Below are 72,089 nucleotides of genomic sequence, written 5' to 3'. Positions count from 1 at the left end.
AACAAACTTATGAAGCCTCACATATTTAGGGAGAACATGTTTCTTGATGAATTGTTCACAGGCTCAGATATTTCAGTTTGTTTTCCTCAGATATCAATTATAAAATAAATGTATTTTTTTCAAATAAGGTTGACAAATACTGCAATGAAGTGCACAAGAAGTATGTCTATCTTCCAAAGTCATGTTGGGAAGGCTGCAGGACGTAACTTTGCACCCTTAGAACGTGACTGCTATTCATAAGCACAACTTTAGAAATGACCATTGCTTTTTTCCCTCTACTATAGCATAAGACTAATAGTATCTTCCAGAAGAATACTTCTGCTCTATACAGGGGAGTGTAAGAGCAACATGATGTAGCTAGTGTTTCATCAGACCGTACCTAAAGCAGAGGAGATGTCTAAATTCATATTATAAAAACCACCTATCCCATTCTGAAACACAGATTATTTCCAATTTCTTCTCAGTAAATGAAAACTCATAATTTTCCTTTTTGATCTAAAAGTAGTTATTTCTTTTACTCGAATAGCATTACTGCAGGTACTCAATATTCAAACAGCAACAGTGACTGTCACAAAAACTTCCATCACTGTAAGTACAATTACTGAGTTCAGAAGTCATGGTTTATTCACTTTTACAAGCAACAGTATCTCTCTGGCTGTAGGGTTACCATTCTCAATAATGGGAACATCTTGTATCTTCAGCATTTTAAGTGACAAAATTTGGCAAGATTGAAGGTTTTATGTTATTTATCAAAATAACGTTTTCATTTACGTTTCAGAATATCTGGACTTCATCTGTATCTATTTCGGAAAAGAAGCTATCGTAATTAGTTCTTTAAATCAGCAGCTTATAAATAACATCTGAAGGAAGATGTGTTCCTGATTTTTTCCTGTAGTCCAAAATGAAGATGAACATCAGCTGCATACACATGTTGAAAGTTACAGTCTTAGCACTACTTATAGGCCAACAGCACTTAAAGAGACCATAAAAAGCATGAATGTATTTAAGATCTTGCTCCACACTCCTGTGATTACTTTGATTAGGTCAGTTTTCCTGGCCCAGGATTAAATCAAAATTAGAACCCAGATCACCCTTGTATGTAGAAAAACAATCATGAGTTTGTTTTTTGGTTTTGGATAGGATCAATGTATGTTTTGGTTTGGTTTGGTTTGGTTTTTTGTTTGGTTGTTTTTTTCCCATACACAAATAATAACTACAGCAATAGAATACTTTTGTCTTTCTGCAGTATTTACTTAAGGCTATTCTGCACCACTAAAAACATGATGGAACACCTCTCCTATGAAGAAAGGCTGAAAGAGTAGGGGTTGTTCAGCCTGGAGAAGAGAAGGGTCTGGGGAAACCTTATTGCAACCTTCCAGTACTAAATGGTGCCTATAAAAAAGATGGGGACAGACTTTTTAGCAGGGTCTGTTGTGATAGGACAAGGGATAATGGTTTTAAACTGATAGAGTGTAGATTTAGGCTAGATATAAGGAAGAAATTTTTGACAATGAGGGTGGTGAAACACTGGCACAGGTTGCCCAAGAGAGATGGTAGACAACCCATGCCTGGAAACACTCAAGGTCAGGTTGGACAGGCCTCTGAGCAACCCAATCTAGTTGAAGATCGTTGCAGGGGGTTGGACTAGGAGACCTTGAAAGGTGTCTCCCAACCCAAAGATTCTATGATAAAAAATGTACTTCTGGATAATTCAATAACCAATTTTAGTTAATAAGTAATTTCCTAGCAGCCAAAAGAGAAACACAGGAATTTCATCTTGCAAGCTTTTACTCTATTAATCTGCCTGTTATTGTTGTAAAAATTAATCAGTTTTAAAAGAAACTTTATTAATCACCTAAGACTATTATATACAGCATAAGACAGTACCATGAAGAGATGCAAACTACTTCCAACATTATTACTGAAGAGCATAAAAAAAAATGAATGAGTTGATCTGGGAAGAGTGTCAGGCAAAAGTCTTGAATTAAAGTTGCAGTGAAAATCACTTTTCAGTTATGACAGCAGGAACAGTATTGTGGATGTACTCGTATGTTACAAATAAGCTGCAAGTACTACACCATATCGTATACTAGAAGTGGTTGTAAAAGAGAGATGACATTAATCTAAAAACATGAATCTTACAGTTTTAAAATACTCTTATTAACACTACTGTACACAGTTTATCTGGCTCTTTCCATGTATTCTCACAGCCATCTCTATTAACATTTCAAAGTTTACTTGTCAGCAATGGTCTGAACTGATGAATACCTATGAAGATAGCATGACACAACTGAGGGTCAAGATTGTTGCAAATGTCTTGCAACTAAGATAACCCACACTTCTTACAGTACATCTTTTTTAGAATATAAGTATAAATACTAGCGCTCTTCCACACAATCCCTCAGTAATGAGAAGCCCCTTGGTAAACTAAGCCATCCTAACTGTGCCCTTGAGAGCCCTAAAATTAACACATATGAAAGTGACTACTATGGGTTAGCCTGAGAAATACATCCATTTCCCAGGAAATTATTATGATTACTACTGAGTTGATTGAATTTCATTTTGAATGGTTATGTACAATGAGAACATATCAATGGGAATCCTGAGTCCACTTTAAATGAATTTTAAAGTATGGCTACAAAGTATTTTAATTTATATGAAAAGAGAAACTATATGGCAAGCTGATACTCACTGAAATAGGAGATGAAACCTACTACCAGCTGATAATAATTCCTGACGGTTGTGTGTATTAATAAAAGAAGAATATATAAGTATATAAAGCAGAGATAATTCAAATGAACTAAAAAGTTTCATAATCCTGATACTAATACGCTTTAATACTCAAAAAAGCACTCATGAAATAAGAAAAACACCTTATCTTCTTCCTTACTGGCTTTAGCAAATCTTAAATCCTAAGAGGAGACACATAAATCAGGTTATTTAAAATCAGCTACATGCTTTTGGCTTTAAACCGTTCTTTATGTGCACCAAGATCTGACATCTGGCTAATATTCCATGAATTCTGTTATATAAATCTAAATTAAATGGTAATTTGACCTGTTAGTACTCAGTTATTAATTTTTCCAGTTTCAACATCACATATAGCTAGAACGTATCCTATATGTGCACAGGTGGCTTGTGGCCTCCAAGGCCAAGTTATAACATTTCCACTTTAAAGACAGGATACCACTTTCAGAGCACGTTTACCTTACCTTATCTCATCTAAAAGATTATTATCTTCCAAAGCTTGAAACGCTGAGCAATATGTGGAAATGGCTCAACAAGGTTTAATTAGCAAGCAGAAGGATAGAGAAACTGGAAAAACTGCTTTCAGCAGATTATAACCTTCTAGATGTCTGATTTTCATGATGAGTTGAGAACACCTGCATTGGTGTTAGCTTTTACCGTATTTCCTACTGCATCTGTCCCTGGGCAGCTGTGGGGAGACTCAGAAAATTGTAGATCCTTTCTGACAGGGAAGGTAGAAGTGCCAAAGACACCTGGGCTGAGAACCTTGCACTAGAGCCATAGATTTCTCCGCAAGGACAGAAAATGACTACCTTCCAATCCCTCTCCCAGTCACTTAATACTTCCTTTTAGTTCTCTCTGACTCATGCAATATATATTTAGATGAAACCAAGGAGATACATGACAAATTTTCCTCTTCTAAAGTTCATTCCATGTTTTTATATAAGGCTGAGCACACGATTAATTTGTACTAGTATGGTTTACTAGCCTATAATATTTCATCAGACATATGTTTGATTAAACTAAAAATATTTTATTTGTCAGATGAAGACTAGATTTAACTAAAGTCAGAAAGAACATTGATAGGAACCTTTTAACTTCTAACTGGGGCTAAAAAGCAGAAAAGATTATGATTATGCTGATATTTTATTCTACAAGGGAATCACTGTCAACCAATGCCAACAGCTGCAACTTGAAAAGTAGATCTGATGTAGTCTGACATCTTAATGCACTCCACTTGAGGAAAGTGGATAATGTACAGAACGAAAGAAGTGGTGATAGCTTGCTCCTACTTTGCCTCAGTATAACATTTTTAATTGTTATACTGTTATACTGTTAAACTGAACAATTTTGCATTTTGCTTATTAGATCTCCTGTTCAAGTTCTCCACAAAGCCTTCTTAGATGCGTGATCACCTAAATATATGAAAGAAGCAAGATTTTGGGGAGAGGTAACATTTTTAACCTCCAAATAAAACTGACTCAGCAGTAAAAATGTGCTGGGACAATTCTCAGTACATGTGCTAGCATTTCCAAACATGTGATAAACATCAGTTCTGCCACCTTTTGAAGATTGGACATACAGGCATTAATGTTTTCAGACGTTTTTTTCTCAGTTATATGGCTGCATTCTGGGACAGATAAATGTTTCCAGGTAGTTAGAAACATATTCTGTGTCAACTTTACTGTGTATGGCTCCTGCATGGCAAAAGATTAAATCAGCTCCCATATCAGTTTTATTAAGACTTTTTATGATTTAGTTAAGAGAGTCCTTACCAGCAGGTTATTCTGATTGGAGCTGACTAGTGAAGCTGAGACAATAGTGCAGGCACTTAGGCTTAAGAATAACCTGTTTCAAATAACCCTTCAAATGAAGGGTACCAAGGAAATATTGATAAACAGTTAAGTAACTTTGTAAATTATTTATCCATAATGATGTTTACAAGACTTAAAAATTATGCTATGCTGTTCTGTGGAACACTATGTACCTTCTGCACCATGAGTCAGACTATGGTATCCAAACTCAATGTTACTGTTTGATCATATAAAGCATCTGTACCGTCAAAATAAGCTTAAAAATCAAAGAACGTATAATGAATGGCCTCAGGCTGCACCAGGGGTGGTTTAGATTAGATATTAGGAAAAATTTCTTTACGGAGAGAGTGGTCAAGCATTGGAACAGGCTGCCCAGGGAGGTGGTGGAGTCACCATCACTGAAAGTGTTCAAAAAATTTGTAGACGTGGCACTTCAGGACATGGTTTAGTGGGCATAGTGGTGTTGGGTTGATGGTTGGACTTGATGATCTTAAAGCTCTTTTCCAACCTTAATGATTCTGTGATTCTGTGTGAATAAGCCAGAACCCTTGCCTGGTTCATTTCCAGAAATCAACACTGTGAGCAGACACTGAAGAGTGAAGATGAACAGTCTTATTCACTGAATTCCACCCAGCCTGAACCGGCCGTGAGACTGGGACAATACCAAGGTATTTGAATAATAATTCAACCTGTGATTTTTAAAGAAGAATTGTTATTGAAACTGTTGCAGCAGATTTTGACTGAGGCATATCATGCATGTGTATGAAATAGTAGATATCAGTTCTTTGCCCACAAATCTCAGCAAAAAAACCCCCAAAGAAATCTCTGCAAAGCAGACTTCAACAAAATCAAAAGTATAATTAGGCAGAAAGTTATTTGACTTTATCATATTTATGAGCATCTCAGTAGCAAAACCATGAATAAAAGAAAATAATATCCTGAGCATCAATGCAGTAGTACTAACAGGCCTATATCACCTCCCTTGTGGTTAAATTTCACCTGCTCATTGAATTGATGCTAATACATTAATTATGAGACTGTAACATTTGTTTTGGACATCTTGTGCCGTGACGAATAGTTCTGTGCACAGGACTTTTTACTGCTAATATTCTCTGAATACAGTTTTGTGCAAGGTGTCAGGGCACCACGGTGGCCAGGAGGGCAGCAGGGGCTCCCCATGGGCATGAGCAGGCAGCTGAGGGCACAGGGGCAGCCCAGCCCCAGGCATGGGGCACATCCCTGGGGATGGGGATGGGCTGAGGCCAGGATGTGGACCTGGCTCTGGGGGCCCATGGCCAGGCAGGGCAGGGCTGTGGGGAGCTGGAGACCAGCCTGGCTGGGGCATTGATGGGGCAGGGGCCACAATGGGGTGCTGGGATGTGAGCAGGATGGGGGGAGCCCTGGGGTAGGCATTGACAGGCAGGGCTGGCAGTGCCTCAGGGCCATGACAGAAGGTATGATGTCTTTTTTCCCAATTCAGTCAATATCAGGTATTTTAAAAGAAATCAACATAAACCAAAAAAGTATTACAGAAGTCAATTTAACTGCATGTATGAATTTAAAAAGATGTAATTGTCTTCGACACCTTTGATAGTTATCTTTCATTATCGAACCTTGATACTCAGCCATGACTTCATACCTGCATTCAGGGACATGAAATTCAACACTAGACTTTGAATAGGTCATACTGGTAGAATGAATCCAGTGTCTTAAACTACTTATGCTATTTTCCCATGTCTGACTTCCATTTGTTGTTTCACTGCCTTCTTGGCTTCTCTACCACTCCTTTTCTCTCAGTGACTTCTCTTCTTAATTGCTGCGTGACCCTGGGCTGTGGGGTTCAGCTGTCCGAGATCCACAGCCCTAGTTTTTATGGCCCCTCCACCCAACCTTGGCTCCAGTTCACTGAGGAAATTCTTGTTTAGGTGTGAGAAAGCAGGCAAGCTAAATTAGGGAAGATAAGGAAAGTAAAAACAGATGGAAGTGCAACCATTGAAGCAGCAACAGTTAACAGCTCCAGGGCTCAAAGGGAAAGTTACTGCCGTAAAACTGTAAGACCTTTCCCTCCTGCCAGCTCCGGGGACCTGGAAGACCGCAGTTGAGCAGCAGCAGCAGCAGGGCAGGTCAGCCCGCTTGGAGGAGCCTGGCCCTTCCCCAGCCGACCGACAGCTTGTCTGGCCCACGAGGGCTCAGCCGCTCTCAAAGGGGTGGTGAGCACGTTAATACCCAAACCTGGAGCTTGCCATTCCTAGCCCGTCGTCACATGTGTTATCCAGCGAACAACCCCTTCACACCCCTCAGCTGTATCTTGCTACAGAGGCCCTGCTGGTGGTGAAAGCTGCTCCAACGAAGTGGAGAAAGGGGAGGGTTTACAGTTTCTAAGAAAGGATGTTGTGCCCATGGCACAGCTAGCAAAATGTTTTCCTGTCCTATGACAAATTAGACTAAAAAGCAGTTATTATCCAGAAATTTCTAACAATCAATTGTAAAAATATAGAGGAAAAATTTAGAAAGGATAAAATGGGAGCACTTAATGCCTTTAAGTGCTTCTCAAAAAGCAGAGACTTCTCAAAAGACTCAAAAAGTAGACTTCTCAAAACTCAAAATTAGTGGCTGAAGAAGTAAAGATATTTTATTCATTTTCAAAGAAGTCCTATTTTTGGAATTTAAGCTACCCTTATCTTTTCACCCATGAAATGTTAGTTGAAGACAACACTTTTGCATCAACGGTTTTGTTGCTGATATGCATTTTCAGTGAAAAACATTTTGTTGAAAACTCTTACCTTGTTCTTTGGATTTGGTGGGGGTTTTACTTTAAAATAAAGCAGACTAAGGCATGATAGTTCTAGAAAATTGAAGTTTTTAGAAACCATGTATTCATCTAACACCACTATGGAAGAATCCATATAAAAACTAATTTTCAGTTACTAGCACCCATGCTCTCAATGTAAGCAGCTAATAAAAGTACATCTAAATCAGCATGGAGTGACAGAAACAATTCTGATGAAATCCCGTTAAATTCCTGCAGGTATCTGGAAACATAAGATTCGCAGAATACCTGAATTCTTGTAATACGTTAGCACACTATTCCCCTTCCTTGAAACCAAGACACTAAGCCACAGTGACTGTGACTTGCCAGAAAGAGAGTCTCAGGTATAGCAGGTTATTAAATTCTGTCCTTTAAATCCTACTCCAGACTTTACCTGTGATCCCACCTCTCACATTTTCCTTGATGTTCATGGATATTTTGAATTCATCCATATTGTATTATGAGGTTTAATGATAAAACTAGTCCTATAAAGACAGATGCTACTATAAAATAAAAAAAAATTAAACTATACTTTATAAGCAATGATATCGGGGAAATTTAATATCTAGAACAAAGGAATGATGGAAATTACAAAAACTTCATTTAATGTGATGTGTCAACTTCTCTCACATTCCCTTTTCACTGTATAAGAACTTAAACCCCGTAATCTTTTTTTTTTTTTTTGCAATGTTGGTATTTGTATAATGCATTATCATACATAATATTGACTTATTTAACTCAAAGCCAAAATAAATCTTCCCAGAGTGAGATTTTTAATTGTATGTGTAGTTTATATGTTCACAACCTTCAGAGCTAATGTTATATAAATACAACATTACAAATTTGTAAAATATATAATACAAATTTTCTCTCATGAGACTTCTGAATGGAAGGGACTAGAGTGTGCTTTAGAAATGCTAGATATGAGAAGACTCTTATGATAATAATATTTTTATGTCTCTTTGCAGTTGAAGTAAATGCATACAATGTATGTCACACCGGAAGTAAATGACATAGATGACATGGAATTCAGACTCCTAGACTCCGTCAGATTAGAATCTTTTAAAAAATGTGCACAAACCCAATTCTTAGATAAAGGAGAAAAAGAGCGTGCCAAAACAAGCAAATAAATTTAAAAGAATATAAATAAAAATGCTGGGAACAATTTTTTAAAATTCAAACAAGATTGTATGATTGTCTAACAGAACATAATGTTTTCAGATCAATAAAAGCAGAATAATTTCTCACATGGATGGAAGAATCAGAACTGAATAACAGCAACTCTCAAAAATATTTTTACCAGATACCTCATTTAGTCCCTTATTATGTTAGCTCTTCCAGTTTCTGCTGCTGTTAATAATCACAGGATGCTGACATGTGTACAACTAGTTTCTGCCAGTCCAAGCAAACTGTAGCTAAGCATGCTGCAATTTACAGTCCCGAGATGCTGACAGACTGCTTCACAAGCCAACAAAACATTACTTTCTTTTGCAGCTTCAAAGCCCAAAAGGAGGACATAGAGTTCTGTGAAAATCAGTGGGATGCTAGAAAGCTAAGCTGTTCCTTACAAAGATGCTGGCCATCATTCCAAAGGGGGTATCACAGAACTAACTTCAACATAACATCTGGCAACAGAGTTGTTTTCTACACAGGCTGTAAAAAGTAGGCTGAGAAAGTTTTTCCTAGGGGCCTCAGCCTGGCGTCCAGCTGTGTGTCATTTTTGTGCACTACCAGTTATGTGAAACAATCATATTTTATTCATGTATATTGTATAATCTATCTAATTTCTGTATATTTTGCAGGTATTTTCCTGAGAAGATATGTCCTTTTGAAATATTGGTATTTCAGGACACCACTTATACAATTCTTCTGCAATTAAACTTCTGCCTATTACATGAAGTTGGAATCCTAAAAATCCCTCTTGTTGAAAATCTTGTCTGGCAAACGCTGAATTTTTGCACATGTAATTGCATCTCAAAACCCAAAAAGGATGGACAATACGTTAATACTTTCAGATTACTTTAAAGAAAAAGAAATCTTACTTTTGAACCATGGGAAAATATTAACCTTAATTCTAAGCCTCTAACCTCAGGACAACGGGAGATTACAAACAAAGTTAGGACAGAGCAAAGGTCATCACAGACCGGATGTCTAGTGACGGAGAATGTCTGGCTGCCAGTGAAAACGCACAGTACTGTTATGTACACTGGGATCTTGAAAATACCAAGAATGAACTTTGTGGGTTCTGCTGTACCCCTGTACTCAAACAGAACGATCCCACTCGCACCCTGCAGACGCCAGTCCCCCCCCAGTGACACCCCAGCAGGGCCGGTTTCCAGCTCCCGCAGCCCTGCCCTGCCCACCCACGGGGCCAGGGAGGCGCCCGGCGCCCGGGGCTGGGGCTGCTGCGGTGAACCCCGGCTGCCCGCTCCTGGCTGGGGCGGCGGGGCGGGTCCTGGCTGCCAGGCCCTGCCCTGGTGGTCCGTGGGGAGCCCCCGCTGCCCTCCCCCCGGCCCCCGGGGCCACCGGCCCTCGCTGCAGCCTGACGGTTTCTCCCTTGGCGTTGCGCCGTCTCAGAGGCTCGGGCTGTTGACGGACACCCCCACGGAGACCTGTTCAGCTCTTCTGCCCATGTGCAACCGTGGAAACACGTCCCGCGTGAAAGATAATGAACGTAATGTGGTTTAAGTTCTGCATAACATACCGCCGCGACTCTCCTTCAAGCGAAGACAACTTTTCTTACGCGGAAAGCGTACAGAGAGGGATACAATGTAGGAATCGTAATAGCTACCAGCCAAAGAGTTTGGTTTTCTTTACCAGAGCATCTGTTTTTTATCACAGCTATTACATTAGCACCCCACAATCTACTTGCATCCTGTGGGCTCTACAAATAGCACTCTGCAGATGTTTGCTATTATCCACAATTTAGAAACTATTTCACCAAAGAAAAAAACCCTGGAAATTAATCACCCTCCGTCAAAGGACCCTTGAAGAAGCAAAAATGTCAGAAACATTGCAAACAAATAAAAATCTGCTTGCATGTCCATCTAAAACAATATAACATTGTTCATATTAAACAAAAATTAATTTATTTTTCTTCCATTTTTTTTCACCATCCAAGCATATTACAGCCCATGCTACAGTATGTCTATAAAAAACATCCATTAGAAGGAGGAAAAAAAAAATTAGGTATCCAGTGGTCAGTATTTTACTCACATTTAATCTGATAAGGCTCCTTAACCTGAAATTGCAAAATAATTTTCTATTTTAAACGTAGAAAATTTTGACTGTGGAGTTGCCAAAGAAACAATAAGGAAGCTACAGAACTACTATAATTACATTTTGCCCCAATTCTTCCTGCAGATGTTGCAGAGTGTCTCGCTGACAATATGTTTTCCACATATATGAAATAGGGCCTAGTGAGCGGCAAAATCAGATTTTTCACAGTATCAAGATGATAACTTATCGTACACTATTTAAATAAAATAAATTTAGTCTTTTTCTTTCTTTGCTTTTGTTTCTTCAAAATATTCCTGTCCACTTACCCTTTTTGTAACTGGCAAATTGTATCTATGCAACCTCTAGTCTATGCATTCTGAGCATACGGCTAATTGTCAGCTAACTGACTGCTCTGGCTGGTAGAATCAAATAAAATTAAAATGCAAGTTCTAATATAAGCTTATTTATTACATTTTATGTCAATAGCTGCAATATTTATGGAGATTTTCTTATTGATGACTAATTATGAAAATTAAATTGGGCACATAAAATAATACAAAATTGGCAGAAGCATATTTTAAGCAAATTGATTAAAAATAAAAGCTATTAGCATCTCATTATTCACCCTATAGTGAATAGTATATTTAACAATTGAATAATTAGAAAGTTCTTCTATCTACTTAGCTACTAAAGTTATCTCAATTGCAAAGGCATAAATAATTTCTTCAGATGTAAATTATATTATTAGCTGGACCCTTCACAAGCAAAATGTCAGTGTTACAGAGTAGGTGCAATAAGAATGAAGTCATATATAGAAAATGCAGTATTTCAAACTAGAAAATGTAGTCTTTATACATCAAATGTATTTGGAACTAATTTTTACCTACAATACAGATAAGTTCTAAATGTATGCTGTGACTATTTTCAAGGCAGTATAGTTACCACAGAGGAAAACACCTTTGGCATCATTTTTGTGGATTCCTCCCTTTCATGTAAGACATCCTTGGCTCATTTGTGTTTAGCTTTCCTTGACCAATGCAGTATATTTTCCAAACGTGTAGCTGAATGGCTACTTGTTAGCATTAGTGATTCTGCACTGCAGGCGTTAGTTTTAGCTTTTGAAGTGGCTTTATCGCAGGACTCTGGGCTTGCTTTTAAAGCTACAGTGCATAGACACCTCATTCTCTTTTTTTTGTGTGTCTCATTTTCCCCATCTTCAAAACAGGAAAATGCTTTAAGATTTTATGAGAATTTTGCTGTATAGAATCTACATATTATTACTTATATGGGAAAAAGGAGGCGGGGGGAAAGCAAGAAACTTGAAAATCTGAAATATTCTCTGTATCAAAGAATCGGGTAAACACATACACTTGATCATCAGAGGGCAGCTATGTTTTGATTAATGAAACCATTACATGCAGGTCCTAAAAATACACAAACAAGGATGGTCTGCAGCATGTTCAGAGAGAGCACTTCTCTTCTGTAAAGGTTATATCTCAATATTACCTGCTTGTTACCCCATTACCATGTGTCAGCTGGCTAGAACATGATTTAGCCCAGAGGGAATTCTTACTCCCTTGATGGCACTAGCCAAGGTAACCCTCTCCACCTACCTGATTTGCCTCTAGGGCACGACTGGAATCTTCATGTAATCTGTAGTGCATCAAATTTAGTGTATTTGCTTCTTGACCTCAGGATCAGCAGTTATAGATCCACTCTGGTGTGACTAGTGAGGGACATTCGCAGACACTGGGCACTGCCCATGGAGGCAGCCAACAGACACAGCAGTTGGCACAGAAGGGTGCAGAGAAAGGGCCAGATGCTCTGCTGGGAAGAGAGTCTTTGTGCTTAGCCATGGTGGTGACATCCCACAGGGCACAGTCCACAACCTCCACTGGAGTAATTATCCCCACGCAGCAGAGGACTTGACCCAGAGCAAGCTCCTGAAGGAGCTGCAGCTCTGCAAGGATGTGGCTGCAAGGATGCCTGGGGCCTCTTGCTGGGGCAGATGGGCTCCTTGCCTGCCTGCTCATCTTGTGACTGTGCAAGGTCACCAGGCTGTGCAGCGTCAGAGATGATGAGAAATAGATTGGTGTAAGGGCATATGGAAGGGGACAGCACTTGCTTGATTAAGGTCATCATCTTATCTAGGACCTTTTCAATGCATTGATCATTATTTACTCAACAATGAGTAGAGGGGGAAATCCACAAACAAGAGCCCACAGAGACACAAAACCTGGTCACAAGCAAGGGATAACAGAGACAATGACAATGACCAGAAGCCTCCAGCTGCTAATTGATGGGTTATCAGGGAACTGGAGGTACAGCTTTGGAAAGGGCCAACCTGGACTTTGTAATTGATAAAAAATAGGAAACAAGAGCAACATGAGGATTTGGGATATTTGACGGCAGCCAGTGGGACCATGCGAAACTTCTGAAGGAATGTTTAGGGGGTTGTGGTGGGACAAAGTGGGCAATAGACAGAAAGGGATATAAAAGGGACCAGTCACATATAAAACATGGCCAGCCAGCCCACTTGTCTGACCAAGCCCTGTGCCTGATTACCACAGTCTGTCCTATCCTTTCCCTAAATCTTTTCTCTAATTATCCTTCTGTGGAATCTCACTTTGTCTCATCTGTGTCAGTGCTGTGAGAGCTAGGTGACAGCTACAGGTGAGAGTATCGGTGGGTTTACTGCCAGCTACTGGAGCAGGTGAGGGTCTTATGGAGGGGAGCCATAGCTCTTGGGAGTATCTCTATGGGTCCCATAGACTTCGTGTCTGGTGTGACAGCTATGGGAAGGACCAGTGAGTGCAGACAGGGCCAGCAACTGAAGTCAGACTGACGGTGCACACACCCCTGGCCTCTGGTGTCAGCAGCTGGCATGAATGGGGTCTCTGCTCCAGACATTGGGATGGGACTGGTGGTGTTCCAGGCACGATTGCTGGGTGATCAAAGAGAGTGAGAGACTCAGCGACAGCAGCTGGAGCAGGACTGTGGGTTACAGCCCACGTGCCTGGTGCTGGCTGCTAAGGATTGCTGGAGTGTTTGCAGCTTCCCCAAACCTGGTGTGCATGGGAGTGTGCCTGTGTAATTCACTAGCAAACGTCAAGCTAGACCAGATGGTAAGCAGAGGTCTGGGCAGAGGGTCTGTCCTGGTATTTGGAGGGGACCCATGAGTGTGGGGTGCCTGTGAGATGCCTCTCTAAGTCCATGCATGTTTTCTGGTGAGCACAGAGCAGGACCACCCAGTGAGTGGGAGACCTGCAGAGCAGGTAAGAGGATCTGGGATCCGGACAGTGCTATCAGACAGACAGAGAGGCTGCACTGATACTTAAGGGATCTATGACTGTACATGTTCTTCTCAATCTAGAGTGGTATCTACTTTCATTAATGAACTTCCATCTCTACCAGCCAAAGAGAAGGAAGGAGACTTGCCTCTCTATACTTAGGTTTTATGTGAGCCCTGCATGTAGGTGCCATTGAAGGCAGCACCTTGCTTGTGGCAGTCTGTGTAGCCAGCCACGTAGGCAGTCTCCTTGGTGCATCTGTTTATGCCCCTGGGAGACACATTCACCTTTGCGGCTGGTTGAACATGCAAACAGGAAAGCAGCAGCCACATCCATCAGCCTGGGACGGAGATCCCCATCTGTCTGGGCACACTAGGCTGGGCTCCAGGGGCCAGGCAGGAGGAACCCCTGTGACCAGAGCTGATGGAGGTGATGGTCGCTTATAACACCCGTTAACAACTGAATCTTCTTCAAGACCCTGCAGCTTCAAGAGTCTGAATCTTCAACAATAATGAAGGAGGTGCAGGTAGACTCTGTGCTTATCAGGTTGGAAAATGGAGCTTCCCATGAAGGTGAAGGCTGGAATCTGGTGACTTCTGGCACTCAGAGGATGGCTCCTGCTCCACCTGCAGATTTGCAACTTTTTTGCATGAAAGTGTCATCACTTACATGACAACACCCAGTTGGGTAGTCATCACGATGACAGAGAAAAGCTATGTAACATTGTTTATTGGCAAAGCACCATTGCTTTAGTCATTGCTATTATGTCATATACTGACATAACTGAAAAGTCTGAAAAAATTTACCAGTGCTTACCAGTGCTAAGAAACAAAGAAACTTTTTTTTTTTTTAAACTGATAAAATCTAATGGGAAAATGTATTCTAGTTTAACTTTACGTTTGGTGTGTGTTCAGAGTGTATGGGACATGTAAGTCATTCACTCCATACCACTGGGAGCCATTCCCTTATTAAGTGAGTGACAATAATGGAAGCTTGCTCTCAGATCCTGCATTCTGCAGTTGCATCAAGTTAAAGAAGAACTTCTTGCCAAACGAGTTGATGTAAATTCCAAAAGCATTATTTCTTTGGCTGCAACCGTCTTTCTCTTTTAAACAAAAACTTGCATATACAGGCATTCAGTTTTCTAGACCAGGTATAAAAATCATCAAGATGTACAAGTAATCTTTCTTTTAATTACTGTGAATCAGGTCCTTAAGAAATCAGTAACAACTTTGTCCGTGTGTCATTTCATTTTTTTGCCTGTCTACTGACCCAAACTACAAGGCTCCTATTTGCAAGGCAGCATCTGCTGCACACTAAGAATACTTCTAAATTTTTCTGACCACACGCTAATATGTTTTGATTTAAATTACACCACTATCTATATTAACTAACATTAATTTAAAGCATATTTTCTTTTGTTTTCTTGTTCTTGCCTCCTATATACTGAATATTTTTGCTAGAAAATGATGTGTCTAAGTTGGGGAGAAAATACTGTTGAAAACTCTTTACATTTCCTCTGGATGTCCCAAAAATACCATGAATCTATTCTGGTTCCTATAGTCAGTGATGGGCAAATTTTCTGGCAGATAGCAGAAGAGTGAAAATTAAAGTATAATGAAGCTAAATACAAATCTTCCATAGGACAGCTCCCTAGAGTTTCATACATTTCTTCCACATGAGTTATTCTCCTGGAGTTTGAAACTGTATCAAATCAGTGTTGCAACATACAGAAAATCACTGCACTAAGCATAACAGAAATTCAGAAGTGAAAATCACTCCTCAACAGCAGTGCTATGGTAAGTGTCGAAAAAGTCACTCCAAAGTGTCTGTAAACTTTTCTTAAAAAAACAACAACCTGCATTAATTAGCCCTTAAGGACTGCCAAATGACATCCTGGGCACTGGTCTGATAACTGCCAAATGAAAAAAAAAAAAAACTAAATCAACCCAGAAAGATAATTTCCAACAAAAATAGCAGCAATGCCAATTTTGTTTCATTAAGGTAAGAGCTGTAAAACCACATTTTAAATTTGGATAAGAATGTTCCTATGTTACTTGTATTCCTTGAAGTGAATAGTGCTCATTTTAGATGCAAAAATTCAGTTTGACCACACACACCACCCTCCCCCCCCCCCGAGTAAAACACAGATACCTAGCATTTAAAATTTACTTTGCAGTACATGCCCATGTGGAAAGAGTGGTAGGGATTTTTTTACCTAAAAGCCAAACCCAACTGCTGGTTAAAAAGGCCATGGCTGGATGACAGTGCATGTCCACCTGCGTGCAGCTGCTTATGTCTGTGCCCAGCTGCATCATGAGGAGGTCACGAATCCGGTGGAGTTGTGCAAACAGGTCCCTGCTGTGGCTGTGGGTCACGAGCTGTGGTGGCAGGATGGGTACAGCGAGGGAAACTGGAAGAAGCTGCTGTAACACTAGAGGAGTTGCTGCAGGATCTGATCTACTCTGTCTGCCTGACAGTCTGGGTGTGGTGTGAGAAGAGATCTAACATTAGTATCCCGTGTAATTACCTATTATGCTGTGTAATTACCTGTAATTTCTTATTATTTATAAAATGACATAAGCATGGAGTATTATTAAAACAGGACCAAATAGTCCTGTCCTTGTCAGTGCTTCTAGTGTAGAAAGCACTTCCTTTATGTACTAGCACATTGATCTGGACATTAAACTGGTTCTGACATAACTTTTTGGTCATCATTTCAATCTCTTAAAACAGACAAATCAAAACAGAACACGTACACCGAATGCTGAAAATACGAAAACCAAATACTGATTATTCTAACATTAAATTTTGGAAGGAATATATTTTTACTTCACTTAGCCTATAATATGCCCAAATCTCTCCTCCACATAGCTCTGATAGGGAAAATGCATGAAAAATACCCATGATCAACCACAAGAATCGATATCTAATACCTAATGTATAATATGTAAATATTCTCAATTTAGTTTTCAAATTATGTAGTACTGTAATGTAGGTGGTTCTAAATATAAGTGATATATTATAAAGGATAAAGCAAACTTTAAACTAAACCCAGACAAAAAAAAGGAAAATATTATTTTTGTAAATGCACCCAAAGACCACCAGGTGTCTCTGTAACAAAAGGAATGTAAACATGTTTTAAAAAAAATTTGAGTCTCCAACACACCAAAAAGCCCACACGGAGGATCAGTTCAAGCTGTTGTAAAAACTAAAGTTGTATGGAAAGGTGAAATGTTAATACAAGATCAGCCAAATTCTGCTGCAAGTGTCAACAGTATTAATGCCATCACAATTATGTTTTCAATTCAGATTCTAATTCATCTTGTGCCTTGAAAAAACTGCAAGCATTCTCATGCAAAGCATGTAAAAAAGAAAAACAAAGTGTACCAGAACATGTGCAATTACCCGTTCTTTTAGTTAGACATGAAATCATTTCACTACAAGTTTATCACTGCTTTGAATTTAACTGGTTTATGTGAAAAGCTACTTGAGTGGTATGCATTTAGATGCTTAACATGTCTTTGACAGCAGTTCTTAATTGCGAGCACTGTAATCTTAACTGATAAAAGGTAAATACCAAGCAGGTGAATATTCTGAAAGTACAGAACACCTGTACTTTATTAAAGAATAACAGTTTTCTATATGTGATGGGCAAAAAGAAATCTTTTAATTTTGAAATTACTAAGTCAATTCTGGAACAACTTCTACTAAAATTAAAATATATATTTTTCCACACATTCTCAGATTTCAACAGCAAGGAAAACATGAAAAGCTGGAAAACATTTTGAACAAAATCTTTGTGTAAGTGTTCAGTAATAGCATTTTGTAAACTTAATGTTTACACATTTCATGTTCTATAATAGGAAATATATTTAGTACATAACATAAAATGAATTCAAAATATACAGTAAAATTTATATAAAACAAATAATAACATATACACAAAAACAGTAGCATCATTGAGAAACACTGCTGGTGGCAAAATTAGAAGGCGTGTGAATTTCTTGGTTTGCCTTCTTCATTAAACAGAACCTGTTCCCTCTTCAGCATCTCAGCTTCTTGGCTTTTCGTAACTTGTAACTTCTTCTCTTGCTATCATGAGCTGCTGATGTGGGTCGCATTATCATCTCACCACCAATTCTAGCTCCAGAACTTTGTCCACCTTAGAATGCTCTTCCGTCTTCTTCTATGCCTCTCGTTCAAGCTCTCATTTTGCTTTCTTTCCTCCCCCCCTGCCCTTTTTTCTTTTTTTCCTTTCCACTCTTCCCTCCCCTCTCTCCACTTTCAGTCTGATCCTTCCCTATGACTTTTCATGCCTACCTGGGCAGTGCTGGGAAGTCTCCTTTAGCATGGTGTCACAGATACGCTGTTCACTGTAAAATAATAAAGATGTGCACAAAGAACTTTAATATTCAAAGTATTTTATTTATGTATATGGTATTTATGCCTACGTGTATTGAAACCAACCTTGATATTCTGTTTACAATGCTAATGAGTCTGGGATAGAAAATTATTTGAAAGAGATTATTTCTGTTAAGGCAAAATTCCACACATTCCAGTAAAAATAAGTCCTCATTGTGTAATTTAGACAGAGTTAGAGATAAGTCCTTTTCCCTGCCCCTCACACAACGCAAGAATAGTGGGCAAGCTGCACAAACAGACTGAAAACCTCGCAAAGGCAAAAAAAAGCTCTGAAAAGCAGCCTTCAGCAGGCCAGGAGGCAAAGCTTGTATTTTGCCTTTGCTGAACCTCCCCATCAATAAGATTCAGAAAAAGAACTATCTGGGACAGCAGGATTGGAAGGAGCCTTTGAAATCTTGTATGTGACCTTGTTTTTTAAATTTCCAGTGTTTCGCTGATTGCTGATCTCCCTATAATTCCCACTTTTTCCTGCAATATGTCCCAGGATTTCAACAGTATCCCCTGTGCTTTTTCCTTCTTTTTTTTTCATACCTCCTGCTCAGTTCATTTACTAGTCACCCCTTCTCTTCTCTAATTATCTTTCTTACACTAAACTCCAGTGAGTTTAGTAAGCTATTAATAGTAATTTATTAATCCCAGGGTTTTTCCAAATGAAATGTGCATAGTAGAAATAATACAAACAACAAAAAAACCCTTGAGATTTCTCTAGACCTCATCTATCATTATCCTATTTATTTCTTTTGCTTATCACATGTTTTCCCATGACACTTAGTTACTTGGCTTCAGTGCAAGAACTATCTTTTATATGCATATCGCATTTTAGGCAGTAAAGCTGCACTATAAATTGTATAAATAAATACAGCATAGTGTTGTGTATGTGGGTGTACATAAATTTAGTTACAAAGAAGTAAATATACAGTGACTCCTTCAGTTTCAAAATAATATAGTTCAAGAATAGTGTACAGGCTTGCAGAAGATGACTTTGGCTCACAAAATGCAAAAGTTAGAAAAATCATATACCATTATTTGCAGAGAGAATAAACTTCACAGCTGACAAAAAGGATTTAAAGGATGTGCAAATAGCTTTATTCAAATCTATACAAAACTTTATAAAATGATCCTTTCACTTTAAAAGTTATTTAAAGCCAGCCATGAACTGTCTGAGTAAGAGAACAGGATTACACTAATTTAACAGTTACATGACTATTCCCATTTTCTCCCATATGATTTTCCACTAAAGGATTGATGGGGTAAATTGTTTTCATTGTCTCAGTCTAGACAGCAGCTAGATTAGGATCAAAACAGATGCCAGCTCTCATTTGGTCAGGCATACAGACACCACTAAGCTAACTGTGGTATACAGAAAGTGAAATGCTGTGGAACAGAAAATCTATGTATTCAGTGAATAATACTCATAGTTTATCCAATACAGATGTTATAGTGACTTATAATTTCTTCTGTTGATGGGGGGTGGGGAGAGAGGAGGGGAAAAAAAGGTGAAAGTCTTGATACAGTCAAATGTGGGTAAGAAAAAGGTATGTCCAGAGTCAGATACTTTTGAATTCTAATGCGAGCTATGGCATACACTCTCAGGTCGTGACCTATTTCTCAGCCAATAAACCTATGATATGGTAACTGGCTTTTCCAAAGGGCTGGACAACTCTGGGGATCATTTGATGAATCCAACATGCCAGTTCATTTCCATGCCAGAGAAGGAGAACATGTATCTATATTCATGTAGATACATGCACGAGCACATACACACAGAGGAACCCAAAAGTGAGGCAACTGCTATGTTTGCTGCTTGTAGACGCTATCATTAGAAGAGACTTGAACACTTAAGTCAGAGGAACTGAATTGTCACTGGAAAGAATCTATCCTTCTCCAACAAGACTTCAAACATTTGCATGTACAGCTGAAGAAAGTAACTCCGGTATAGGGGAGAGAGGCATATGTAAGAACTTACATAGAAGGAGTCAAAACGGTAAAGGATCCTGGAATCACAGAACAGTTGAGGTTGGTAGGGACCTCTGGAGGTCATCTGCTCCAATCCCCCTGCTCAAGCAGGGTCACCAAGAGCTGGTTGTTCAGGACCACATCCAAGTGGCTTTTGAATATCTCCAAGGTGGGAGACTGGTGAGCAGCGCTCAGCCACCCTCACAATGAAAAAGTGTTTCCCGACGTTCAGAGGGAACCTCCGGTTCCTCTGTGCGCCCATTGCTTCTTGTCCTGTCACTGGGCGCCACTGGAAAGAGCCTGGCTTTGTCCTCTTTGCACCCTCCCTTCCGGTGCTGGTACACATTGGTAAGATCCTCCTAAGCCTTCTCTTCTCCAGGCTGAACAGTCCCAGACGACAAACCTGCTTTAACTGAACTTTTGGAAAAAAGGTTTCTCAGCTGGGTTACTTGCCCTTCCAGGACCCACACATCTGTCCTGAAAGACAGACGAGCTCTTGAAGACAGGAAAAACATGCTTGGAAGAATGAGAAAAGCTAGAGCGCGGTACGGACAGGAAGCAGCAGGCACGGAGACCGTGTTTTTCACAAACGGGAAGGAGGGCTGCCGACATGGCCGTGTCAGCAAGCGGTACGGGTTGAGCGCTACCCACCGAAGACAACTGGCAACGACAGGCGGTACATGTTTTTCTAATGAAACTCACTGTCCAAGGCATCGCAGCATTGACTTTACTGAGTGAGTGAGTCTTGCAGACCCCAACTCTGGAAACCACTGGGGAGATAACAACGTCCCCACACGCCGCGCCCCGGCACAGTGTGTCAGGGTGTCACTATTTCCCCGGCCCCCCACCCCCGAAAAGAAAAAAAAAAGAGAGCCCTTCGGCAGCACGGAGAGCCGGGGTTCGGCGGGGGCCGCGCCGCGCCGCCCCCGGGCCGGGCGGTGGCTGCCGTTACCCCGCCTCAGGCAGAAACGCTACCTCCACCTCCCCACGCGCACTCCGCGTCAGCTCATCCAACGCGGCCCCTCAACCGCCACACCCGCCCCCCGCCCAGCCACGCGTGGCATCCGCGCCTGCGCAGTGGGCAAAGGTCGACGCTGTCGCGCGCCGCTTCCCTTTCCGGCCGTGCCGGGGCTCCTGTCAACATGGCAGCGGCGAGCGAGCGGCGGCAGTGGCTTCTGTGGGCGGCAGGTAGCCGCCGGGTGGGCGCCAGCCGCCTCGGGCTGTGGCCTGGCGGGTGGAGGGGGGAGAAGGGCCATGGGGAGCGGCGGGCAGCGCTCCGGTGGCCGGGGGCGGGCGGGCGGGCGGGAGGTGCGGGGCAGCGGGGGAAGCTGGGGCTGTGGCTGTGGCGGGGGCTGTGGCTGTGGCGAAGTGCTGGAAGGGCGCTCTGGCCCTGGGCCTGTCAGCTAGCGTGGGTGAGCACCCCCAGTTTGGTTTGGAGCTCGCTCACCGTACGCTTTTCCTTACCTCGCAGTGGTTGCGCATGTGGTGGCATCAGGTGCGGGTTTTGTGGAGGATCTAGATGAGTCGTAAGTACTGGGGTGTCTTGCCTTATTGCTTAAATATCGTTTGTTTTTTTCTGGGGGGATGACTCCAGACTGACAACGTTGTGTGGAGTGTGGTTGTCAAGAAGGCTACACTGGAAAAGTTTGTCCTTTTTTTAGGAGAAATGGCGGAAAGAGTGTTGCCTGCATTAAGTAGTGGCAATTAATGAAGCTGAGGAACACTTAGATTTTGCAGGTTTTTTTTTAAAGCTGTCTTCATGGGTGCTGTTGCCAAAAACGTTGGTTTCCTTGTGCTTTGTTTCTTTTTGGTAAGTATATTGGTGGATTGATGCCTGCCCCAAATAAAAGTTGTGTTTAACTAACTTCTTCATTAGAGTTTGCTGCGTAGCTGCCACAAGGAGTTGGGAGAATGAGTAGAAGTGCATTCATGCATGGCCAGAAATGGAAGAGAGAAGGAGGCCTGCAGGACTAGTTCATGGCTGCTTGAAGTGCCAATTACATTCCAATGTAAAAGTGTGCTTTTACAACAGATTTAGGCCTGAGACTGTAGAGGTGTTGCAATGGGTAGTCCTGCCCTTAACTTGGTTGTGTAGTGTCATTGTTTGTGTACTGCCTTCCTTTAGCATTTTGATGGCTACATACTTCCTATTCCCAATAAAAACTAACTTTTGAAAAATAAAATTAATTTTTGTCAGATCAGCAGGTTTATCTAAAGTGCTACAAAGCACTCCTTTATAAAGGACAGAAGATACTAGCTGGTAGGGGAGGAGAAGGTGGCATTAGATGGCTCCTCAAAGGCAGTCTTTTCATTAGAGTTCAGTCCATGATAAATTGCATCATAGAGCTGAACAGTCAAACACTTTTTGACCATATTGCTTATTCAGCTAGAGCAGATAATCATAGGATCAAATTAGGTGCAGTGGAATTATGGGGGAGGGAATGGGAATGTATGGAAAGGCTACTGAAGATAGATCAGCATCTTTGCTGTTTAAAGTGTTGTAAAAAAAAAAAGGCAACTGAAGCACAGGAGCTGCTTGGAATTGGTTTTCAAAGCTTGTTTTTGAAACATGCCTCATGTTTCCAAGGGCTGATGATAAAGAGGCTAAGTGAATAAAATAGTGTGTATGTGTGCTCCCACATCATACTCCCATGTCAGGTTTCCACAGGTGTAAATTTAAATTTAGTTGCTGTTTTGAAGTGAAGAAACATAATACTGTAGTCACAACTTTTTTAAAATAGCTGATAAAAGAAAATCCTATTTTAGAACAGTTGGATTTTTCAACTACAAAACTATACAGATGCCCGTGTTTGCAGTTGGGAGTAAGAATTAAATGGTGAGTTGTTCAGGACAGGTTTTTTTGTTGCTGGTTTTTTTTTTTTTTCCTTTTAACTAATTGGCAAATGGTTAAAAAGTTCAGGAAAAACAATTACTTAAAAAAAAAATTGTCAGCAGTGGCTGGTGAAAGTTTCAAGTTTTTCATTTTATAGATATCTAGAGATTATGGAGTTTTTGCTGTCACTGAAAACTTTGGGTTTTATTTGAATTTTGGTAGTTGCAAAAAATGCCTACTAGCACAACGTGCAGGTCCCTTTCCCAAGCTTACCGGATGTAGGAAAAGAAGTAGCAGAGAAGAACTAACAGAGGTGCAAGTTACCTAGCATCACCCAACAGCACTGTGTAAGGGATGCAGAAGAAGAGCTGTGGCTCCTATCAGCTTATGCTGATCTAACTGCTGGCTGCCTCTGATAAGTACGCATCTTATGATATTTGCTGAGTTGTTCCAGGGTGATAACAAAGCAGGTAAGTAACCTGACTAAAAAAGGAAATATTTTTCTGTCTGTAAGGATGCATTTGTAGCTCAGCCCAGGATCAGAAGCATCAGAAATGGTGCAAGGTGGGTGAGAAGGGAGACGGGGAGGAATAGAAGCAGCATCTGGGTTGCTTTAAGGCCCTTGGAATTGTGGCCTTAGTCTGCAGTTTTGCTTCATGCTGTTTTCTTTTAACTGTTAATCATTAAGTGTGGTGCATGGATTAAGTGGCGGTTGAGGCAATGTTTGATCATGTAGTGCCAAATATTGGGAAGGTGTATGTATTTGAGACAAATAATTTTTTCACAGAATCACAGAAGTCACAGTGGGTCTGCAGACCCATGGTGGGGCAAATCACAGAATCACAGAATCACTAGGTTGGAAAGGACCTTTAAGATCATCAAGTCCAACCATTAATCCAGAACCACCATGTCCCCTAAACCATGTCCTGAAGCGCCACATCCACACGTTTTTTGAACACTTCCAGGGATGGCGACTCCACCACCTCCCTGGGCAGCCTGTTCCAATGCCTGACCACCCTCTCAGTGAAGAAATTTTTCCTAATATCCAATCTAAACCTCCCCTGGCGCAACTTGAGGCCATTTCCTCTTGTCCTATCACTAGTTACTTGGGAGAAGAGACCAACACCCTCGTCGCCACAACCCCCTTTCAGGTAGTTGTAGAGAGCGATAAGGTCTCCCCTCAGCCTCCTCTTCTCCAGACTAAACAACCCCAGTTCCCTCAGCCGCTCCTCATAAGACATGTGCTCCAGACCCCTCACCAGCTTCGTTGCCCTTCTCTGGACACGCTCCAGCACCTCAACGTCCTTCTTGTAGTGAGGGGCCCAAAACTGAACACAGGATTCAAGGTGCGGCCTCACCAGTGCCAAGTACAGGGGCACAATCACTTCCCTACTCCTGCTGGCCACACTATTCCTGATACAGGCCAGGACGCTGTTGGCCTTCTTGGCCACCTGGGCACACTGCCGGCTCATATTCAGCCGGCTGTCAACCAGCACCCCCAGGTCCCTTTCGGCCAGGCTGCTCTCCAGCCACTCCTCCCCAAGCCTGTAGCATTGCATGGGGTTGTTGTGGCCAAAGTGCAGGACCCTGCACTTGGCCTTATTAAACCTCATACAGTTGGCCTCTGCCCATCGATCCAGCCTGTCCAGATCCCTCTGCAGAGCCCTCCTACCCTCCAGCAGATCAACACTCCCACCCAGCTTGGTGTCATCTGCAAACTTACTGAGGGAGCACTCAATTCCCTCATCCAGATCATCTATAAAGATATTGAACAAGACTGGTCCCAGAACCGAGCCCTGGGGAACACCACTCGTGACCGGCCGCCAGCCGGATTTAACGCCATTCACCACAACTCTCTGGGCTCGGCCATGCAGCCAGTTCCTCACCCCGCGAAGAGTAAACCCGTCTAAGCCTCGAGCCGCCAGTTTCTCCAGGAGAATGCTGTGGGAGACGCTGTCAAAGGCTTTACTAAAGTCCAGGTAGACAACGTCCACAGCCTTTCCCTCATCCACTAGGCGGGTCACCTGGTCATAGAAGGAGATCAGGTTGGTCAAGCAGGACCTGCCTTTCATGAACCCATGCTGGCTGGGCCTGATCCTTTGGCTGTTCTGCAGATGCCCTGTGAGCACTCTCAAAACCAACCGCTCCATAATCTTCCCTGGAACAGAGGTCAGGCTGACAGGCCTGTAGTTCCCAGGATCCTCCTTCCGGCCTTTCTTGTAGACGGGCGTCACATTGGCAAGCCTCCAGTCTTCTGGGACCTCCCCTGTTAACCAGGACTGCTGATAAACGATGGAGAGTGGCTTGGCAAGCTCCTCCGCCAGCTCTCTCAGTACTCTTGGGTGGATCCCATCAGGCCCCATAGACTTGTGGGTGTCCAGGTGGCTTAGCATGTTCTTGACTGCTTCCTCCTGGATTATGAGGAGTACATTGTGCTCTCCATCCCCGTCTTCCAGCTCAGGGGGCTGAATATCCTGTGGATACCTGGAGTGGCTATTAAAGACTGAGGCGAAGAAGGCATTAAGTACCTTTTGATTCAAGTATGTGCAACACCTGTCCCAGCTTTCCACCAGTATAATTGTGTCTGTGTCAGCTGAGAGAGATGGGATTGCATAGGACAATTAAAATGAGACACTGAAATTTTACACTTGGAAATGTATTTACAGAGCTTAGAAACAGCACCTTCAGAAAATTCTTAAATACCCATTTGTACAAAGGTTTCCTTTTTCTTTCAACAGTATGTTGATCTTCATTAATACTGTCTAATAATTTAATCATTGACATTACCAAAACTAGAATGAGTTTAGATAGCTGGATTTTGTCACACTTCAGATTTTAGTATCTGTGGTAGTTGATCTTTTAATTAAATAGGTGCTTGTAAATGAGTGGCACAACTTGAGATTTATTACTGTAAAAACTACACTATTTTTTGTAGTATCTTAGGTCAAAGTTATTAAGTTCCATTGGAATGTTCTGCCTCAAGATGTTTCTATATTTTTCTTGCTGTCTGCTGGTGTTGTAAGATTTCAGTCTACCTTTCTCAGTGCTTTAATACTCTTTGCAATCTCCCATAACCGTCATACTGTGACAGGGGGAGGAGAACATTGCATTGTAAAGTTTTCTTTTTCAAACCAAAGGTGGTACTCAAAATTGAAGCATGGCCCAGGATCTGATGATCCAGTAGCTGCTTTCTGCCTCTTGCATCATCACCAGTTCTTTGACTTTGTAGTTGGAAGTTAGCTGGAGCTTCATTAGAGTTCTCAAGAGATGCTAGACTCTGACTAGTTCTTTCATTAGGTCTGTAGCACTTAGAGTGGTGAAGTAAATTTTTAGTGAGGTGTTCAACTAAGCAATTTTGTGACTTAAAACTGCTACGAGAAACCAACATTTTTATGTTAGTCGCTGCAAATACCTTTTCTGCTGTACAAGCATTGCAACCTTGGTATGCCATCAATTAGAAAAAAGGCTTGAATTTACTAGTGAAATACTGCAATTCTAAGTTTCAAACACTCAGTGCTGTAATTACATTATATTAATAATTTCTGAATTATTTTTTCAAGCAGTAGGCCAGCATGAGCATTAATATTTCTTCAAGACTATTGTGGACCATTGCAAATCTATTCAACTTTAAATAAAATCTAATAAATATTCTCTGTTTCTGCTTACTGTCTATGAGCCATTTATAGGCATGCTGCATATTGGAAATTGATGAGTTGGCATACAACTTCTATTAATTGGATCTTAACTTAGAGTGTAGATCATACACTTGTGTAATTATATATATTCATCTCCTTTAACAATAAGAGTGTTACAGTAAGAATGTTGTATAATGTACTTTATAGCATGTGACATTAATCCCAGTTCCAGTCACTTGTACAGAAGCCCATCTTTTTCAAAAATAAACCTTACATTAAAATTCTGTTGTATTTAACTCTCAGTATAGAAATAGTTAATAATGTCTAGAATCTTGTCGTGACAACAGTTCCATGGAATGTGTAAGGAACATTTCAAGAGGTACCAAGGAACTTTGATTTATCATGTTCTGTTTTTGTTTTATAGGTATTAGCATTTAGTCACAGATCTACAGTTAATAAAACTAGTCAGTTTATTAAGATGTCATTGCTCTAGCATTAAAAGTATTCAGAAGTACCTCTGTGTGTCTTTTGGTTTTGATCAGTAACTTGAACTTTTTATTCTAGTAAATTGGTTTCTTGTGTGCACCTTTGATAAAAGCATAAACTGACACACCTATAGTACGATGTTGAAGGAGGTTGAACTAAAATTGCTTTGCATGTTAACATCATAGATAATTTAGTTAGTCTACATTCAGGAAAGCAAAGATTAACAGTGTAAAACAGGATTTGTATTAGTTCATCTATAAAAATGCAACATTTTCCAAACAGTCAACAGCAGTATTTAATGTAACTAGAACAGCTGCAAAATACTACTTCTCCTTCGGTTAAATATCCTAATCAAATATATTTCGTATGTTTTCTGATTTCTTACTGGTTTTTGGGGAGGGGCTGTTGGTGTGTTTTTTGTTTTGGTTGGGGTTTTTTTGTTTCATTTTGGCCAATGGTTGTAGAAACCTAATTGGTACAACTGTGTATGTAGTATCATGCGCAGGGGCAATCTTAATACTGAAATATAATTACTTCCTCCTTCCCCCCACCCCCAAGTAAAGAAACAAAACAGAATTCTAGTATTTGTAGTTAATTGTAGACTTTACCTGTTTCACCTATGCACTTCACTTATTTATATTGATTTAATTTTTTTCCCCTCCTAGGTTTAAAGAAAACCGTAAAGATGATATTTGGCTTGTAGATGTGAGTACATGAGAAAAATTTTGCTAGTGGAAATCAAAACACAAAATGTACGATGCTGTACTCTGTGTAGTAAGGCTGCTTCATTGTTTGGAAGATCATGTGTACATGGTGCAGAAAAATTACATGACAGTAATTCTTCTGACACGATGGATGAGCAATCTGCCTGTATTGTTCAGGATGAACCAGGAATTAGACTGAGTACTGGATGCAGACAGGCTTCATCCTGTATTTTACATTCCTTAAAAAAGGAAAGCAGATTACCTAACACAGTCATGAGGTAATAACCTCTGTTCAGAATTTTTACAATTCCATTCCTTAGTTATACCAGCTAGTTTGTGACTAGACTTTTAGGACTGCAACATCAAATACATGAAAGACTACTTTTAGTTTTCTAACATATTTGGAAAGATTCAGTACTCTTTACTTCAGAGGCAAGGAATTATTAAAAAGATTGAGCTTGTTTGGGAATGAGATAAAATTCTTTAGCTCACCCAAATATGAACTGTAATTCCTAAATTGTACAATTCACATTTGTGATTCTTGAGTGGCGAAAACTATATATGCAGATTCATAATTAATCAGTAACATATAGGAAAACAAAATCTAGCTTTGTCAAGTTGTGATTTTCATTGAGGTGTTGCAGCAAGATATAGGTGGAAAGATGAAATGAAGTCTTGCAGCTCTGCTTGGTCCTGAGAAAACAGGATCAATTTTACAGTGTGCTTGTATAAAATAGTTGCTGAAGAACTGAAATCCAGAGGGCAACTTGGAGAAGTATACGTATATATATTTTGCCCTACCTTTCAAAGAATAATGTTCCCCTATTGGTGAATAAATTCATATTCCTGGATAAACTGTTTACATGATATTTTAACTTTCAAAGAAAAGAGGAAAATAGTCCAAGAGTTTTATTTTTTTAAATGTTACCACACAGCCTGTTTTTAAATAAGGAACTGTATAATAGTATAGCAATTGAACGTATTCTTTTCAAACTTGTGCTTTTGTATTAAAAGTAGCACCAAATCGTAAAAGCTCTGTTTGTCACTGCAGCTTTGTAATTAACGCGTGGTTTTATTAAGATGTATAACTTAACACCCCGAATGGAAAACAAGCCTTGCTAACGTATTTGAGAATTAATCATAGAATCAACTTCTCTTAATTATTCCTCTTCAACTTTTTCTTTTTTTTTTTCTAATCAAATGTATTTGCTTCTTAGTTTTATGCACCTTGGTGTGGCCACTGCAAGAAACTGGAGCCTGTGTGGAATGAAGTGGGTATAGAAATGCAAAACATGGGCTCTCCAGTAAAAGTTGGGAAGATGGATGCAACTTCCTTTTCTAGTAAGTATTGTTTGGTTAGGGGCAATTTCATGACAGCCTTCGTTTTGAAACTTTAATTTTTTTATTAGTTATTGTTCTGTTCTGTATCATAGCAAATGCATGCAAACAGTCATTGGAGAACAGTTTCTGATCTTTTTCTTTCTAAAAGTGACAACATGCTGTAGCATGTGTTTTTTATCACAACTCATTTCTGCTTGTGTAGGGAATTCTTCCAGGCAAAAAAAGCTTTTCAAAGATACACTTTTGATATGCTGCTTACAGTACTGTTATACAAGCATCTTTATGGTACGTCTCTTGACAGCATCCAATTTTAGGTTCCCTGAATTACTGTTAGACAAGTGCTTGTGTTCCTTCTGTTACTCTTTTCAGGTAATTGGTCCTTAAGGTGTTAAACCAAAAGCCTGCTGAAATCACTGAAGTCATTACATCATTGAACGAATTTCTCCCCATGTGTAAATGTCTTGAAGAACCAATTTCAGCTATTTTAATGCTTTCATTTTTCATTATGTCTTTCATATGTAATGACCTTTTCAGAGAAAACTCAAAACTTTAGGTATTCAGAGAAGTTGTAGACATGAGAGGATTGTTGCATGTGTAACAGTATTTTTGTAGTTTTATTGTGCTTGTTTGTTGTCATTTTACTTAAATCTGTGTTGAACCAGGAGGATATTTAAGAGGGAAGGCGTAGGGAGCGGTGGGGCCTAAGTGAGGTCTGTACGTAATAAAGCTCTGTTAATACATATAATGTTTTTAGTTAATACCTGTTAAACCTGTTTATTCAGGATTGTTATATTTCCATAAAATATTATGCAGAATGCTTTTTTCAGTGATTTCCAGTTTTTCTGTGCTTACATATAGCAGGACGGCACTTCTCTTTTGAGATTAAAATCATCTTGTCTCAAACACCAATTTATTGCATGTAGCTTTTTCTGTAAAACAACATAAATTTGACCTCATGTTTCATCTTAAAGATACTTATTTGCTAAAGAAAAATAAGTTTGGAGAATTAGAAGTTTGAAGGTCATGCAACCAGGTAACTTCAAAATTGGGAATAGATTTGGTGTCTCTAATGTTCCAGTCATGTATAACAAATTCTAAATCATATGATTTGTATAAACTCATTACATACAAATATTGGGTGACCATCTATCATCCTGATACTAAACTTTTGTATTTGATACCTAGAACGGAATTGGTGTGTTGTTTTTGTTCAAAATTCAATTTTGCATATTTAAAAATTACTAAAAACTCCAAGGGTTCTTTTGTGCCCTGAAAATGTTTTTCTTCTCCGATTTGTTAAGTTTTATGAAGAATAGATTCCAATAAATCTTTTGAAATAGCTTCATGCTTTTCTTTTGAAAGTGGAAATTTTACAACATCTGGATATGAAGAACTCTATCAACTCTGCTTAATGTTTTTCTCTGAAATCAAAGTAATTAAATCTTGAGAATATCAGAAGGAGATGCAGCTGAGCACACATGTGTGACTAGGAAGGAACATGCATGGTTGGCTCGCAAAGTTTGTGTTCCTAATAGGAATGTGAAGTAGCGCGAGAACTCTGAACTTTGGGTAGCTTGTCATCAGAGAGTTGAGATCACAGCAGAACATACGAAGCATCCAGTAACTCTTGTCTCTGGTAGCTCTGTGGAATGAGGATACAGCAGTTATATTAACAGAGCAGTCACCTGGTGTGGTATCAGTTGAATTTTCATGGGGATTAGCCTCAGAAGTCTACTGAACGTGATGAGAGTAGAAGTACATCTCACCTGGGGCTAGCATAATTGCTGCTGTTTGCCTATACTGCATTTTTCACATAAAGTGGAGGTGGTGGTGTAAGTCAGTCCCTTCCATGATGTTGAGAGGATTTTAGGATCTCTGTTTTAGTAGAATTTTACGATAGGATTAGGTAGCAGGATTTTAATATCAAAAATCTCCATGTCTGGGATGTTTAAAAAAATATATTAAAAATTGTCTATTTTGCAATTCTGACTGTGCTCAAGAGCTGTACAAGGAGAAATTAATATACATTTTAATGCCTTCTAGTTCTATGTAGTACAGCTATGAGAGAAAAGGATCAGAATCAAATTGATCCTACTATGCATATTTCTTAGCCCAGTCTCCTTTGACTATGGTGCCAGTAGGTGAGTTGCTAATTTTATCTGTAGTTCTATGCAATTAGGATTTTGATCCAGGCAAACACCGTTAGGGTGGCAATTTCTAAACTGTTATTCAGAGCCCTGCACACAAGTCCTCCCACATCTGCTGCTCTGGCATGTGGTTGGTAGCTTCAGAATGTTTAAAGTATTGAATCTTGGTGCATTTTGAATGCCGGAGTTGTTTTCCAGTAGGGGATTGCACAAGTATTGCCAGAATTTTAGACTTATTTTAGCCTTTTTTTAAGACTTAGTTTAACTTTTGGAAAACACTGAATTGACTGGAAAGTATAATTTAAGGTAGCAGTTGCTATGGTCACAACTGCAAGGATGGTTGCGAATTGCACTCCTCCAATTGATAAGAGCAAGATACAAGGTTTTAAACAAATGTGAGGTGGGAGAAAAGGTTCTACAATAGTCTTACTTTTTAGCACTTTAGTAAGCAGTAGGTAAGTAACTGATTGCTTAGAAAGTGTCTTGTTTCTGGTGAAGTTCATGACAGTAGACATTTACCGCTGCAAAATATGCTTTAAAAACTGACTTTTTTGTAAATGCTACGGTATGATACTGCACTTTTGTTGTTACCCATTACTGTATCACGAGTAGTTAATTGTCTTTTATATTTCTTTTATGCATTAGTATTTACAACTCTACATCCATGATGCTTAATTCTTGCCTCTGATATTTTCACCCAATTGTATGTGCATATTAAATGCATACTACTTTTTGGTGAAAACTGACTGAACATGTCTATTTAGAGGATTCTCATGCCATTTGACTTGTGCCATATGAATTGAGAGCCTATGCTGGGACCCTGCAGTACTTCTGAAAGAGGTCCAAAATGTCATGATGTAGCATCATAACAGCAGCTTCTTGCAAGCAAGTAATATAATTTATACTGAACTAAGTGGTAGGTTCTTCATTTATTTACGTGGGAATAGTAAACTATATTTAAAGATTAAGGTAGGAGAGCAAGAAAGTCTGGGTTCACTTTGGCATTTCTTTCAGGTATTGCATCTGAATTTGGAGTGAGAGGCTATCCAACAATTAAGCTGTAAGTTGATGCTTCCCATTGAATTTATAAGAGTTACCTATCCTACCACTGATTTCATGACAGTAAAAAAAAATAGTGCGCTCTGCTTAAAAGTCCCAAACAAACCAACCACAAAAAAAGCCCCCAAACCAAAATCAAACAAACATAAATACCCCTACGTTTAATTTTGACATTATCTTTGATTTCTACTGGGCTGTTTTGCTTTGAAATTCAGTAATATCAAACTTATTTAGAAACAGAACTCTTAAAGGCAAGTTAGCAAATTTGGAGTTCATTTAACTGCTGATTTCTATATAACTTTGTAAAAGTGTGTGTATATAAATATATATTTCAAATGTACATATGTATTAAATAACTATTATTAAAAGGAATTTCGTGCACTGACTGATTTGACACCTTAAGAGTGACTCAAGCAGTAAGTGCATACCTGAGTCGTCCTGTTAACTTTTATGGGTTGCTGATTGCATTTTCGTATTTTAATTACCTCTCTTCTCTTCAGTGTACCTGAAAATCTTATGTAGATGACAGTAGTGGTTAGTATATAGGATGAAGTGTGAGAACAGTTGTTTGATGAGAAGTGTATGTAGATTTTTTTTTTCCTTCATGTAATTAAAAAAAAATCCAAACAACGGAGGACAACATATATAGGAAAATAACAGTCCATAATGGTATTATATGTACTTATAGCATGTATCATATATAGTCCAGTGCATGGTCATGTTAAATAAAGTAATTTTAAGTACTATTTTTACTGTGAACTTACTGTGTTTGTTAGCAGGTTATTGGTTAAACAAATAGTATTCATAATATGTAATATATAAAAACTCTTGTCAAGTTAGTTTTCTCAAAAAGGTGGCAGAGATGTTTAGCTTATTAGTATTTAAGGTGCTAAATGTTGTTGGCATATAGAGACATGGAAAATTTGGTTTGTTTTTTTCCCTATGAGTTTCCTAAACCTATATGGATTCAAAGAAAGTGTGTTAGAATTAGTACAACTTACTTGAATATTCTTATAATGCAAGCATGCTGCATCCCCTGTCAGCAGAGTACACTAAACTGACCAACACTTTATGGAAGCTTAATTTAGTACATAAATTCAGAAGGTTTTGTAGGTCATTTGATACTTTTCAATTATAAAGAAAGCATTAAAGAGGAGTTTATATGTTTTATAAGAGGACTAATCCCTAAGCAGTATAAATGCTGAATGTTTGGGGTTTTGCTTGGGTGTGAGGGGTTTTTTGTGTGGTCATAAGCAAATGTTCCAAATGACCTGTCTGTTCACAAAGTAAATGACTTCTGTGCACTAGAAAATAATGATAATGTTAATTATTTTTAAAAGTCAATAAATCAGATATTGTGTAAATAAGTTTTTGCTCCATAATTGTGTTGTATTGCAATATTGAATTTTATGTTTTGCTGACCACTTCTTTTATCTGACTATTCGAAAAATTACCTTGCTTATTGCTTGCTAAAAGGTGACTGTAATAAACATGTGAAGATTGACTAATTCTACATGTGCTGATACAGTTAAGTTGATTTCAATTCTGTTTTTTTGTCTTTTCTACTTACCTAGTTTAAAAGGTGACTTGGCATACAACTACAGAGGACCTAGAACTAAAGATGATATAGTTGAATTTGCTAATAGAGTAGCAGGGTAAGTATACTCTTCTGTGAGACTGGTTCTCGCGACCTAAAACTTCGGTAGGATTTTGAGGTGGACCAAAAATTAGATCTATTTAAAAAAGAACAAGACATTGACATGAAGTTAGAAACTATATGTACACTACTTGTGTTTGCATGTGAGACTGGTGGAGAGTGGCACAGAGAAGGTAAGTAGAAACTGGCTAGTCACAATCCCTTCTTTACAGTGCAAGAACTAAAGGCTTTTCAAAATAGTGGAAACTATGAATAAATGAAACTCATGGAAACCAGAAACAAGAATACTGACCTAAATGTTGGCTGATAGATAGAAATCATTACTAAGGCAGAATCTGTTTAATACTCAAAAGTTATCTTAGAAATACTAGTTTAATATATGTTTATGCATTTGAAAAGTTATGGCAGTTGGCAACAAAAGGAAATTGCTTTTACAGAATTGTTCATAACAATTTCTGTTGGCTTTTTCTTCCTTCCCTACAGTGACCTGTGTCATCAAAATGTTATAAACAGTGATCTCTGGGGAGAAAAAGGAATCATATTTCTTTCTTTCTTTCTTAGCTATAATTAAGAAGCATTCATATAGATTCAAAATATTAACTATTGCTTGTAATTCTGTAGTTAGGAATATCAGTGATCTCTAGTAATTTACCATAATTTTGTAAGATTATTTCTAAGATCGCATTTTCTTAACTGCTGTGCTTGCATTTGGGATCTCTCTCAAATGACTGAGACTTTATTGTGGCTGGGGAGACCTTATTGTGACCTTTCACTATATAAAGAGGGCTTAGTAGAAAGATGGAGAGATTCTTGTCTTATCAGGGCCTGTGCTGGCAGGATAAGCGGCAACGGTTTTACAGTGAAAGAGTGTAGATTCAAATTTGACATGAAGAAGACATTTTTTGCTGTAAGGGTGGTAAGACCCTGGAACAGCTTGTCCAGAGAGGCTGTGGATGTCCCATCCCTGGAAGTGTTCAAGGTCAGGTTGGATGGAGCTTTAAGCAATCTGATCTAGTGGAGAATGTCCCTGTCCATGGTGGGGGGGTTGGGCTAGATGACCTTTAAGGTCCCTTTCAACCCAGTCTGTGATCTTGTGGCCAGCAAATGGCACGAATGTTTACATCATAGCAACATTTTATATGAATATATTAATTTCAAATTGAAGTGTGCTATTTGGGGAACATAAGTTTATTTTGAGGGGATTTTTAGTGTTTTTTCTTTTAGTTGAAATTGAAATAAACTGAAAAACTAAATGAATTTGCATTGGGGAAATTAGTTTAAAAAAAAAAAACAGCAAACCCAACACAAAAACCGGTATGGCATTTTCTTGGGGATTTTTATTTGGTTAGGTTTTGCAGCTTGCAGAAACTGAGATTTTTCTTTCTCTTTTTTTTCCCCTCGTCCCAGACCTCTCATCAGGCCACTTCCTAGCCAGCATATGTTCGAGCATGTGCAAAAGAGACATCGTGTACTTTTTGTGTATGTTGGTGGTGAATCTCCTTTAAAGGTTTGAAGCTTGATTAAATAAAGTTACTTCCTTTGACTATTCACAGATGTAGTTTAAAATACCTTCTAAAAGGTTGTAATGCATGCTTGTAATAAGTTTTCATCTTTTTTTACATTTATTGAAGTGTTTTGCTTGTGTCATACCTGTATTTTCTAATTACTCTTTGAAGATAAGCTATGTCACATAGCTTTCATTTGAAGCATACTAAAAGTTCAGAAATTAAACAGCCTTGTTTGTATTTTTCCAGGAAAAATACATTGAAGTTGCTTCAGAACTAATAGTTTATACATACTTTTTTTCTGCCTCAGAAGATGTTCTGCCTGAGGTAAGTTGTTTCAGTTCCTACTATTTCTTCAGAAATGGTATAGTTCTCCTCACATATGTAATTTTGCTCTTTTGATGGCACAGAGATGGCTTCTTTCAATGCATTTAGTTTTGATAAATTTCAAACTAATTACACTGAAACATTTAATTTTTTAGTCTATGTGGTTAAAGAATACAAAGAAAATTTCAGTCTGTGATTGCTTTGTATTGGCCAAATTACTTGTTCAGTCATATTGATAGAATCAAACAGATATGCAGAACTCAGCATGGACCATACAACCTACTCAGGAAGGTAGCTACTTTTGATTTTTATTTCCCTATTTGATGGGGAGTGGGAGTTCTGGTCAGTTCATCATACGTTGTCTCTGCTGCTCCTTCCTCTTCAGGGGGAGGACTCCTCATAGTCTTCCTCTGCTCCAACGTGGGGTCCTTCCCATGGCTGCAGTTCTTCATGAACTGCTCCAGCCTGGGTCCCTTCCGTGGGGTGCAGTCCTTCAGGAACAGACTGCTCCAGCGTGGGTCCTCTGCAGCGTCACAAGTTCTGCCAGCAAACCTGTTCCAATGTGGACTCCTCTCTCCCTGGGTCCACAGGTCTGCCAGGAGCCTGCTCCAGCATGGGTATATCCACCTGCTACTGCGTGATGTCCTCCATGGGCTGCAGGTGGATATCTGCTCCACCATGGGCTGCAGGGGGACAGCCTGCCTGACCATGGTGTTCACCAGGGGCTAGAAGGGGAATCTCAGCTCTGGTGCCTAGAGTAAGCCTTCCCCCTTCTTCAGTGACCTTGGTGTCTGCAGAGTTGTTTTTGTCACATATGCTCACTCTTCTCTCTGGCTGCAATTGCACAGGTGTTTTCCCCCTCCTTAACTATGTTATCGCAGAGGCACTATCGCTGTTGCTGACGGGCTCGGCCTTGGCCAGCAGCAGGTCTGTCTTGGAGCTGTCTGGCAATTGGCTTTGTTGGACCCAGGGGAAGCTTCTGGCACCTTCTCACAAAATCCACGCCTGTAGCCTCCCTCCTACCAAAACATTGCCACACAAACCTGATACAAGTGGAAAGAGTGTAAAAGGCTGGAACTCTTTGATATTCTGTGGTCACAGTGATGCATGCGGTGAGCTGTTTTTCCCACCAAATGCAGTTTCTCACAAATGTAATTTAAACTGAAGTACTGATGGTATGTAATATTTTATGGAGAGAAGCAAAAATGTTATGAAATCAATGGTTACTAGTTGTAATGAGGCTTTACATGTCAGTATTCACTGTTAGGCACTGTTTGTCACTTAGGTAATCTTATTCCAAGCTTCAGGCATCTTTTGCAAGCCGTAAGTTGTACATAGACTAATTTGCCCTTTAAAGATTCTAAACTATGTTTAGGGGCAAATAACAGAATAGAACTTCATTTAGAATTACCTTCTTGCTCATTCATATGAGCTGTTACGTTATAAACCTGGTGCTTTTACATTTATTTCCAAGAAAGATAATGCAGAATGATTACAGAGGGCATGTCATTTGAAAAAACATTCATGATACTGTTCTTGTGTTTCTCAAATACATCAGTAAATTAGACAATTCAGCCAACATAATCATCAAAACTAAGCTCATGACACAGTCCTTTCTTAACCACAAGTGCTATTAGAATTTTAACTTAAAATGGTAGCAAGCAGTAAGGAGTAGATGCAGTATTTCTTCTGTGGCAGTTTGCTGAAAACATGAGCTGAATAAGATTCTTTTAAGTTCCAAGGGAAAGGTTTCTACACTTTGTATTTTTTTTGAGTATGTTGCTGACCATCCTAAATATCATGTTTAGCATAATGCATTCATTCATTGTTCTGTTTGCCTGAATAGGGCTACTTGCAGCCCTGTCTGCTGGAGCTGTGTCTTTAGATTCTAATCAGCCTGAACCACAGGAAATAGCCCAGATTCAGTGGGACATGTTTTCAATATTACTATTTCACCCTACGATACTATTGACTGGCCATTTAGTAGAAGTAATAGTATGACAGGTGTGGTGACAACAACGTAAGTTGGGAACAAAGAGCATAATTGATAAAACCCTCAAGTTATGATCTTCTGTTTAAAGTTCATGTCCCACAGATAAAATATTCTTCATGCTACTGCAGATAGTAGTGAAAATCCTGTGTTATTTACACTTTGTGAGACCTACCTCTCAAAATTGCATTTATGTTGTATTAGTTTTTAATATGTGGAAACTGATAGATTTACTTTAGTAAAAGTGGATAGGAAACATTTAAATGTACTTTGAGATTTTCCCCGTGGACTGCATTTCCACACTTTAAAGTTTTTTTTGCTTGTTTGTTTAAAAATCTTTTAATCTTCCATGGACTAATTGAAAACTGCTTCTCCTTCAGTATGTGACATTGCCTGAATTGCCTGCTGTTGTGGTCTTCAAAGATGGAACTTACTTTGTTTATGATGGTAAGTGAAAGTGGGCAGGTGGGAAAATGGTGAAAGTGGGGACCTTAAGGCAAGATATTTAAAGTATATATAAAGAAACTGGAACAGTTGGGATTTCTTTGAAAGTTGTGTTGGGGTGCTGGGAAATTCCCCAGTTTTGTGATAAATAACAGCTCCTTCATGAAGGAGAAAAGACTAATTAGTTCTTACGGAACAAAATGCATTTGAGAAGGAATTGGTTTTAGCAGTACTGAAATAGAAGTGTTGATGTTTGCTTGGTGTTATCAGTAAGACGTAGCTTCTAATATTATTGCTTTGTTGGCATTATCACACTTCTAAAGGTTATCCCATTGCTCCATGTCCAAATTCATGGCACGCAAAACAGAAGAATACTCTTGCTGAAGAGGAGTCACACATAAGATGAATTTACAGTTCCAAAAAGTTAATCACATTTCTTTAAGTGCTCTTCCTGACAGTCAGATCTCTCACTCTTGAAGTTAACTTGATTTTTTTTGTTTCCAGATGTGTACTCTGCTCAGAGATGGTGTAAAAGTGTTCAGTTTGAGCTTTTTGTGCCTTGGCAATACCAGCTCTATGCTTTCTTAGGACAACAAGCCTTCCTTCAAAAACTGTGAAGGAAGAGGAAATTGATTCTGCCTTTATTCCCGATATTAAAATTTGGAGGGCCTTAACTGGTAGCTTTGAGCATATGTGACTTTCACATTTGTGTTACTTGGATATTGGTAGTGGGAAAGGATCAGACAGCATAACTATCCCTATATAACTGACGAGGCCATACTATGCATACATTGAACCGTTCACCAGTCAGTCTGTTTTTCCCTTCCTGAAAGTGTCCCTCACAGAAAGGTTAAGGAGATGCGGACTGTTGTCACTTGGAACAGTTGATATGCAATTTTAGGCTTGATAAAATACTTTTGACTGTATTGTTCAAAGTGCAAGTTATAGAATGGCCACCTGAGACTAGTAGTGTTTCATAATGCCACTGACAGCAATACACCTGCCATTTGTATAAAAAGTGTATATCCGTATGTTTGGATATCCATATATAAGTGCTAGATTATACTTGGACTATACTGTAAAGCCGTACTGCTTTTATACAGCTATATTGCTGTTCTAATTTCTGAGGATCAGTCGTACCACAGCAAAATAGTATGGCCCATCAAGGATACTCTTGGTGATTTCATAGAATGGCTGTACTTGTCTTCCTCTCCAGTCTGTTGCCTTACCAATCATCCTCCAGATAAAAAATTAACTCTACAGCCTCCTTCATTTGCATTTGATTTTTTTTTTTTTTTTACAATGGGCCTGGAGAAGGAAAGCTTGCCAAAGATGAACACTTCTGAATTGCTTTTTCCACACCTTTCAAAACAAACACAAAACTTGTAATAATCCAGGCTTCTAATTTACTTTGTAAAATTTTTACTCTTTTATAATGTACTAGAAACATTATTGTAAATCAAACAAGTTATAAAGACGCAGTATAAGAGATTGGATAAGGTTATATGTGTAACTGTTTTGGGCAGAAATTTGAAGAGCTTGCTATAAGAAAAAGGTTTAGCAAAATCCATTTCAATGCTCTAACCTTGTTTGCTTATTTTGGTTTTTTTTCTTCTCCGTAGTAGGGGAATGGGATGCAGATCTGTGGGAAGCTTTATGCTTGGAATTGCTTGCTACAATCTTATGACAATTAGTTGTGAACCTGAAGTTATTGATAATCCATTCTATATAGTGGGCTTTAACATAAGTTTATTTATTTAATGTGCATTAATATATGTGTGTATATATATGCATCATATATATGATTATATACGTTTTTCTTTTTTACTTGTGATTAAGATCAAATTATAATGGTGTTTCTGGTATGTATTAGAGTTTGATTCTGTACAGGTTAAAGCATCTAGCATCTGAAACTGTAGCCTTCAGTATAACTGATTTTGAATCATATGTATCTATTTGTTCATACATTCACAATGCTGTTAATGCATCTAGTTTGTCTTAATTTTTTTCAGTTTTTCAGTTTTTTTTAAGGACACTCACAAATAGTGCTTTCTGTATTTTTTGTATCTCTTCACTTTGTATAAAACTTGACCCCTCCTTTAAAAAAATTGAAATTTCCTTTCTGCACTGGGTCATGTTATCTTCTAAAATAGCATTGTTTATCCTTGATTTGGGAAAAAATAATCATCAAATCAGCTTTTCATGCTTTGCTATAATACACATACTTTTTGTTCAACAATTGAAAAGGCTCTAGAAATTTTAAAACTCAAGAGAAATAATCCAGAAATGTGAGATATCTTGGCTAACAACAATAAAAGGAAAAAGGAAAAAATGGTGTTTGCCTCTGTAGTACTAAAAGAAAAAAAAAATCTGATTTCCTCTCTTAAAAAAAAAAAAAGGGTTTTAATGCATGATGTGTGTTCAACTTTCAGCATTTTTCTGTTTTCCTTTTTTTTTTAGAGTATGAAGACGGTGATTTGTCATCCTGGATAAATAGAGAAAGATTTCAAGGTTATCTTAATGTAGATGGGTTTACGCTGTATGAACTTGGAGATACAGGTGAGATGCTGCTACCACTGAACTCTTCAGCATCCCTTGTACTTAACGCTAAGAAAAATGAAAGAATGTGTTTTTCAAACCTCAAAAATGAGTTAATCTCAGAGTTAGATGTGATAGTGCCAATCTTTTTTTGACGTTGGTGAGACTTATTCTATTGAGTAGAGGCTTCTTCCCATCCAAAGCCTACACTAGTCCTTTCCTCGCAACATAAAAATTTGTTTGTCTAATCCTATAGTATTAAAAAAACTTAAAAATTAGTAGGACTGTTAATTTAAGAGCACCTTAGATTTTGCATAAATTGCATATTAACTCTTGGAATACCTACAGGGAATTTTATGACTGGATTTAGAAGTATCATATATGGATGGATTTAGATATGTCTTACATTAATGGATTCAAATATCTTTAAAGTAGGTATGGTAAGGAAGGGTGGAGAGCATCTACCAAAGTGTGCCTGTCCTGGAATACTTTAGTAATAGTTCAGTAAAATTTTTTGCAAGCCAAATGAAAACTTTGCAGCCAAGTGACTTCTGGAATAGGCAAATGAGTTGTATTGCTTTTAAGGTACACATACGCTGAAGTAGCAGAAGAAATGCTGTCAGTGTTGATTTTTCCAGGCCAGGATACCTTATAATCTATATTCCATTTCAAAAGAAAGTAGTTTATATTCAATGCAACATTGAGTGCTTTTGGGTTTTAAAAATTATGAAACACTTAGTTTCACAACCGTGTAAGAACCTAACATTGTTACACCTGCATTTTAAAAGGTTATTTATAGAAGTGCTGTTACAAATTGTTTAAATGTAGCATATTTCTTCATGATATATTTTTGTTTAACAATTCCTCAATTTACAAAAAAAAAATTATAAGCTCATTAATACAATGGACAAGCCATCATTTATTTTTAAGAGCTCTATGTATAAATATACAGTACCTGGAATTTATCTGTGTTGTCTTTTCTGATCTAAAAAGTAGTTGTTTCATAGTGTGTTCACTAGGTAATGTCTTACGGTGTGGAAAGAAATGGGAAAAGTGAGGATTGAGGTTTGGAAGAAGCCAGGGTGGCAGAAGGTATTGCTGTTTCACTAGAAAGTCTGGGAATGAATCGATGGTTTTTGCCCTCAAAACCATTCAGTATTGCTTGAACAAGAGTGAGTTTCTTTTTTTTGAGAGGAATGCTTCCTGTGGCATGGTGATAGGTAGGAACTGAGCCATAGATTGGCTTAGTGGGGTGGGTTTTGAGTGCGTCAGGGCATCTAGAGAGACTTAAACTGTTTTTCTGCACTTCTTAAGCTTGAGGCTTTAGTTAATTCAACTGATGACTACACTAACAGGTCTGCTTTCCTAACAGGAAGTACTTGATCTGGAGAACCTTTGGCCAGCTTTCTAAACATATTTTTGATCTGTTTCAACTTAAGAGGCTTTGGCGTTTTCTTTTAATCAGAAAAACTTCACAAAATGAATCCTGAAAAGATCAGTATATTCTGGTGTTTGGTCTTTAAGCTCCTCTGACAGAGGTCTGTGAACGGAGTTGTTTTCCTGATGCAATGAATTCCAGGCTCTGCCAGTAAATTTTCCATGTTTTTTTCTGTAAGGATTATATTCCAGATTTTCAGTAGTGTGAGAAATAGTTGGTACTGAATCCACACAACAGTAATTCAATCAATTAGAATCAGCTTGTAATTGCAATTATATAATAAAGTTTTTCATAGTCCCACATTTAGGTATATGCAAATATGCAGTTTGGGTAGGGAATTAATTTTTATCTGTGGTTTTCCTCTTTTAATTTCATTCATAAACAGACTTTTCATAGAACACTAGTGGTATGGCATTAAGCCAGATCTTAATTTATTTTCAGTAGCTTTAAGAAAAACACAATTTGGTCAGCTGCAAGAGACTATTTGGCATCAAGGTTGGTTTATGCTTAAAACTAATTCCTGTCCCTAGAGAGTGTCTAATCTTCTAGGTTGGAGTATTTTCCATCTGATACTGTGTGTTTCTTTTTAAATGTTTTCAAGTATTTTATTCCTTATTTTAGGAAAACTCGTGGCTATTGCAGTCATTGATGATAAAAACTCTTCAGTGGAACATACCAGGTACAGAATTGAGTATTGGTGATGCTATGGGAGAAATGTTCTGGTATGACATAGAGAACTTTGGAATTTTCTTAAATATTCAGAAATGCTAGGTTAAATGAATGGTTTTAACTTGTGTATGTTCTCTAATGTATGACTTCAGCCTACTGAATTTACTTAATTTATGGCTCTGTTGAAGCACATGTGAGTTCAATGAGATGATGAGAGTTTCTGTATCACTCTTCTGCTGTTTGTTAATGAGATCACTGGAACAAACCGTGATCACATAGCTTTTTAAAGCTATTGTTTCACCTTTCAAACATAGACGGGAGTACTTAAGTTCAGATAACTTTGAGATGAACTTAGTATGTTCAAACAAATGACTGTTCTTCAGCTCAGTTGCGTTAAAAATTAAATTAGTGATGCTTTTATATTCGTTGTCTGTGGAACTTATATGAAGGGACATTTTCAGTTGGGTTGGAGTTTGCTGAAGAGACTGGCAGGAGCAAGACCTTCCCCTGTCCCTTTCTGATTGCATACATAATGAGACTAAAAATATTGTTCAAGTGTATGCTATTTTCCCAGACCTCTTTGGATTTGCTTCAGAGTCACAGTGCTGCATCTTCAAAAGACAATAGATGAAGTAGCCTGACTGTCTGCTTTTCTCCTGTTGAGACTGTGTGGTAGATAGCCTTTCAACCCTTAGGAACCAAACAAGATGAATGAGGTGGTTTTTGTTAACAGAATAGGGAATCATTACTTTTAATGAGGTACTAATTGCTGCTTACTGAGGAAATCTCAATTTTTTTTTTTTTGTATTTTGACAGAGTATGTCTTGGATTATCAATGTAACTTTTTTTCCTTCCAGACTAAAATCTATTATTCAGGAGGTTGCTAGAGATTATCGGGATCACTTTCATAGGTAGGCAGACATGGTACTGTGGTATCTTAAGTGAACTTCTGCATTAAACTTTTTAAGGCAGCAGTCATTTTTTTTCTACATATGAAAAATGTTATAGTGCCTGCTTTGATATTCATATACTGATGTTTAATAAGATCATTCCATTAACTGAGTGTTTTGGGATGCTGACTGTCCTGTAGATCATCAATTTTTGAGTTATATTGCTGAGTGTGTGCTTTTATCTTGAGTTATAGGAAAAATATTTAAGGAAGAGCTCTTGCTGAAACCCATTTTTCATGATTCTCCTTTTCACTGCTTCACTTACAGGGATTTCCAATTTGGCCATATGGATGGAAATGATTACATTAATAGTTTACTAATGGAGTAAGTAAATTCTTACTTGAATATTCTTTCTTCTCTTGTATCTGTTGCTAAGTATATTTAATTGAAAAAAATATTCTGAAGAATTCCTGCCTTACATGGGATAAAAAAAAAAAATCACTGTCCTCAGAATTCAGTGTTTGTTAAACTAAACTGCATAATTTTGTGTTAGAAGTTTGGCTTACTGATAATGCTGCTTGACAAAGCTTACCTTTTATGTCTACTTTAAATTAATTACTCTTAGAACTGTGCTGTTTTTTGCTTTCATTAAGTTTAAAGTTATGTTAATTTGTAAAAGGAAATGTAAATAATGGTTATACATTATCTCAGGTTTTGATTTCTGTAGAGAAACATTTCATTCTGAATTCATTTTTGAGGCTGATGCATAGAAATCTGCTTCTTCAGAGAAGCAGCAAAAAGTGCGTGGAAGATGCTGTCTGCACTTGATATGTACATGGTACATTTTGAAATATATATGTAGCTTAACAAGATATTGATATTTGCCCTTATTACGATCCTTGTCTAAAAATGCGTAATTAGAGAGTTAAGTTGCTTGGCATTTACAGTTGACTACTTATTCTACTCTGGCCTTTTGCGTGAAAGAAGGAAGAAACGGGTCAATATACCAGCTCTGTAAGTTTTCCAAACCCCTTTCTTGGGGTTTAAAGCATGAACAAAGCATGAGTTTGTGTCCCTAAAGGTTCTGGGAGCCTCACTGGGGACTCAGGAGGCACAAGGACCATATTTCTGTGGTGTCTGTAGATTGACACCTGAATACAATTAATTTAACTTCACTTGAGAGACAGCTATGTTTAAGTGATGCGATTGGTCTAGTGCTTTATAGCTGCCAAGAATGAGACCTCTCTCGCTTCATTACTGCTTCTCCGGTGCAGGCTCTTATGTCTGACTGGCTGTGGAGCTGTTTCAGCTTGTTTATCTGGCAGAAAAGCATTTGCTTTTTTGGCTAGGCAAGTAGGGGAGTTATTTCGCTGATAGAGCAAAACCCTTAAATGTCTTCCCGTGTATTCTTCTGAGTACCAAAACTGATGTGCAGAGAAACAGGGGAGGGAGCTGAGGTCCCTGGGAGGGAGAAAATGAAGGGGAATACAACAGAACTGCCACTTACAGCAGTAGTGATGTGGTGGTAGTGGCAAGAATGCCTGATTTTATGTCTTGTAGTATAAGAGAAGGTGCTGTTCAAGTACTCACAAACTTTTAATTATTTTTTAAACAGAGCGTATACATTTCTAGCATAAGTGGAAAGCACCAAAAGAAAGCAGCAAAATATGTGCAGTGATACAAGTAGCTGCTCTTCATGTGGCTACTTGAATAATTAAAATCATATTGCCAGTGCTTCAGTTTTCCACTAGGTGGCAGCAAGTGAAAATAGAAAAAGCATCTTGAACAGTGAGAAATCTATTGCAGAATATTTTTACTGTGCTAGATAAAATCATAGAATCTTTGGGTTGAAAGGGACCTTTTAAGGTCATCTAATCCAACCTCCCCTGTAATGAGCAGGTACATATTCAACTATATCAGGGTGCTCAGAGCCCCATCCAACCTGACCTGGAATGTTTCCAGGGATGGGGCATCTACCACCTCTCTGGGCACCCTGTTCCAGTGTTTCACCATCCTCATGGTGAAAAATTTCTTCCTTATATCTAGTCGAAAGATGCCCTCTTTTACTTTAAAACCGTTACCCTTTGTTCTGTTGCTCGGGGCCCTGTTAAAAATTCTGTCCCCATCTTTTGTATAAGCCCCCTTTAAGTACTGGAAGGCCGCAATAAGGTCAACCCAGAGCCTTCTGTTCTCCAGGTTGAACAATCCCAACTCTCAGCCTTTCTTCATAGGAGAGGTGTTCCATTCCTCTGATCATTTTTGTGGCCCTCCTCTGGACCCTCTCCAACAGGTCCATGTTTTGCCTGTGCTGAGGGCTCCAGAGCTGGACGCAATATTGCAGCTGGGGTCTAACCAGAGCAGGGAGGCAGAATCTCCTCCCTTGACCTGCTGGCCATGCTTCTTTGGATGCAGCCCAGGAGACAAATTGGCCTTGTGGGCTATGAGCGCACGTTGCAGGCTCATGTCGAGGTTTTCATCCACCAGTACGCCCAAGTCCTTCTTCTATCAATCCCTTCATTGCCCAGCCTGTACTGATACTGGGGGTTGCCCTGACCCAGGTGCAGGACCCTGCGCTTGGCCTTGTTGGACATTGAGCTGTTTACCACTACCCTCTGGATGCGACCATCCAACTAATTCCTCATCCACCCAACAGTCCACCCATCAAATCGATCTTTCTGCAACGTAGAGAGGGGGATGTTTTGGGGGATCATGTCAAAGTCCTTTCAGAAGTCCAGAGAGAGGACATTAGTAGCTTTTCCCTTGTCCACTGATGTGGTCACTGCATCACAGAAGGCCGCTAGGTTGCTCAGGCAGGACTTGCCCTTGGGGAAGCCATGCTGGCTGTCTCCAATCACCTCCCTGTCCTCCCTGTGCCTTAGCCAACTTCTAGGAGGATCTGTTCCATGATCTTCCCAGGCACAGAGGGGAAGCTGACAGATCGGTAGTTCCCAGGGTCCTCCTTGCTACCCTTTTTAAACATGGGTGCAATGTTTCCATTTTTCCAGTCTCCAGGGACTTCACCTGACTTTCATGACTTTTCGGATGTAATGGAGTGTGGCTTGGCAACTACATCAGTCGGTTCCCTCAGGACTCTGGATGCATCTTGTCAGGTCCCGTAGAGTTATGTACAGTTCCTCAGGTGGTTTTGAACCTGATCTTCTCTTACAGTGGGAGGCACTTACCAAGACCGGGGACTGGAGGAACAGTCCATCCCCTCGAGAGGTGTGGGAAGAGAAATTGCCAGTGAAGACTGAGGCAAAGAAATCATTGAGTACCTCAGCCTTCTCCTCATCAGTTGTTGCCAGTCTGCCAGTCTTGCACATCAAAGGGGGTGCGCTTTCTTTGACCTTCACTTTCTGGCTAACATACCTATAGAAGCCCTTCTTACTATCCTTTGCGTTCTTTGCCAAGTTCAGCTCCATCCACGCTTTGGCCTTCTTGACCCCATCCCAACACAAGCGGGCAACGTCCCTGTACTCTTCCCAGGATACCTGTCCGTGCTTCCACTGCCTGTGCATTTACTTCTGGCCCTTTAATTTGATCAGCAGGTCTTGACTCAGCCATTCTGGCCTCTTGCCTTCCTTTCCTGATTTGTTACATCTGGATATCAAGAGCTCTTGCACTCTAGGGAAAGCGTCCTTAAAATATCTGCCAGTTCTGTTCTGCTCCCTTGTCCCTGAGGGCAGTTTCCCAGGGGATCCTATTGACTAACTCCCTGAGGAGCTGAAAGTGTGCTCTCCTAAAATTTAGGGTCCTGACTTTACTCTTTGCCTGCCCCATATCCCTCACTACTGTGAACTCCACCAGTGCATGGTCACTGCAGTCCATGCTGCCTCCAATCCTGATGTCACCAATTAGCTCACATGCATTAGTGACCAAAAGGTCCAGTATGGCATCCCCTCTGGTAGGGCTGTCTGTTACCTGGCTTAAGAAGTTATCCTTCATGCACTCCTCAAGTCTCCTGGATTGCCTGTTGCTCGCTGTGCTACTTTTCCAGCAGATGTTGGGGTGGTTGAAGTCCCCCCAGCAGGATGGGAGCCTGTGAGCATGTTGCCTTCTGTAGCTGGAGTAAGAAGGCTTCATCAATAGACTCCCCTTGATCGGGCAGCCTGTAGTGGACACCAACCACAAGGTTCCCTTTGTTGCCTCTGTTTTTGATTCTTACCCATAAGCTTTCAACTTGCTCGTGGCTCTTCTTCAGAGACAGCTCTTCACACTCAATCCATTTCTTGACATAGAGGGCAATGCCTCTGCCCTTCCTTCCTCTCCTGTCTTTTCTGAACAGCCTGTACCCATTTATTTGTCTGTCTTTTCAGCAGTGGATGAACATGTGTTTATTGGGTTAAAAAATGATATAGTTAAAACTATGCACAGAAGAAGAAAACAGAATATTATGTGTTTTACTGAAAGCAAAACTACATCTTTTTTTAAGCTAAGCTGTGTAACATTGGAATGTCAACTATAAGTATATGTAGAGTATTAATTCCTCAGCTCTTGGAAGAAACATATTAAATGTGGTTTTTATGAATCTCTGTATAGAGTATGACATTTGTATATAGCGTTTATCTTTCAGCTGCTCTACAACCAATTCCAAGAACCTCAGTTACCAGGCTACTAAATGCAATAGAAGCACTTTTTTCTTTTTGCGGGGGGGAGGGTGCAGGGGATATCTTTTCTGCGTCTGAGTAATAAAACCTGTTCTGTTTTGAATGAGAGGAGGTGTTTTGGCAGAAGCTGATAACTTGTTACCACACACTTGCAAAAGCACCTGCCTTGGTTTGATTGCCTCCTACTTATGTTTCTTGTTTGTTCCTAATAAATAGAGAATGAAAATGTCAAGGGAAAAATTGTATTTAGAGAATCTTATGTTGCAGGTTGTCACTGTTGACAAAGTTCTGTCATTTGGTTGTTTTTTTTTAAAGTTCCTTTGAAAGGATTAAATTATTTTGTTATCTCTGTAGTTGGCGTTACATTTTCTGAGGTGCAACCATGCTTTCAACTTGAATACTGGGAATGTGGTCTGCACCTTAAGCCTTAAATTACTAAGCTTTCTAGGAGCTTAGAAAATTCTCATGTATAAGTGTTAAACTTGTTCACTTCTATATTTGGAACTGAATTTAAATTAAAACCAAAACAAAACACCTAAAGAGTGTGAGAAAATTTAGAATAAATTCTATGACTTCAAAGAAAAATGGGAATCTTGAGTAAATGCTAAACAATTTTTTCATTAAATAATTGACTATCAATTAATAGCCAGTTAGGCTGATGTCATCATCAATACTACATGGATTACAAATATAGATGGGTGGGGCACTGTTAGACAAAAGTGAAAATGTGGGAAAAACTGCTGCTGTGAAGGAAAGCCACCTAGTATTTAAATTCATTGGTGACAGAACTGTAGAAAATTGGCAGAGTATAGGAAATTGTTCACCTTATTTAATGTATTTTAAATCTTGCTTGTTGAACAATGTACTTGTGCAGTACTAAATTTCCTTAAACCTGATGTAGGGCTACTTTGAACAGTAGATTATACTGGTTTATCTCCAGAGATAATTTCTAACTTTTTTTTTCTTTTGTTCTGATTCTGTGATACTAAACAATGCTTATGCACGTGAAGGTCAACTGCTGAGTAATAATTGTTTAAAAATTCCAGCTCATCTGCCACATCTGAAAGAAATGTAATAAAACTTTGGTATGGCTTATTCTTTTGACTTGACAGGTAGAGGTTGATTGATAGAGCTGATCAATTGGACTGTGGCTGTATGATATTTGGATTATACTTTTGCCTTTGTGCAGTAAAACACTTAATTAAGTGTTTTAAATTAATTGTCCTAACAGTTGTGTTGTCCTAATAGTGTATTTCAAATACAAGGCTGCTATCTGTGATCTCTTACTAATTGGAAAGTCTTAAGGTACCTGATTTGCAGTCACTTTGGGTATGTAAAATGCAATAAGCTTCAATAGCATTGCTGACACAGATGTGAAGGAAAAATATTAGTGAGAAATATGCTCGTACCATTCAGGTAATTCTCTTCCCCCTTTCCCTTTTGCATTTAAGAAACTGCTACAAGGAACACACACAAAGTGGAGGTTAATGGTTACCCTTTTAAATGGTGTAGGAATTATTTGAATTGCAGTATTTTACATATTAGTTCTTTCAATGTCTAAATTACCTGTTTTATGTTTCCAGTGACTTGACAATCCCTACTATTGTTGTACTGAATACCTCCAATCAGCAGTATTTTCTACCAGATAGGCACATTGAGAACACAGAAGACATGGTTCAGTTTATTAACAATATCTTGGATGGTACAGCTGAAGTAAGTCTTCATTGTGACTTGGAATGTGTTGATTGGTGTTTATTTCCTTAGATGCTAAAGTAAGGAAAAAATTTGGTTACGCTGGTTGCTATTCTGTGTGTTTTAGCTTCCTGTCCCATCTGTCTTCCTGTCTTGTGTGCTGCGAGTGAATACGTGATTCTGAGTTCTTGAGGTGTGCCACTGCTTGCTTTCTGACTGCAAAACCTCTTGTAGAAAGCAAGGGGTTTTTTGTTTATAGCATAATGTTAGCTGGCTTTTCTCGATATTCCTTTTACTGGTGTCACTGGTAAATGGAGAGCTTTTTACTCATGTCCTGGTTTGCTTTAAATGCATTTGATTAAAAATTCTCTTAGTGCATAATTCAACTCTACTCTTTCTTGTGGGCAGAAAATTAATAAATAGCTTGATGAATGATATGTTCATATTAAAAAAATAGTGGTATACTTGCTTTGCACGTTACAAACAGACACAAGCTTACCCCTCTCTGCTCTAAAGGTAAAAATGAGCTGTCTTTTATTAAAGCAACAAAATGAATAAATCCATTTGGAATTGATGGATTGGACAATTTTTAAATGTAGGCAAAACAAGTCAGGCTTGCTTATTTCCTCAGTGTACTGTAAGTTGGACAGAAGGCTATATTGTGTGGACGAGGAAAGAGATCATGGATCAGACCTTTCGTTTGTGCTTATGGAGCGAGAAGGCTTTGCAATGAAGGGGGACAGTGTTAATAAATCATTTGGCTGTTTCCTGAGGGAAGCCTGTATTGATTTAAGCCCTAATTCACAGTATATTGAATGCTTACTGTGTTATCTGAATCCCACTTTATGTTATGCCAACAGTTTTAGATCATCATGTGATAATGACAAGGAATGCTGTAGATCATTTCAGTCATACGGGGTACTTTGGTTTATTTAATCTGAAAAAATAATGTAGCAATATAACATAGGTGGATTTGTTTCCTGTTCATGACTTTCCTGGTCATGCTTCCAGTTGCAAGGTAAGGGGTGTTCCTGTAACTTATTTGGTGGTTCTGTGTTCTTCAATTCTCACTTCTACAGTGCTTTATTAATTGCATCGAATTATGTTACTAACATCTATTTGGCTGTATTTAAATATAACCCTCTGGTTGAAACGACAAATTAAATTGGTTTCTGTCTGTTTTTTAACTTTGAGGAAATTAATTTTTGATGCCGTATGTCTTTTTGCCATAGTGTCGCTTAGGTCTTTCTACCATTTGTTTTCAGTATTTCAGCTAGAATGATTAAAGGACTGTTTAAATTCATATCTCTATATGTACATGAGAGTGCTAATACAAGACCGACAATACAGGATGTGACTTCATTTAAGCTAAACAGTGTGTACAGATGTAAAATGACACTACTTTGTCTATGTTCAGGACGAATAAATTGTGCAGCTGTTGAGGAATTAATCTTTAAAGTATACTGGTAAACAGGTATTAGGATGCGGACTTTCTGAACCACAGTGAAATTTCTGAGAAGTCTAACATTCACCCCCTCCCTTCCTTGGGAGGTGTTGGATTATTCACCTTGGCTTTCCTGTTATTTTCTGTAAGGCCCTATAGGGCCTTCTGTGAGTGTGTTTCATCTTGTGAACTTTTTTTGTTATTTATGGGGTTTTGGTTAGGGTCAAGTGCTGATAGGTTGACTTCCAAAATGTAGGTTTTCTTCCCATTTGTTTCTCTGGCAACTCAAGGCAGGTGAAAACTGGTCCTGTTCAACAGACAAATGGCTTTCAGATTCATGTAGTTAGTCTGCCACCTAAATTAGGTGGCAATTTAGGTATAATCTGTCATTGCTTGACACAAGTTTTCTTTATCACACCTTTGTGTCTTCTTGTTACTTAGTTCGTAGATTTTTCTGCTTCTGTCATAATCCATAAATAGATATCCATCAGCTGCAGGAAAGTCCAGAAGATCTCTGCAATTTTATAATTGTTACATCAGGACTGTTGGTAGTTTCTGTTAGCGTTCTGCTATAGTAAGAGAGTGGAGTGCCAGTCCACTGTTTGCACTGATTGTTTAAAACAATTGTGAGGGAATTTTTTATGAGACTATTGAAATGCTTATCCATGCTTGAGAAGTTGGAGTGTCTGGGCATCATGAGATGCAAGAATAATTACTTTTCATTTCCTTCTAAAGGGACTTAAGCTTGCAAGGTCTGAAGAATGAACTTTTGGAATCATAACTGAAAAGTGTCAGCAGTTTTGACATGGTTCCATTTGAAATTTCAGGCACAGGGTGGTGATGGAATTCTACAACGAATCAAGAGAATAATCTATGATGCCAAGTCTACTGTAGTGGTAAGTTTTATTTTTTGTTAAATTGGATGGGACTCTTGTCAGTCAAGATGCAAATCTTTTCAGAGGGTTTTGAAATATTTTTAGATGTTTGTTTTTTGTTATATAGCATATATATTACAAGTACATATACACTAGACTTAAGCCAAATGAACTTCTTAAATGAAGTTTTTAATAATATTTTCCAGTGTGCTAAATATTCAATATGCATTAGTTTCTTCATTTTTCACTCCTTCTCTGTATTAGTCTGACATGTATTTTAAGGGATAGAATAGGGAGAATTGAAAATCTTTTCCTTGACCCTTTTGACGTTCTTTCATTGAAATTGATAGCACTTCTATGTTCTGAGAAATGTTATGGTTTCAGTCTAATTAGTTAGGGCAAATGGGTTGTAAATACTACACTTGGTGTATTTCTAAAGCAAGTATTTTTATCATCTTTCTTATAGATTAATTATGCCTAACAGGATTTTGTTGGGAAAGATGTACACCAATCCATTTCTTCACTTGTCCTACACAAGAAAACCCCGTGCTATAAATTTAAATTGAAACTCAAATGTTTCTGTATGAGTGGCTTCCAAACTTCTGTGAATGTGCAACATTTAGCCATCAGTTTCTGAAACCAAAAGTCCTTCCTCCTGTGCCATTAAACTGTTCTTCAGTAGGAGGTTGTCTAATAACAGAATGTTTCTGCAGATCCCTTATTACTCAAATTAATTTTTGAGAATGAGACACAAATAAGAGATGAAACGGATTGCCTCAAAGTGTCATTTTAACTATTAGAACAGTTGTTTTTCAAGCTTCAAACAATTAATAGGATATACAGTTGGCATATTAACATTAACTATCCCAATGCAGCATTATAATATTTGAAGTTCTGAGACTTTTTTTGTGAACTTGTAGTAGGAATGGTTAAAACGAGGACTTCTCCTTTCTGAAAAAAAAAAAAAAAAACAACCAAAAACCACGAAAAAATGAAAAACCCTCGTCTCTGTCATTTTGGATGTTTCTGAATAAATGCACAGAGTAATAAGAGAAGTAATGTGGTAATTCTGTATATTCACTAAAAGTGTTTTTTACTTCGAATTTGTGTTTCAACAGTCTGTGTTCAAGAGTTCACCACTTCTGGGATGCTTTCTCTTTGGGTTGCCCCTGGGGGTCATCAGCATTATGTGTTACGGAATCTGCACAGCTGATACAGATGGAGGGGTAGATGAACATGAGGCAGCTAAAAAGGAAAATGGTGATCGGGAGCTCACAGACGAAGGCAGTGAGGAAGAACAAGAGGAGGAAAAGAACGGAAAATATACAGAACTTTCAGATGGAGAGCTTAAACAGAAAGACATAATGGAAAAGAAAAAAGACTAACTTGTTTGGCAAAAGAATTCCCTACAATTTCCAAATAGACTTATTTATTGAAGGTAGTCATTTATTGATGATCTTCATGAAAGAGGACCTTTTTGCCTGCATTATCGTAGTTCTGACTTGCATGTATTCAAATTCTCTCAGAAATTGACATGAAAAAAGATGTTTTCTTAATTGTCTTTAATAGATTAAAAAGAGCAATTGAAACGGAAGGAATTTGCAGGTACAATTCTACACCATTTTTAAAAGTTTTGAATTGTTCATTTACAGAACAGTAAGATAATGTTACTTGACCTTAGTGTATGTGTTGAACTACTACTAATCTAGCCCAGCTGAACACTCATTCATATAAAATTAGGGTTGAAAACTAAGAAAGACTGAGAGATCTGTAAAGTCTTTCAGAGCCTGATAGCTAAAGACAAGAGTTTTCCAAGAAGTCACGTATACTACCTGTTGCACATTATTTTGGAAAAATAATACCAAACTTTTCTATTTTCTCAAGTTAAATGTAAATTCTTAGGAATTAGAGAACTGTTCTACCATGTAATAATATAATTATTGGCAGTGAAGAATGTTTACTTGATATAGTATGTGGGAGTTATATGTTAAATTAAGTCTTTATTAGTGCTTTAGCAGATAAAAATATTGAAAAACTAAATCATAAACCTTGCGTGTTAAATTGTTTTGTATAGTGCTTACACAAACTTACAGTGCAAATGATCTTTAAGTTTTCTGAATCCACAGTACAACTTGATAAAGGAAGACGTAAATATAAACACCCTCTGACCATTTTGCATAACTCTAATGACAAGGTTTTTGAATGGTGTACGTTTGTTTTACAGTGTTTAATTTAGATTGTTAAATATCTTTGAGGTAATTGGTGTTGGTATTTTTGTTTGAGACTGTTACTTGCTCTGGAAGGGAGTTAATGCAGCATAAGATTAATATTCATAGAGATTGTTTAGTATAGTGCATTTTTGTTACCTGTTTAATCATAAAAGTCACTTTTAATACAACCCTGTGACTTTTGAAAAGGACTAATTTGTGTCCAGGGTTAAAATTTCTAAGGATAAGCTATAATGTAGCCTTTGGCATTGATGTAATGGAGAGTACCGTAGAAACAAAACTTATATTGCTTTTCTCTTAGTATTCATGTTTTTCTTTCTTCTTTTTTTATGGCTGTGTTACTGTATAATACACATTATAATGTCCTCCTTATAAGGCAGCTTGATCACATGAGAAATTACTGTGCTATAGCACTAAATTAAGGAATTTTGTCTGTTTAGGCATACGCATGTTTTTTAGTTAAGTCTGTGAGTGAACCTGACAATATAAATCATAACCAGGGAAAATGTATTGCATCCTTTTTCCTTGTAGGAAAGAAACTTGTTTCTTCTGTTTAAGTAGCTTGGTAACAGCTGGCTTCTTGTTGCAGTGCAGAGTACAGTAAGTAGATCCCTGACTTCAAATGTTTTTGTTATCATACAATATAAATGATGTCTAAGGAGATTAGGAATTTTTTCATAAAAATTTCATGTCTGATTTTGAGTCCAGCCTTTTTCCTTTTGGGAGGAGAGTTAAAAAATGAGTTCATAGAATACTGAGTGGTAAGTGTCTGACATGTTGGGTTTTTCCCTTTTTTGTATTCTCCTTTTTCCTTTTATGAATTGCCTTTTTTTCATTTTTTTATTATCACAGCTAGTTGTACATAGTGACTTGAGTTTTACTGCTTTTTTTTTTTTGACAGAATCTTTGAGGTGTAGTTTTAGCATATATTTGAAGAATGAAATGCTTAAAAATGTGCTTAGAAATTTTTTTAACGTGGTGTAGAGCTCTTGAGTTATTTAAAAAAAAAAAAAAAATTACTTAATGACAAGCCTGTAAATTTCTTTGGACTTTAGCAAGACTGGTAGTTAAAATGACTATTAAGGCAGTAATATGTTTTCTTGATTTGTCTCTTTTCTTAAGATTTCAAATACAGATTGATTACTTATTTAATTTTGGCTCAGGCTGGAAACTTGCAGCTTTTGACTTAAAAACCCTGAAGTGGTCACTGGAACACTGATGTTCCTTCTATGGTGTGTAATAAAAAAATAATTCTGAGTTCTGCTGCATTGCTAGGATCTAGTTCAACTGTGAGCCTTCATTTTTGTAGTTATTTTTATGTTTATAATCAGTAGTAGCCAAAGAACTTGCTGACAAATCTTCTGAGATACGGACCCGAATATTATAAATACTGTGTAATAAACAGGTCACAGTAGGATCTGTTAAAACTGTTAACACTTAACTGCTAGAGTTAGGAAGAAAGCATGTGTGTCAGTCACTTCAGAAGTAGTATCAATCAGATGTGTACTGAACTGTGGAAAATTAAACTTGAAATGTGCTGCCATTTTCGCCAAATCCTTCTCCCAGCTATATTCAACAAGACACAGGGAGAAGAAAAGCATAAAAGTCATATACTGGGTGTCAGAAGTATGTGAAATTAAGGGTTTTGCTGTGGTCATGCAAGTAATCTAGAATGCTGTCTGAGAGGGGATCTGGCATTTTTTTTTTCTTCAGTCTCTAAAAGTTCCTTAAAGCAACTTCACTGTAATAACTTCAAATTCACAAAATAATGCTGCTTTTTTAAGTCCAGTGTAAACCTTTTGTTTTTCTGTAATAAAAACATTTAAAAGAGCCTGTTTCCTTTGCTTAATTTACACTGTGTTAAACTTAAATATTACACATTACTCATTAGGCCCTAACTAACACCATGCAGAAATGCAGGTGGCAGCTTTTATCAGACAGGATGAACTCATTTTTCTTTTTAACTTCTCATCAATATTTTGAAAATACTCCCTAGATATAGGAGTTAATATTTACTTGTTTTTCAGTGAACATCCTAGCAGTATAAAACAAATGCATTTCTGAAAAAGAAATTTTAAAATACCAATTCATTCCATTAGCATACTCTCAAAACTCTTACAAGAGTTTCAGTAGCAAAGGGAACCTGAAGCACTGTTCTAGTATACATGTCCTTCTGGAAGAACTTAATTTTGGGTAGCCTTGACACTTCGACACATGCAAGCTCTTACTGCCTTATTTACCTAGGTTGTTTTAACAGATACTGTCCACACTGTGGTGCTCACTGCTTAAAGCATGGAATGGTAAGTAGGTAGATCTGATGTGTTGAAGACTGCAGAGAAGTGCTTAATTTTCATAAAGTGTTTAAGTAAAAGGTTTAGCTTGCTCTGTTCTGGCTCAGAACTGATTTACCTGTTCCTCTCTTGTCAGCATGTGTGAAGAAGTGGTTGTACTTGGACGATTGGGAGTGTGAAGGGTTGTTCTGATGACAGCCAAAAGCTCAAGTCAGTGAAAAGGGTGCAAAACCAGAACGTACTTCCCTTAAGCTGTTAAAATTTCATGAGACTACTGTGACAGAGTGGTTCTGGCTCTCAAATCTTCGCAGGGAGCAAAGCAGCTTTCTGCTGTTTTGTTCTCCTCACTGAACATTGCTAACGGATTGAATCATACGAAACTGTTGCATGTTACTGCTGTAACCGATGAAGACAATTTTGACAATATTTTGTTGAATGCTTTGTTGAACTCTTTCTTAACTCACAAGATTTTTGTAGTCTGCCTAGGCAGTGTAGGTATTCCCGAAACAATCCTCTTTCTCAGATTTCTGAAAGTTTAACCTTTTTAAAGGATTACTGCTGATATCCTGTATATAAATTTACTGACATAAAACACCATTTAGCAGCTGATGTGAACTCTCCAGTTGCTAGCAAACTTCCTTCTGCTTATACACCAAGGAGTATAGAAATGTTTGAAGTTGTTTAGCAAGGGTAGATAGACTGAGTATTTTGCATAGAGAATTTTTGAATGGAGTACTGTGGCTTTTAACAACAAAACCTGAAAGATTTAGAAGGTCCTTTGAAGAGGAGCAAGGAAACTTTTAAGATGATTACTAATGAGAAGAATAGTATTGCTTTATAGCTGAGTTTCCCCACAAGTTTAGGCTGGAGAAGAGAGAAAACATCACTGAATGAGTGTATAGCTTGACAGCTTATTTGTACTGAAATGGTTTTGCTTTTCTAGTATGTGCTTCTGTCACTTCATTGCATCACTTCCAGTACTTGGCAGCCTCTGTTGCTAGGTTGGCATAGTCTGGGTTAATGACTGTCCTGTCCAAAATGGTGGGTGGTTTTAGACTGTCTTGAGTTAAGAGATTGAAACTTTGGTAAGCACTAAGGCTGCCACGTGAAGGGGATGAAAATGCATAGACAGGAGAAATGGGAATGGGAGAAAGGAACGGAGCAGGGCCATGTATTTTCATATCTGTGTCTTATGTTTTGATATGTTAAATTTAGCTCATTCATACATGCATAGCTAGTGGGAGTTAAGTCCTCCCAAAAGAAGTCTTGTATCTCTGTTTACTTTACAGAGAGCCTTTGGCTGGATAAGTTTGCCTGGTGTAGAGCGAGTAGCATTGCTACCCTATCAAGATTACGTATGGATGTTCTTGCTGTTTCTTGGCAGAAACATAGACTCCAAGTCACTCAAAATAATGTACTTTAATGTTCATCATCTGTTTGAAACAAAAACCAACTCTCTCTTATCTCAGGTTGCTACACTGCTGTGTTGAAGGAATGATAACTTGGAGTATATTTAAATTCTTGTAAAGGTGGCAACTTGTACTCTTAATGCTTTCAGGAACTTGAGATCTAATCGATAATGTAGGATTTGTATTTTCATCTTAGAGAAGTGTTGTTTTTTTAAAAAGAAAATATTGAAACAGTTGTTGCAGTTTAATTCTTTTTACCTGAATAGTAAATGTTTACTCTTAATCCAAAGCAGACAGTGTAGTGTTCATAGGCTTTAAAAAATTTCAGGTGACTCAATATTAAAAGAAAACAAAGGAACTTTGGGACTTAGATACTGAACTTTTTATCCCCTCCCAAAGTATTTTTTTTTCTTTTACCATTGGGTCATTTTGACTTAGAACTGACTAACTTTTTAGTTAATTTTTTTTTTTCTTTAGTATGCTTCTTTAAAATAATTTGTCTGAATATCCTGATAGTACCCTGTACATGAAAAATTGAAATGCAGACTGGTGTTTTGGATAACCACTGCATAATTTTATTTCCTCTTTGCTTTTGCAAAATATGTCTTTTTTTGATCTTACCTTTGTACATCGAGCCAGTTAAGCTGCTTCTTGATGGATCACACAACTTGCTAAACATATGCTGTTGTCCCCTCAGGCCTATGTTAAAATTTATTAGATAACATTTTCGAAAAGCAGACTCGAGGCGGGCGGTGGGGGGAAGAGACAAGAAGAAGGATACCACTTAGAAGCTATCAAAATATCAGAGTGCTATAAAACAATTTTGGAGATTCTTTTTGTCAACAAACATTTAAATCTTCAAGTATCAGAAGAACTTTCCTGTCCCTGAAAAGAGCATTTTTTTAGAATGGGAGGAATTCTAGACAAAAGGTAGTCCTATAGAATCATAGTATCTTTGAGTTGGAAGGGACTTTGAAAGGTCATTTAATCCACCTCCCCTGCAATGAGCAGGGACATCTTCAACTACATCAGGTTCCTCAGAGCCCCATCCAGCCTGACCTTGAATGTTTCCAGGGATGGGGCATCTACCACCTCTCTGGGCAGCCTGTGCCAGTGTTTCACCACCCTCACTGTGGAAAATTTCTGCCTTATATCTAGCTTAATCTACCCTCTTTTAGCTTAAAACCATTACCTCTTGTCCTGTTGCTACAGGCTCTGCTCAATGTCTGTCCCCATCTTCCTCATAAGCCCCCGTTAAGTACGGAAAGGCTGCAGTAAGGTCTCCATGGAGCCCCTCCAGGAGGGAAGCCACCCCAACACTCTCAGCCTGTCTTCATAGGAGAGGTGTTCCATCCCTCTGATCGTTTTTGTGGCTCTTCTTTGGACCCTCTCTAACAGGTCCATGCCTTTCCTGTGCTGAGGGCTCCAGAACTGGATGCAGTGCTCGGGTGGGGTCTCACCAGAGTGGAGTAGAGGGGCAGAATCACCTCCCATGACCTGCTGGCCACGCTGCTTTGGATGCAGCCCAGGATATGGTTGGCCTTGTGGGCTGTGAGTGCACATTGCTGGCTCATGTCCAGCTTTTCATCCACCAGCACTGCCAAGTCTTTCTTGGCAGGGCTGCTCTCAATCCCTTCTTCACTTCATCCCCCAGCCTGTATTGGTACCAGGTTGCCTTGACCCAGGTGCGGGACCCTGCACTTGGCCTTGTTGAACATCATGAGGTTCACATGGGCCCATTCCTCGAGCCTGTCCAGGTCCCTCTGGACGGCATCCCATCCTTCAGGCGTGGCAGTTGCACCACTTGATCCCACTGTCTGTGTTGTTGATGAAGATATTAAAGAGTACTGGTTCCAAGATGGGGTAGACAGCATCTCAAGTAGGGGAAGGTGTATAGATGGTCTGTATAGAAACTTAAAGTTTCTAGGAACAGAGTTCCCCTTTGAAGTAAGAGATCTCCTGTTATGTAAAGTGGAAGAAAGCTAAGGCTTCCTTCTTTTCAGGCACTACTAATTTCCTGGTATACAGAAGATGGGAGAAATACTCGTTGGCCCAGACAAGTCCTTGACAATGCAGTATTGCTCCTGGGCTGGAGAAAGAGATTAATTGGCTTCAGCAGATTTAACATTTAATAGCTATGTCCAAGTCTCAGTGGAGAATATAATTATAAATTGTACTGTGGCTTCATGCAAAGTTTGCCTTATGCAAATAAAAAACACTTGAGAATTGAGTTAAACCTTGAAATGCCAATACTATGTGCATATCTTCCCCTCTTCTCAATCTTTGAAAAATATATACTTTTTTAAAAAACAAATGCAGAACAAAATGCATGTTTTTATTCTTCATGGCTCACTTACAAAATCCCAAAATAGTTCAATCATTCCAAATGCCACAGGTTGCAAGAGATGATCCAATATATTGTGGTGTTAACTTTTTAACATTTATCTGATACTACTGCGAAGTAGGAAGTATCAAAAGGCTTCCAAAGTGGGTTGAAGGAAGAGAGCAAGTATTTTCTAAAAGGTAAACAGAAGTATTGTTCTGTTTGTTGAGTGCCACTGACAGACAGATGTACCACAATGTGAAAAATACTCTTTGGAACAGATCTTTAAGTACTGGGGAGCTTCTTGTATCGCATTGTTATGATCTAAAATAGAAAGATTTCTAGCAGAGTGAGAGTAAGTAATACTTGATTTTTAAAACAGGATTTAAATGCAGATATGAGTCTTGACCTGAACATAGTGTATTTATATTTTTACTCTTTACATCATGTGTTGTTATAATTTAAGTGGTTTGTCTTCAAAAGGAAAGCTGTCATGTGAATGTGTGTTGATTTTTGGTTTCTGGAGAGCACCTGGAATTCAAGTATAATGCAGAAGCATGGGGTTCTTTCAGTGGGCCATAACTCTGTGTCAGCTTCACTTGTCAGAAATCTAAATGCTAAGATATGCTAGAAATAAGACTTCAAGTCCCTTCCTTAGCTTTGTAAAGTCTTAAGCCATGTATGGAAAATTAATCAAATGCAGGAGATGTGTGTTAGCTAATGGAGAGTGATTGTCTATGGCTTAATCCCGAGAAAGAAGTTGCAAGCCTTCTTTTAGTTTTGTAAATAAGGATTATGAGGTGGGAGGAATTTTTCATACTGACATCCTTAACTGTTGCATCCAAAAGGTGTGATCTTGGCTAGAAACGTGCAGCAAAGCTCATAGGGGAATGAAATTTGCCATGAGGGTTAAAGGTGTGATGACCTTAAAGTAAGACTATTCCTAACGTTAAGGTGCAATGGAGGCTGGGAAAGAGGAATGTATTAAATGGAAGTGCATAATAAAATAATGAAGCTTGTAATACTCACATTCAAATAATATACTACTCTGTCATTCGACTTTTCTTAAAAGTGTTTCTAAGCTTGAGTTTTTATCAGGATATGATGCACTACCTTGGTAAGAAAAAGAGAAAACTTTCTGTAGCCCTGGCAGTTCTTTTCAATTCTTCCCTCTAGAAGCAAAAATGCCTCAGTGCAGAGCCTTGGCATGAACTAGCATGGACGAGCTCCAACACCAGTTTCTTTTCTCACGTCGTTTCCCAGAAGCAGGAGTCTGACTGCACAGAGCAGTGTCTCCGGTGAGCAGTGGCTCCGCTAGCCTTTGTTGCACACATGTGAGTTAGTCCCAGTGGTTTTCAGAAAGAGTTGGAAGTTGGCCACACTGAACATGAGCCTGAAAAGTGGCAGTAGCCCAGACTTCAGGAGCCTCAACTTTGACACGCAGGACGTGTGCTGCTGTGGATAGTTTTAATGACTGTCTGAAGACACAGGGAAAAGGACTCTCTTTAAACACTTCAAAAAGTCATCGTTGCGTCGCTGTGATGATGTATCATAAGACGAGGAAAAATACAGGAGGTATGGAGGTGAGCAGACACAAAAGCCTGTGGGGTATTTCCTCTGCTCAGGCATGTACAAGCTTGTTTGAAGCTAGGACAAGGCCACTCCGTTTTGGGGACAGTGATTTTATGATCATAGATGTAGGTTGGCCTGTGCCTGTTAGTCCTTGGGCAGTGAACTTGCCCTGTCATGTTTAAATTAGAGTGTAGACATGCAATGGAGCATCAAGTTCAGTTTCTGGCCATCTTCCTTTGACGTGGAGTACAGTTTTAGGCAAGTTACTTAGTCCGTAGTTTCATTATACTGCAACTTTAATGACAGTGCTAGTTTAAGGAGTTTCTATCCTCATGCCTTTGTATGCTGCCCTTCGAATTAGGGCCACACGTTGGAGAAGCTGTTCTGTGAGTGGATAAATGAACTGGTCCGGGTGAATGCCAACTCTTTGGACAGAACAGCATGCCAGGCAGGGTATAAGAGCAACGAGGGTTTGGAGGCAGCAGCAGAGTGGGAAATTTTTTAAGGATGTCTTTTTATAAGCTGGCTATGCTGACTTAAGTATTTATTTTGTCCTTTGTTTGCTTCATCGAGAAAACAGAGGTGATGTGACTGAGTTCTTACAGTAAAGAAACTGTGAGTTGCTATCCCATGATCCCGCTTTCAGTAATGCAGTAATATTACTTGTAATGTATCTTTATCTCTCCTTGCTAGGAGACCGTTAACATGGACGAGGAAAAATCTTGAGTCTTGTCATGTTAGGCAAAATGCATCTTGCACAGGATATAACTAGGTAAGAGTGGGAAGGATGCACTTCTCAGAGTGTAACTGTGGGCAGTCACTGTCATAGGGATAGGATGACTCACTAGGTCATACATTTGTAGATAAATTCTGCTTTACAGTTTTGCATGTACATTTAAAACCACAGAAGGCTTGAACTTTGAGTCCAGACTCTGCAATCCTTTTCATTTGTGCATGACCACCTATGTAAATAACTTAAGAGAAACAGGAGCTGCATTACAGAAAGGGACAGGGTTTTCAGACTTGCATTTTTGGAGAGAAATGTGTTTAATGTACGGAGATTTGCGATTGTTTTGGTAGTATTTTCTGTATCAGAATGTAAGAGCTTTGTGAAGCAGGTAGATTTAAGAACTGTTGCAAGAGAAGGTCAAGTGAAAATCTCAAATGTCTGCAATGCTTTCTTTTGGAAGCACTTTTCCCAAGTTAGATGAGAACATTGTGGTTGTAACCTTGAAGAAACAGAGGATACAGGACCAAATGCTATATATACAATGTTCATAGTAACTTGACCGAAAAGTAAAAGATACCTTTAACCAGCAGTGGCCAGAGATGTATGGTGATCACTTAGCAACAGCCTTGACCACTCCTCTTGGCTGAAAAGACTGCTTTCTTCAACCAACTAGACACTTGCCTATTATATCTGTTAATTTTTTCTGTTTTGTTTCCCCTTTTTTCCCCTTTCCTCTAATTCTCATTGTCTCTCTCTTCCTTTTGTATTTTACCATCTAACTCTTTTACCATCTCAGTTTCTCCTGCCTTTGTCCAAGCTTTTTTTTTATTCTCCTTTCTTTCTCTCCCTATATGTTAGCAGTCAGAAATATACAGGAAATATTAGATAGTGGTGAAGCAATCTGTAGTTAAAAATCTTTGTTCAGGCTACTCTGTGACCTCTCAGGCTGTTTCATAATGATTTTGTTTCCTTAGTGGCCCAACATGCCCAATATCCTGGTTTCTTACATAGGTTTGTTCTTTAATTTTGACAGGCTGAGTTGCAACAGATAGGATATTTTATTATTAAAATAAGGGGAAAGTTTTTTACAGGTAATTTACAGAGTTGAGATTTGACAGATTTATATGCAGTACATAAAATCTCTTGTCTTTGAGCCTTCCTCTTGGGAGTTGTCACATTTCACTCCTGTATTTAGAAAACAGGAGAATTTTAGATTTTCCTCTTTTGAATTTTTGTTAATGAAAAATTTAAGGCTTCCTTTCAATGAAGAATGTAGATAAGCATTTACTGATTAATTTTGTCTTGACCTCATATGATAAACATGGTCTTGCAAATTTCTTCCCTTCTAGCCAATTATTAATTTCTGCAATTAAAATACTGTAGATACAAACCTATCTGCTACTTCTGTTGTTCATATAGGTAATCTTTGGATCAGTGATTGAGGTCTGGTTCATTACAATATGGATGCAGAGCATATATTTTTCAGATTGAAAAAACAATTTTTGTTTTTTCAGAGGGCTTTTCTTTCCTCCCTGTGTCCTAAAAACTAAAACTATAGTTTCAGTTTTTTTATATAAAAACTATAGTTTTGAGTGAAAACTAAAGAAAGCAGACAATAATGTGATCTAGAAGGGAGTCATTTTAATGCAATGGCACAATGTCTGTGGAAAACACAATGATTACTGTTGAAGAGCAGTTAATGTTTTAACTGAGCATAACTAACATTCTTTGTTTTTCCAGAATGCCATAATGGCACTCTGATTCTCATCCAGCCAAGGTGTATTCATGGAGTCATCTCTCTCCTTCCCCTTCTTTGTTAACATAAATGTCAACATAGAAACAAACTACTGGGACCTGCGCAACTGATAAGCTGTGTAGGTAGTTCTCATAATGAAGATATCTCACTTTGCTTGTTTTAGACATGACCAGGGCTTCTGCAATACTCACAAGAATAATTCCCAATTAGTCCAAATAGTTTATGCTAGAGCAGAACTGTAAGATCTCTATGGATTCTTCAGAGCTTTCTACCACTGTAGTTTATTACCTTTTTGCAAGGTAATTCTTTTGTGAATTGCTTGTTTGTCAATGGCATTATGTTAGCAAACTCCTAGTTGTGCAAGTTCTAAATTTCTGTGCAGCCTACAGAAATGGAACAGGAAAAATGATGATTCAGCAAACTCTCTTGTACAATGCAACCCCCAAACATTACAAATTAGAAGTTAATTTGCCCGTGATTATTAAAGCTTAGGCATTAAGCTTGCTAGTTAGTGTCATTTCTGGTATGTGTTTCTGCTACAATGAGCTGAAATGTTTGATATTTATAGGATGATGTTTAGGCTATGCCACAGATTAGGTCTACCAGAAAAAATTGTATTAGTCTGGTCCTGCAGCACCATAGTTGAGGACTGTTAAACTGTGGTTCATTGAAATATTTGAACCATGGTCTCTGGAGATGAAAGACTAAGGTAATATTTAACCTTAACAGAAGTCGATCTACAGATTGTTCAAAGCAAAATAACCTCTCCCTGTCAACTCTCTGAAACACAGTTGCAAGAAACAGAATTTTAAGGTAATTAACTTCTGTCTGAATGCTTTTGCATTCCATTGACTAACAGGTTGTTCAGCACCTTTACGCTGGTTTAGAGTAACTTGCAGCGTAATGGTAAATAAATTTATAATTTTATAGACTCCATTTATCTACGCAGTCATCATGAAACGTCTTTAAATGTGGACCATGTAAGTCTAGAAACAATTGAACTGTCTCTAAAACTGAGAATCTCAATGAGAGACAATATAAAACTTCAAAATAAATTTATCATTAATAAAATAAAATTTCATACCTGGATCACATAGGTGTAACTAGATCACACAGGTAACAATGATAATATGCTTATGTAAATTAATATTTATATCTTTCCAGTTTCATATATTCACACGAGGGCAATATTAAAGGATTGTTTAATTATCCATTCTTTAAGTCTTCTGAGATTCAGGAAAAAATCATACTGATGAATAAAAAGGAAAAAAAGAGTATCACTGTCAATCATTTGTATAATCCCATTTTTTAACAGCATGTGACTCAGTTACTGGGGAGGTTGATAGAGAAAATGTAGATTGTCTTCCCCGAAAAATACATTTAGAATACAATGGGTGGTCTGTTCCACAGAAAATTAAAAGAACATCCCTGTAGTTAACACTATGCATTTTTCAACAAAAATTAAGACAGTTCTGGACAATTGCTTATGAAAACAGAGCATGGAATTTAATTGGGATTTCAAGTCTTAATCTTCCAGCAGTGCCTCCCTGTTAATATGGTAATATTAGTAAATGCCAAGTCTCTGAATCTAACTCTGTGTGTTAATGTGGGATCTTAATAATTAAAAGCCTAATCCCGTTCTCCTAGTGTAAGGCCACTGGAAGTCTCTGAAGTATAATTACGTATTTAGAAATAATTCAGTGGAAAAAAAATAGTGTTTTTCAAAAGAATTTTCAAAAAATAATGTTTACAAGTCCCTTCCTTTAATGTTTTCTCTTTGGAAATGTTCTAACATGTTCCCCTCATGATCCCCACCACTCAGGAAGTGCTTTGTGACTCATCAGTTACAGCTGACTAATAAAACCCAGGAGTGGATTTTAATGCTTCATATTTAAAAATAATTGGTGAAAACAGTTTAAAATTCTAACATATACATTCGAAGGAAAGATGATTGTCCATAAAAAAACCCTACTAATCAAAAGAGAGACTACATTGCTACGATGACTCACGGGTGTGGTTCAGCTCTAAATTAGTTTGGTACATTCTATGTTTACCTGTTAGAGGTTTAAGTTAAAATTGTAATATTAGGTGTAGTTATCTGCTACAAACCGTTTGTTTGGTTATTATGAACAAGTTTTCTAAATTGCTTTGATTACCGTCTTGAACTGTTTTGTGGATAATCCAAAATAATACCTTACTGTAGACAGCTAATGAATGCATGCACCTAAAATGGTGAATTTGCTTGAAAATGACTGCTGTGCTGTTCCAAGTGGGCTTACGGAATGTTGAGGATGATGTCATTTCCAAACCAAAAAAAGAAACTCCAAACCAACCCTAGTTAACCAACCCTAGTTTTTTGTTTTTTTTTTTTTTTTTCTGGAGTTTTTGACTGCTGTAATTCAATGCATTTGTTTTTACTCTTGTGGATCATCTGTGAATATGCTATTTTTCTCCATGCTGGGATACTCTTCAATTGTCTGTCTTTAGGATAGAGGCAGCAAAACAAAGTGGATTATATTTAGAAGTCTGTTAGTTTCAGTATCTTTCTCCTCCTACTATTCTACGCAGCTGTAGTTTGTAAATGTATGCATTTCTAGCATGAAGATACTCTATCCTGTTCCAGAAGTATTTCTAATGCAATCCATTATGAAATTGTCGCATAACTGAATTTCTGAGACTCTTACATCATATTTTCTACTAAAAAGCAACTTTTAGAGCTGCCTTCTAACTTTTTTAATATATTTTAAGACAATGGAGTGTGAGCTACTTTTTTACCCATTTTTCCAACAGCACTTTTAAATTCCTTTTCTGAGAACTCAATAGAGCAGTATGTAAGGTCTTTAAGCCAAGTTTCTTTACCAAAAAAAGGGAAGGACAATGTAAAGGAAGCTAAAAGGTTTGATAATGCACTTGCTAAGTTATGATTACTCTTTGCCTAGTTCTTTTGAAATTAATAGTAAATTAACTAATTAATGGTGGACAAAGAAGCCACCAAAAGATTCCACAGTGTTCCATATAAACCTCACTTGGCTACATTTTTGCACTTCTGACTATAATGAATACTTTTTATTGTATCATGACTTTTTAAAAAAAAGACATTTTACTCCAGTTTACCTTTTAAACCCAGTGTTTTGTAGTGATTCTTTATAAAAAAAAGAAGTTAGAATTAGATTCCATCTTAGAGTACAGTTAGCATTAAATTTTTTATAATTATTGAAGTTAAGTGATTTTTTTCTGTTTAATGGAAGAGCTTCTATTTTTTAAAAATTGGCTGCTTAAATCTGCTTAAGTTTCTCTTTTCTTAAGTGTGGGAAGGAAAAGTCACAGTTAGGTTAATAATATGTCTGTTAAGGAATAATGCTATTTTTCTGTTATGTTCTGTCAGTTTTACTTACTCTTATTACTCCAAGAATTTCTGAGTACATTTTTTTAAAATTAACTTGAAAGACTATCAGCTGAGTGTTTCAGAAAGTTAAGTGTTTAACGTTGCCAGATATAGTCAAACGTCTGTAAGTTTTATATTGTACTGATGGATTGTCACAATGGATACTTTTCAAAGGTCAGTACAGTAGCAGAATACGGATTTAAATACAGTTTTTTCATGGTATAAACAAGGGTTGATATATAAGCAAGATTGACTTGTATCAATAAACACTGAATCACAGGAAAGCATTATCTAATTTTCAGCAGATAAAAAATGACTCCAAAACAAATGAGCCTGGTTCACAACTTCATTGTGGTTTCCTCACAATCATAAATATGAATTGAAAGTGTATGAGGAAAATTATGGAAAAAAAAATTTTGGTCATTGATATAGGCAGAATTTAAAGGATGTGTTGGATTTACTTAATTAAAAGATTAATACATCTCTCTTTTTCATTGTGGAAAAACTATTACAACTGTTTTACACGAAGGGGAAAAAAGGGGAGGTGGGGCATGCATTCAGTATTAGAAAAGACTGATAAATTGTATATCTATCCTGATACAACAGGTAGTATTTCATATATGATGTATATTTGTCCATTAAAAAAAAAAAAGTTTGAAGAAAAATACTGTCACAATGACAAACCAGTTCTCAGATCCAGATCTGCCCTGATGTTTTCATAGATTGGAAGTTCTTTGATGTCATAATGAAGGCAGTAGAATTTAAGTACAAATGTGTAACCTGTTCTGCAAGAGTGATTTGTTGACCGTGGTAAATGACGAATGTTAGATAGACATGCTCTTTGAGGTGCTGCTAGGCCTGTTCTTTCTGTGCGTGGGGCTTTTATAAAGTGGTCACTATTACCTACGCACAGCTAAATGGGAATATCCCTATAATTACAGTCTTGTATGTCAAACATCAAACATTAAAAAAAATATATATATATCTCTGGTTATTGTGTTGGGATTAAACCATGAGCTGTGTGTTATTAGCTTGCTTGTAGTGCTTTATGCAGTTTGTAACTAAGGTGTTTGTAAATCTTGCATAATACCGCATTATTGTTCTAGTCTTGTGTCCTATCCTTTATAATATTTTACTGGATTTATGTTTAAATTAAATTGCTGTGCAGTGTTACCAGTTTTAAAAATTTTTATATCTCACAAGCATGAGTAGCAGCCATTTACACCTTTAGAATTTCTGCTAAGTGAGTAGTAACATGCTTCAGGACTATGTACAAACCTGCTTCATCATGGTGAGGTTGATGAAATATGATGTGTTGCTTTGTGTCTTAACATGCCTGCGGTTTGTATGCAGTATATTGGTTAACAAATGCAAAACCTGAAATGTATTATTACTTGGAGGAAAAAACCCAAATACTTGGAGGGGGAATAATTTTTAAGAGATTTGATGAAATTTACTTGTTAACAAAAAAAAAAAAGAGAGGGGAGTATTTTTTAACTAAACGATAGTCTCTCAGTCCTGCTTTGCTGGCTCCTTCTTCACAATATTTGTCAAGCTTTCTTTCAGTGCTGACATGTCCTATGTCCTAAAAAATATTTTTCTGAACAAGTTCAAAATTATCAGTAGATGGAAAAAAAATGGTTTTCATTGGAATGTGCTCACTTGTTGAGGGAGAAATTCACAGAAATTTGCTGTACTTGAGATAAAAAAAAAAACAACAAAAATAAAAAGAGGTTCTTATTTAATTAACGCTATGGTTTTTCACCTAAGTTGCGGAGAGGGGAAAACTTTGCCGTAAGGGCTTTAGGATTAGATCACATACGATTTGGGAGATAAGAGTTAAAGTCACACCTACACTCTTTGGTTTGAAGTAGCTTCTCCTGTATCTCTGGAAGCTGGTTCTCCTAAGTCCCAAGAAAATATTACTGTTATTGGTGCTGTTACATTGGTCATATAACAGATTGGTGTGTGCAAAGAAGGTACCAGTTACTATTGTCCATTAACTGAAAAATAATAAAAATAATACTAAGAGTTGGTAGTAATTACTCTGTTTAAATGAGTATTTATTTGACATTGAGACATTAAACAAAAAAGAGCTTCAGAATCTGGTTCATTAGGTTCTTGTTACCCGTGTATAGGGTAACATTAGGTTCTTGTTACCGTGTACATACATACCTATGTAATAGGAATGATTCCTGTTTCCATACAGCCCAGGAGGTCTTTTTCATTCCTCTTGGCAATCAGTTCACACTACTATGTGAGTATTAAAAATTGGTCTGATTAGAAAAAGGAATGCTGGTGATGATTCTAAAGTTTCAGACAGAGAGGTATTTACATGCCTGTGCTCTTAGGTGTTGATTTAAATTACTATAATAATCATAGATAAATGGCTATTTTTTTATGCTATGGTCTTTGACTCTCTTTGCTCCACATAGTAAGGATAGTCTGATATAAAGATATTTTCCCAGAAAAATAGAAACATGGGAGATTTGTCTTTAAGTATTACCAATAATAAATAACAAAATGAATTACCTGTACTTGTTTTCTTCTCCAAAGAAGCACGAAGAATTTTAACTTTTGCATCATTATGCCTTCTCTTCCAAAGGAAGATGACAGAGTTTGGAGCTGGTGCTCAAGGCTGATGACAGCCACTATCCACACCCTCTGCCATTTTCCTTTTAATGATTTAGTATTTGGATGATCATTAGCTGGAAAGAAAAAATGTTTCCATAAGCATACAAGACATCCAGGCTCATATCCCTAATTACTGTTCTTTGGAAAGATGACAGCACATTTCACTGTAATTATTGCTCAGCTGGATGTGTGCTTATGAAAAAAGAACTCATTTCAGATTATTGTAGAGGATGTTAGGATGGCACTCTCTAATGCATGGTGTGCAAAACCAGTAAAGAATAGACTTGATATTCTCATTGATTTCTCAGCGTAGCAAAATTATTTGCAGAAGATCTCATGAATATTCAGTTTCTTTGCACAGAAACTGAGAAACTTGATGCTAAAAAAAAGTTTTAAAACATAATTGAAAGCAGGATTAGGCAAAGACATTACTGAAGACAGCTGGATTAGTTTAAAAGGCAGCAAACCAAGGTTATGGCTACTGTAACTTCAGCGTGCAAAGAATCCATGCTTGTATGTAGTAAACTAGCCCACAGCATTTTAGTATGTCCTTAAAATATAGTCCCATTTAAAAGCTGACTAGAAAAACTGGAAGGTGCTGCTTGAAATATGTGATACCTAGGTGTGTAGATGTCTCCCTGCTGATTTTCATGATGCAATTAAGTTATCATTCCATTTTTTTTACTTGGTTAATGAAATATTTTTATCTGTTGTGAAAGTGAAGTGCCAAGAGGAAAACTGTGAGCTGGATTTTGTTTCTGTGTGTTAGCTGAAGTTTGGAAGGTTTGTGCACTTAAGAATGTATTAAAACAGCTATAACTGTAACTGAAAGAAGAATCTTACTCTGAATTTTCTATTGAAAGTAATTCCGTATGTGAAAAATTCAGCATCATGAATTTTTGCTCAGATGTATTGGGTAAAGAAGTTGCCTACCTATAATGGGGAACTTAGTTAATTGTATCTGAATTACTGGTCATCTTGGTATAAAATGATGCATACTCCTATGCTATTTTTTCTATAATGTGTGAGGGAATTTCATTAAGTGTTACAAAAACAAGTTGTCCGTGCTAATTTTCAGGACAAAACAAAGCATAGCTGGATGAAACTAGCACCTTACACTTGTCTTAACTTAGATCGTTAACTAACTTAAAATTCAGTCCAGCGAGCATAATGACATTATATACTGCATCCTGCTGAAAACAAAATGCCAAAAAACAAA

At 38.1% G+C, this 72,089-nt stretch overlaps 1 protein-coding gene across 1 annotated transcript; it reads left to right on the top strand.

The window, feature by feature from the left end:
* Positions 1–20,871: 20,871 nt before the first annotated feature.
* Positions 20,872–53,927, top strand: TMX3 (thioredoxin related transmembrane protein 3; the record flags this gene model as incomplete). The annotated part of the gene is made up of 17 exons (XM_081996440.1): positions 20,872–20,890; positions 21,120–21,569; positions 21,733–21,787; positions 27,881–27,920; positions 29,137–29,260; positions 32,422–32,467; positions 34,041–34,121; positions 35,531–35,630; positions 35,878–35,955; positions 38,326–38,392; positions 40,850–40,948; positions 42,987–43,044; positions 43,892–43,945; positions 44,252–44,308; positions 50,115–50,244; positions 52,495–52,563; positions 53,661–53,927. 17 exons carry the CDS (start codon positions 20,872–20,874, stop codon positions 53,925–53,927), a joined length of 1,794 nt encoding a protein of 597 aa, XP_081852566.1.
* Between the last annotated feature and the right edge of the window lie 18,162 nt (positions 53,928–72,089).

This window comes from Phaethon aethereus, assembly GCF_964289735.1.
Source record: "Phaethon aethereus genome assembly, chromosome: 2".
NCBI lineage: Eukaryota > Metazoa > Chordata > Aves > Phaethontiformes > Phaethontidae > Phaethon > Phaethon aethereus.
Note: the sequence above shows the minus strand (reverse complement) of the source record. Positions and strands in the feature narration are given on the sequence as shown.